Source organism: Phyllostomus discolor, chromosome 7, assembly GCF_004126475.2.
Source record: "Phyllostomus discolor isolate MPI-MPIP mPhyDis1 chromosome 7, mPhyDis1.pri.v3, whole genome shotgun sequence".
NCBI lineage: Eukaryota > Metazoa > Chordata > Mammalia > Chiroptera > Phyllostomidae > Phyllostomus > Phyllostomus discolor.
In genome coordinates this window covers 3,024,214-3,091,282 of record NC_040909.2, presented here as the reverse complement: position 1 = coordinate 3,091,282, position 67,069 = coordinate 3,024,214, and the positions used below count along the sequence as shown (strand labels likewise).

Below are 67,069 nucleotides of genomic sequence, written 5' to 3'. Positions count from 1 at the left end.
CATAGGTATTACGACATTGGCCATATTTCCTATGCTGTTTTTTACATCCCCGTGTTTTGTAACTGCCGGTTTGTATTTCTTAATTCTTTCACTTTTCCCCCAGAAGGGCAGGGTTTTTAACTTGCCTGTTTCTAGCGAGGGGTAGGACACTACTTTGTAGCTCCAGATTGCACACAACCCTAACCTGAAGTCTGCTCTTTTATTAGAACACTCTAATTTTTGTAAGAACCGCTCCTACAGTGTAAAACACATGTTCCCGGATCCGGTCCCAGACCCCGCCGGACTCCAACGGAGGTTCCCGGCAATGTACGTTAACAGGTGCTCTTGGGAGATTCTGAGCATCTGGCAATTTCAGGAAATACTGAGTTAAGTTGCATTGCCTTGGTCTCCAAATAAGATCTTTAAAAAGGAGCGGGGAGCGGGCAGAGCGGGAGGGGCCAAGGCTTCTGCCACCGCTGATTTTTACCAGATCTGCTGAACCAGGTCCCCTCCCACCCCTCCCACTCCCACCCATTTGCCACAGCTGGCAGCTGTACCCTAACTTTGAGCTGTGGGCTAGACCCCCGATCAGATCACTTTACCCCTCACATGTTGGCTGTGAAGGGCTGTGGCTTTCGTGCAGTGATTGAACAGGGGGCTTGTCTCCTTTTGTTGGCTGCATCTGGTGACGCCTGCTGAGGTTTGCTCTTTAAGTTGAGACTGTGTGTCCATTAAGCCAGCTTCCTGAGAAGCTTGGGAAGCAAGGCCTGATGGGAGTCCCGAATCCCAGACTGGCCGAGAGACCAAGGGAGCGATCAAGAGGATGATCAAGTTGTCATGTGACACGCTCGTCACAGTCTCAGGGTCACGGGACTTCTTGCAACACAGAGACTGGAGAGGAGCCCAAAGAAACATTTAATCACAGCACAAGGTCTAATGAAAACAAATCTCTTCTCGTAATGGAAGAAAATCACCCAAGTTATGAAAGATGCTTTTTATGGTGAGACTGTCAACAGCTGCCAGTTGCATACGTCTTGTGTTTTTTCAAAGGATCTCACGTATGTTTTCATTTGCTCTTCACAGAAACCTTGTCAGGTCTGTCCTACACGCTAAAAGGGAAGAAATCGGACGGGGAGCTCGAGTTCCCTGAGTTAATTGGCTCTCCGCAGAAAAAGTCTGCCCAGGTCTCCCACGTGTGTCCGGGGGAACGTGACTACCACCTGCTGGCCCGCAAAGCAGGCAGCCTGGTCCGGCTGCTCCTCCCAGCCGCACCCCGGGCAACACCTTTGACATCGGTGCCCTGCTGGGCGCTGGGCCACGGGCCAGGGTCAGAGCAGCATCTCCTGCTCCAATGACACTGACCCAAGTGCAAGTGGAGTATCTACTGCCAGCCCTTTGGGTCAGACCAGAACTCCCTTCGAGGTCAATGTGTCTGGTGAGACTGGAACACCACCTGCATCTAATCAGACAACCCAGCCAGAAAAATCGATCCTTTTAAGAAACTGTTTGTTTTGTGATAGGTTTTTCTGCACATAATCTCACAAGAGTGCCCAAGGACAGATAAAAAGACCCAAAACGAAGTACAACAAACTGAAATACACTGGGGGAAAATGGATTTACTGGGGGGGATGGGGGCTGACGAGAAGACGACAGCCAAGAACCCAGACTCCGAAGGGTGGTTGCCAGGGGTGTTCAAACCACAGCGCTGCCTGCCGAGTGACCTCGAGAAGTTACTTCTCCGGACCTGTCTGCTCACCTGCTAACCAAGGGCGCCAAGATCAGCGCTCGCTGTCACGCGCGGTCACGAGGCTGAGATTATTTAACGTGAGGCAGACACTGACAATGGGGCCACGTGCCTGGCGAGCCCGGTGACGACTGCCCTTCAGCTCCGGGACTCCAGAGTCTATTCAGAGCACCTGGTACAGGTATACCTGAGGCCTGTCGGATGAATTACACTAAGCCCCTCCTACTTTCAAAGCACTATTTTGGGAGGGAGAAATGGGTCTAAGGGAACAGTATAAAATAGGGCTAAGACGCCGAGGTCCGAGAACAGCTGAGAAAGCCCTGCGTCTTGTAGTTCTGTTCCGGCTCAATTCCTCTCAGCCTGCGCCAGCCCCGACACACCACTGCCCCACATCTCCGTGGGGTGCGGTCACGCCCCGCAAGGCGATCCAAGTTCAGCCTGCCCCTCTGTTGAAGGAGGTGACCGGACTAGCGTCGGTTTCCGTGCCTTGGAAGACACCCTCCATGGTGCAGAAACGGGGACGTCCCTGTTCTCGGAGCCGGTCTCGCCAGTCTGAGCGCACGGGTCAGCGCACCAGGGTCCCGAGCCGCAGCCAGAGGGAGGCTGTGCCGGGTCCCAGGTCCCGGAGCTGGAGTCAAATATCGGGGTCAACAGAGCCTATGAAAGGGAGGGGTGTTCCTACCCTAAGAAGTTAGAAATGCTTTGTTATCCAAAGCAATGACGTTAAAAACGCAAGTAATGTGATGATGGTTTTTAAAACCGATTTTTGTGTCTTTCTGAAGCAATAGATACGTACTTCAGAAGGGGGCGGCAATCGACTTAAGTGAAAAAATAAATACATAAAAGGGGGGTGACCTGTAATCCCACTATTAACTTGGTGAAGAGCAAATGCTAGAAATAAGGTAATGTTTTCTCACCACTCGGCCGAGAGAGCTGAATCACACATTTGGTTGAAAACTGAACAGCACACAACTGTTCCCACCGATTGGACGGGCAGAAAGCCGTGTCTGTCGGCGCACTGCCGGAGAGACCCCGGGGTCGGAGGCTGGTGGGAATAAAAGCTGGCACGCTTGGGAAGGGCGCGTGGCAGCTCCCACTGCCGGCACAAACACACTCACCCGCTGACCCGGACACACTTCTGTGCGCGGCCGCACCTCACGCCGCCATCCGCTGCCCTGCTGCTGAAAAGCAAGGGGTTATCAACACCTGAGTGTCTGTCAGTAGGGCTGGCAAATAAACCTTGAGTCCCCGCCATGAAAAACCACACACATGGGGAAGCGGGGGCCTGCTGTCGTGAAAGAACAAGGAACCGCTCTGCCACTGTGGAAAGGTCGCCAGCGCGCGGCGACCAGAGAATAGGCATGTGCTGATCAGTGGTGCACCGCCTTCCACGTCAGAGAGGGATTAAACAAGAACCGAGCCTTCGGACTTCGACTTGCTTGTCATCCGTAAGTAGAAACTGATACAAGGGTTCCCCTGTAAGGCCAGGGTGGTGCTCGCTCAGTCATGGGTGGGGTCAAGCGTTCCTGTCTTTTTACATGTATTTTAAATTTTTGAATTCTGGGATTTAACTATTAAAGATCAGTGTGCCCCCAAATAAAAGAGAGTGGTGAGCTTCCTGTCCCACAGAATCAGAAGCAGCCATTACCCGTCGAGAACTGGCGTTTACCACCCACGTGTCTTGTGCCCTTCGGTCACTGATGCTTTGCTTCAGGATCGTCCAGATTGACCCCCTTTCCGGGGCGGGGTGAGCTGGCGCTTTCACAGATTGGCTGGTGCCATGGCAAATGATAGCAAGTCCTCTCTCCTTAGAGAACTATACCAACAGAACAGGAAACGCCCTGTTCACAGGCTGGGCAACTAGAAAGGACACAGACTCACCAAGTTCAGGGTCTCTAACCCCTCTAGGGTTACAGAAGAGCTGGCGGAGGAGAGAATGCAATTAGCAGCCCTCCCTGTTCTACTTGCCAAGTTCAAAAGGGAACGAATGGTTGTGTCGTCTCCCCCCAACCCCCACCTCTGCCCTCATTACTGTCAGAGGAAGTAGCTTCTGAAAACTGGTCCAGGGTTCTCCAAGCCCCAAGTCAGTTCTAGCAGAAACTAGCAAGGCAGCAGCTGTGGAGTGTTACACATGAGTTCTACCGGGGTGTCCGATCCACGGCCCGTGGCCCGTGGCCCGCACGCAGCCCCGGATGGCTGTGAATACGGCTGGACACGAAATCGTTAACTTAAAACCTTTTGTTTTGCTCATCAGTTTTCCTTTGTGTTTGTGTATTGAATGTGTGGCCCAAGAAAACTCTTTCTTCTTCCAGTGCGGCCCAGAGACACCAAAATGTTGGACACCCCTGCACTGTGTACCCCCAAATTGGTGTATATTTGTCCACACTGTATACCAATATACAGTTCTGCTTTAACGTTTTTAAATGGCTTTAAATAGAAGACCCGGGGCTTGTAGCTATTGTATCCCTTTGCAGAATGCCTGTGGTCCCCAGCCCTTAAACATTTCTGTGTTCTGCGTTGTTTTCAAGGGGGAGAAACACGCAGCACTAACATATGGACAAGGATAAGCTGGCGTTTTCATCTGTCTCCTGTTTGACCAGTGTTCAAACTTCTAGGCTGCTAGAACCACAGCTGGTCAGCGGGAGGAAGTCCCCACAGGAGACGACGGGGGTGGGGGACCCCAGCCCCTCGGGGTCACACAGTTGGCCACCAGCGCAGAAGCAGGCTGGTGGGTCCCCGAGCTCATCCGCCGAGCTGAGCTCCAGTGACGGTCCCAAATGGCGACTCGTTTCCACGCCACCCCTTCCTCTCGTGACTGCCCCGGTGAAAAATAAGGCTGAAGCACCTTCCCCGGCTCCCGTTCCTGTGGGGAAACCTGAATTCCCTGAATCAGCGCTGCCTCAACGTTTTCAGGTGGACGGGCCTTACCAAAGGCGGGGCGGCGGGGACACGGAGCAGTAAGGTGAGGGGCGGCCGCCGCCCGGGCTGCAGAACTCCCCCTGGCCCTGTACCTGGCCTGCCAGTGACCTGAGCCGCTGGTCTCTGCCCCCCTAAGAGCACCCAAGAGGCAGCCGTCCCCAAGCGCCCATTTTGCTGGGTAGCCGAGCTTTACAGAAGCCGTGCGGAGGGTGTCACGGGTCGACAGGAAACACCTGTGTGCGCGTCTGCAGAGCGGCTGGTTCAAGGGGGGGGGTCGGTGGGGCAGGTGCTGCCTTGCTGGGCTCCTTGTCAGTGTCTCCGCTGACGACATGGGGCGCGGGGGGCACCCCCTCCGAGGTTTGCAACGCAAGGAAAACACTCCGGACTCTCAACATGGGCGGGTGTCCCCGCAGTAGCTGACTTCCAGGAGGTGGTCGGGCCACGTGGACGCGGCAGTTATGGCGCTGGCGACAGCGAACCGCGACGTCCACGCCAGCCACGGTCGGCCGGGCCCGGAGGGGCTGGGATCGCCGACGCCACAGGATGTCGGGGTGACCGAACCCTCTGCGGGTGGGGGGCACACGCAGGCCGTGCGTCCCCCGGCCAGATTGGCGAGCGCCACCTGCAGCGCCCCCCCCCGGCCCCCCCGCGGATGACGCAGCCGCTTCACCCGACAGAGCCGGAGGGGCTAATTGTAGAAGTCTCGATTTCCGGAAGCAGGTACAAACTTAGAACCAAGGGTAAAGCAAGCTAATTTTATAACTCTTCCCCCACCCACCCCCCTGCCCACCACACACGCGCACTGCCTCTCCCCATCACGAACCCCCGGGATCGGGGGCGGTGAGAAGAGGGGTCAACTGGAGGGCTCGACTACGTGGCTCCACCAGGTCGGCGGAGGGATTCCGCCCTCAGCCTACGGACTCCGGCCCCGGCTGCGCAGGCGCGTGCCCGACCGGACGGACGGCAGGTGCGGCTGCGCGGCCCGGCAGTGCGGACACACCGAGAAAAGGCCACGGTGGGCTCAGCTCGCTCCTCCAGCAGCCCCGACGAGCTGCAGGCTCCCGTGTGCATAGCGCGGAAGACAGCACGCTGGCTGGCGACGGAGGCCAACGGCTGCACTTGGAAAGACCACTCCGTTCGACACAAGTGTTGTCTTTCTGGGGCAGAGCGGGGCGCGTCTTGCAGTTTGTTTACTAGTGGAGCTCTGGGATGCTTTTTAATGGTTTGCATCTTTTCTTTAAAGATTTTATTTTTATTTATTTTAGAGAGGGAAGGGAGGGAGAAAGAGAAAGAAACATCAATGTGTGGTTGCTGGGGGCTGTGGCCTGCAACCCACGCATGTGCCCTGACTGGGAATCGAACCTGCGTCACTTGGGTTCGCAGCCCGAGCTCAATCCACTGAGCCACGCCAGCCAGGGCTCTGGGATGACTTTTTAAACAACTGGATGTAAAATGCTGAACTAGCTCTTGCCACCTTAGGGGCCCCAAATTTGGTGTATCGTGACGGTTCTCAGTTACTAGCACCTGTGGTGCCCACCCTTAAAAGGAAGTTTCAATCACATGGATATTTTAAAAGTTTACTTCTTCTTGAACTAGCCCCCCAGGGGCCCCATCCCTCTCGAGCTGAGCTGGCTTCTCCTGGCCCACGGCCCACGGCCCACAGCCCCTGCTCTGGAGAACTCCCTTCTCTGCCCCCGCCCTGCCGGCAAGAGCACACCCTCCACCACGACACGCACGCTTCAGGTTAAAACTGTCGATACAACCCTCAAAATGCAAGTTTATTGAATAAAGCTGAGAAGAGCAGTAAACAGACAGAAATGCATCCACCTAAATAAAAAAATCCACATATGTACAGAGTTCGGTCATGGTGAGGTTTTCACATGCAGAGGTTAGCGCGCAGGGAAGCGGCCACGGCGGCATCTGGACGTCCCGCAGCGCTGCAGGCAATGGATGGACACACGGGCGCGTTGAGGTTGGGCTACAGGTCGAGTCGTGGGCCCTTGTGGTCCCTGCAGTCACGCAGTCCAGTCCCGGTTCCTCCTCTCAGGCACCAGCTCGGCGCCGCTCCGGGGGCTGAGCCGCGGCAGCCAGCTTATTCGTCCCTGGACTCACAGAGCCGTCCGCCCTCTCGGGGAGCATGTGACGTGCTTCAAAGAAGGGGGACACAATGGGGGGGGCCGAGACACTCATCACAAGGGGGCCGGAGGAAAACCAGCGGTGTCTGTGCAACGCATGCCAGCGTTGTGGCTGTGGCAGACTGCAAAGGGCAGCGGGTGCCCGCGGGGACTCGCCGCTGGCTGCACCTCGAGTGCTTGCCGCCTGTGTGAAGCAGCACAGCCCGCAGGAGCCCGGCGGAACTGAAGGGGCGAGGCTGCAGGCGTGCAGGGCCGCCCAGAGGTGGGCGAGCCCCACTCACGCCCACTGCCGAGGCCTTGTGAACCCCCAGCACACCTGTGCCAGCGGGAACACGCCCCTTCAGGGACTGGAGACCATTCAGCTCCGGAGCGGGCTCGGGGACGTGCCCGTGCCCGTCTCCCGGAGGTCGCAGTGAACCGCCGCAGGCCCTTGGTCTCGCGCAGTGAACAGCTGGCAGGCCCTCCGCTGGCCGTGTCGGACAAAGCAGCCCGGTCCCCAGGTGTCACAAGGGTCACTGTGTCCAGCGGCACCAAGCGCAAGGGCGCCGGACTTGCCACCAGTGAGACAGAAACGGGCTTTCTGCGCACGAGTGTCTGCGCAGTGTGAGTCGGCCCCGTGACCGACGCAGGAGGCCGGGCGAGCGGTGGAGACGGAAAGAGCCGAGTCGGACATTCTGAACACGCTTTATTGCATTGGCCGGAACGCTCTCAACTCATAAAGCTTCTGCGGGGCTCTTCCGTTCCCAAACCCTCAAAAAGTGTGTTGAACCAGCAAAAAAAAAAAAAAGAAGAAGAAATAGAGAAGTGACGATCTGGGCAGATATAAACAGCATGCCTTCCTCAGGCCCCCGCTGCTCCCTGGCGGGGGGCGGGCTGGAAGTCTCAGGAAGCAGAACGTTGTAAACCCCACCACGTGGGACCACACCCGCGCAAGGAGCCGGCAGCTCTGACCTGGTGCCCCCGCTCACACCGCGCGGCCGTTTCTGAAGCTGCTAAGGTGCCCGGTCAGACATCCCGCGTGCACCGGTGGGCGATGCAAACGCTGCACCTATACCCCCCGCGACTCAGCCACGGGCTTCCCAAACGCCGCGTGTGGCGCTAGAAACCCCATGCTGCATCAGGTCGGGACCAGTGTTAAGCTACTAGACTCTATAATGAAATATCGTAGATAGACGCTTACCAAAAACCAATATAAAAATCTGGCCCAGAAAGACCAGAACAGAAATATGCAATTTTCTTGATTTGAGATGGTCAAAAGTATGTTTTTAAAAAGCTCCACACACGGAGAGAGACGAGCGTGTGTGGGCAGCTCTGTGTGCGGGCTTGACCATGACGACGCGGGCGGACTCTGGGTTCTGTGTGGAGGGTTAGAGACACACGTCTTCAGCAGTGCACATGAGAAACAAACTCGGGGGAAGGCGATTTCCTGGGTTTAGGAAGGACCGTGTTCTGGGAAGTACTTCGGAGGAACGGACAATAATTCTAGGATTATAGCCAGGAAGGACTGGAAGACTTCAGGAGATGCTTTTCAGCTTCTTCTAGATTTTGAGTGTTGAATAAGCCACTGAAGTGTGATATCTAAAGATGGAGGGAAAAAAAAGGCATTAAGACACCGAAGTTAAGAAGCTGAGCACCGGAGAGAGTGTTTGAAGTGCAGGTAACTCCCGGTGCACATGGGCCCGCCCTGTTCTGCCTCCCTGCGCCTGGGCCCTGAGGGGGCCGCCGAGGAAGGGCGACCGGACAGTCCGGTGTAACCTGGGTGGGTGGGGGCGCTCACGCCACCTTCAGCTCATTCGGGAACCCTCGGACTGCCCGTGCAGTCAGGCACTGCATGCCAAGTCTGGGGACGCAGACACGGGGACGCCCCCTCTGCCCTCGGTGGGCTTCCAGTGCCGGGGTCGGGACACGCACGAGTATCCGTGTGGGGCTGGGGGCCGCCCCCCAGAGCACCGGGCAGAAGGAACCGTGTGGAGCTCTGGGGGGGCTGGCAGGGACCTGATGTGGCTGGAGTCTCGGGGTGGGGCGGGGCGGGTGCCACTCGCTGCCACGGCCACAGCAGGGGGTCCTACCGCCCCTTGGGCCGTCGGGGCTGGGTGGCTCTTTGCGGGGCAGGAGGCGGCCCCTCCCCGTGTGCAGCGGGGTGTCCTGCACCCCCACGGCCTTCCCCACCGCGTGCCACCACCCCCGTCCTCCCTCGGGTGGGCGCATCTCCGGACGACGCCCAGGTCCCCCGGTGAGGACTGAGGGCTGAGGGGAGCCCGGTGACCCGTGAGCCACTGCAGGATGTTGAGAAACCTGGGTTTCACCCTCAGGCCGACACAAAGCCACGGGAGAGCTCTGGGCGGGGAGATTGCATCGGTTTACTCGGTGCGACCGACAGCGGCAGCGGGACGCCGCTTGGAGGGCTGCCGGTCTGGAGCCCATCGCCGGGAGCAGGGGGAGGCCCGAGGCCAGCCCCGTGCTGTGGGGGCGGGGAGGGGTAATGAGCAGCGTGATTGAGATGCTGGATGACAGGCGCTGGTGACCCAGTACGTGCAGTGGGTGGCCAAGGACTTTCTGGTCGGAATGAGTGTGTGTCAGAGCTGCCGAGTGACTGGGTGACGGGGGAGGAGCCTTCAGAAGAGACGGAGGGTTCCGTCCCAGGCACATGGAGCCGGAGGGGCTCCAGAGGGTGCAGTGGCGAAGGTGCAGCTCCGGAAGGCGGCTCAGCCGCACGGGTCTGCGGAGGGGATGGAGACCCGCAGGACGCCGCCACTCCGGCGGCCCGAGGCCGGCCAGGAAGAGCCCTCAGACGGAGAGGGGACGCCAGCCGAGTCCGGATGCCGAGTTCCCGCCCTCGCGTGCTTTCCAGCGCACGAGCTGCGTGGCCTGTGCAGCCCGTGTGCGGGCCTCCGGCAGAAGCAGCGCCTCGCGCTGCGTCCCAAGCCTGAGGGGGGGCGCAGAGCCCCGCCCCCGGTTCCCCGCCCCCGGGCCGCACGACACAGCCCAGCCGGGTGGCGAGAGGGGACCCACGCGACTGCCCACGAACGTGGGGACAGCGAGCTGCCCGGCTGCTGGGCAGGTGGCCTGCACTCCAGGAGGGGGCAGCCGCAGTGAGGGCAGAGCCACACTCACGTGCACGGAGTGGGGAGAAGGCGCCTCTGAACGCGAACCAACCAGGGTTAAGTGTTTCTGAAATCCACTAAAAAAAAAAAAACCACACACAAACACTCGTGGACACGGGACAGAGGGACCCCTGAGACTAGACAGACAGCAGACGGGAAGTAAGACCGTCGTCTTCGTGACAAAGGGGCCGCGGCTGTGAGCCATCCTGCAGGGGCCGGCCTGCCGGAGCGACCTGTGCTGGGTGGGGTCGGGGGGCACGTCGCCGACGACAGCTCTTCCTGTGCCGCCCTCGGGGGCGGGGTGTGCCAGACGGGCACGTGCACCTTCCGGAGCAAGTCAGTGAACTGACACACGTGAAGCTGAAACATGCTGTGAAAGCGAAAACGGAGGAGGATGCTCTGACCGGAATTCCCGAGGTCGAATCCACTTGGCTGCCAGCTGTAGCTCCCTTCGAACAAGCAGGCATTCCGCTCTACAAACTCCCTGTGCTGGACCCGGACCTGGACCCGGCGGCCAGCGGCTCGCTCCCCCGTGAGCCCGGGGACGTCCTGCTGGCCGGGGGCTGCACGGCACATGGGCGGGGGGGGGTTTCTCCCCTCCCGGGCCGCACACAGGAGCCCAAAGACTCTCTTCAGGGAAGCCCCCGGCGAGTTTATCACGGTCGGGAAGACAGGTTTCTTTCCTCATCTCAGAAACGCCCCCCAGTCCAGGAGCTGGTAAACACAGGGGCCCCGGACTCACGGAAGGGCAGCGTGCAGACAGTGGGGGCTGGGCTGGGCCAGGCCCCCCACGCTGTGACAGCCCCGCCTGTCCCCAGACTGTGCCGGCGCTCTCCTGCGGGACGCCCTCACTGGGACCTGCCCGTGTGTGAGTCCACGCGCGCTCGGAGGCACAACTTGAAGCTGAACACGAGCTTCCCCCAGCGTAGGCAGACAGAATTAAAATAAACTCCAAGTCACCTCAGATGCTCGAACAGTCTGCTCGGAGTGTGGCGAGCCCCCGCTCTCCTCCTCCCGCAGAGGAGCTGCGTGCCCCCCCAGCACGGCCCGGGGCTCAGGCAGCCCCGGGCGCCCCTTCAAGGAGCCCGGGACCAGCCAGGAAAACTGCCTCTGGGGGACCGCAGAGGGAGCCGGGGCGCAGGCCGGAACCGGCTCGGGGGACGCAGGCAGGCAGGCAGGCAGGACGAGAGCCAGCACTGAGGAGGGCTGAAGGGGGCAGGCCCGAGCGTCTCTGAGGCACCCCACTCGGGCACTGCTCACCGCACTCGCTTCACCGCGCTGCGGCTCAGTACACACCCCTCCCCCGACTCCAGCTGAGAGAGGAGAGCCGAGCCGTGCACACTGCTTCTCCAAGGGCTCTGGGCTGAGCAGTGTCCCCTGAAACCTCACAGCCGCCCGGAACCCCAGGGTTCACTGGGACGCAGGGTCTCTGCAGAGGTGCTCCGTTCCAACCGAGGTCGCACTGGTCACGGGGCCCCACCGCTGTGACGTGTCCTTGCAGGGAGAGAGAGGGGGCGGGCACAGAGGCACGCCCAGAGGATGGGGCCGCGCGGGCCGGGGGCAGGAACTCGTGGTGCAGCCGCAAGCCGGACAGCCCCCGGGACGGCCGGCAGCCGCCGCGGCTGGAGAAGGGGCGGCCCTCCCTGGGGTCAGAGAGCAGGCCCGGGACACACCCTCGTGTTGGATGCCGGGCTCCTGACCTTGAGAGGCTGCTCTGTGCCCCCCGGTCTGTGGCAACCCCGGGACACCGGCTCGGACGGCTAGTGACGAAGGGTGTTTTGGGCCTTCTATCTCCGATGGCCTGAGAGCACGTCTAGTGACAAACCGGTTCCATAAATTAGGAATGGTCGCGGCGTCTGTGGGCCAATCTGTGTGCGGTCTCATTCAAGAACGTCACTCCGTCACACGGCACAGCCGGGTGCTGGCTGCGTGAAAATCAGCACAAGGGATCGATAACCCACGTGCTCCACCACGTGTCCCCGCTGCACCGGCCCCTGTAACCAGCGCGGACCAGACCCGGGACGCGCCCCGGCCGTCGAAGGGTGCAGCGCCTGCTCTGTTCCTCCGGCGGAAGCAACCGTGCTGTGCAGAGGAAGTCACTTAAACACGAGTGGGGGTACTAAACAGAAGTGTCTTCAGCCACCCCTTCCAGTGATAACCCTTTCTTCCAAACACCCGCCCCCGTCGTTCCTTACCTATATTATCCTTTTCTTTGCACGAAATCGAGTAGCAGCAGATCTCTCTGTCCTGAATGGCAGACAGGTTCCTGCGGGAGGCAGGAGGGAGCGGTGAGTGTGTGCCGGGAACAGCCATCGTCCCCCGTGCCCCTGCGCCCGATTCTGCTTGCGTCCCCCATATGCTGCGCCGCGGAAGTCGCCTTACTGGGGCAGAAGCGGCGGGGCTCACTTCTCCGCGGCCGGCCGACTCCAGCTACCGCCTACGGGCCGGCCGGCCAGACCGGCGCGGAAAGGTGTCGCGTTACGATGCTCACCAAAGCAGTGGGCCAAACAGCACAACTCAGAACCGACTTTTAAGTCAAAACGCCGTCGCCCACTCTAACACATACATTTTTTCGATGAGCTGTTTCTCATCCAAGGCGTTGGGGAGATCCCTCTTGTTTCCAAGGACTAGCACCTGCAGGAAGAAGAGATGCTGAGAGTGAACTTACCACACCGCAGGCCGCACAGAAACTCTGAGACACACGCCACGGACTGCACGTTTGGGCAAACTGCACGTTATTCAAATCATCATAACTACAGGTCATAATGCACTTTAGGTGTTTTTTTTCAATGATTATAACGTTTTATTTACAAAAACAATTAAACAACTAATTAAACAATGAAAGTTCCTAGTACTTTTCTAACATGTGGTAGGTACTGCGTAAAACATTTTCCTCTGTGAAGAGGGACCAACAAAATTGACGTAAGGATCTAGATTCGCTCCTTTCTCCACGGGCGGCACCAACTCTGCAGGCTCTCGTAGGAAACTCTTCCTTTCCACTCGCTGGGATACACGTGGGTTTGTGCTGCCTCGTGTCACCTGACCACCTTCTGGGTGGATCTTTGCGAGGTGCTTTCCTTGCATCCCCAGAGGAAGGGCTGGACGGATCTGTCTCTGGTTCCGGAGAGCCTTCATTATTGTCCCCCGTTATCCAGTCTCTCGCCACCCATAGCAGAAACTGTTCTTCATTTCCTCTCGGCCCTTGTCGATAGTTTCCATTTCCTTTGTCACGTTGATATCGTTTGCAGCGAGCTCACGGTAGCGTCCCTGTAGTTTCTGGTAGCTCACGGTGCGCTCACTGAGCTTCCTGACCATCACTGCGTTGAGCTCAGCGTCTGACAGCTGAGTTGCCTCTACTTCATTTAGCATTCTTTCTGGGGCCTCCTCCTTTCCTTTCATTTGGGAATTGTTTCTTTGTCTTCCCATGGTTTGTGAGACTCTTCTGATAGCAGAAACTGTTTATACTTCATTTTTGCTTGTGGATTGAGGCACGAGAAACACTAGAAAACTCGTGAGCGGTCCTTAACAGACAGCTCACGAAACACGAGAAATCTCTTGAGCGGCACACGATGTGTTAATGTAAGAACACGCCGCAGAAGCCCAGCGCGCCCATCTGTGTAGGCGCTGAAGTGAGAGGGCCGCCCCGGCTGGTGGGGCGTCGTCCCGCAAACCGGAAGGTCGCAGGTTCGATTCCGCGTCAGGGCACAGGCCTGGGCTGCGGGCCAGGTCCCCTGTTGGGCGTGTGTGAGAGACAACCGACTGATGTTTATCTCCCTTGCTCCCTCCCTTCCCCTCTCTCTAAAAATAAATGAAATCTTTAAACACAGCGAGAACGCTGCCACACGCCGTGACGTCATAGCCTTTTCGGGAGACGGCAGCCCGCCCCACTCAGTTGTGCAGGCTGGTGTTCGCCGTGACGCCCGCCCCGCGGACGCTCAGTGGTCTGCGCGTGGCCGCTGCCGACCTCTACTGAACCGCCCTGAGCCCAGGGCGTGCGCTCTGTTCTTTGTGCGTTTTTAATTGATTGCTTTGAGAGAGGAAGGGGGAGGGAGGGAGGGAGGGAAACACGGATGAGACAGAGAAGCTATCGGTTGCCTCCCGCACGCGGCCCAGCCGGAGACGGAGCTGGCAGCCCGACGGTGCCCGGGACGGCACGCTAGCCGACCGAGGGGCCAAGCCGCAGCCTGCCTGTCCCCCGAGGCTCCACCACGCTCACCTGCAATCCGGTGCCGCCGATGTGGCTGCCTGGCGTCTAAGCCCTCTTCCCACATGTGGGGACCTCCCACCTCCTGACCCCCTTCCTGGCCCCGGCTCTCCTGTCTGCTGGCACCCGACACACACCGTGGGCCCGCACGGCCCTGACCACGGGGAAGCGGGTAGAGCAGAGCCCCCCCGACAGGAAAGGGGCGCAGCCTCTCTGTGAGCGGTGCCGAGAGCCCTGACAGTGCTGGCACGAGGCGGACCCCCACTCGTGGCACACGCCACAGGTCTGTAACGTGGAGGGAAAAGCCTGGCAGACGTGCGTTCACATCCTGGCTGTGCAACACACTGGTGGCCACGTGGCCTCAGTAACAACCGTGGCAGAAGAGGGACACCACCAGCAACTCAGGCTGTTGTAAGGATGAACTGAGGTGACACACTCCAGGTCCCTGACGCCCGTGAACTTGTCGTGAGGCCGGAGCCTGGTCCTTTGCCAGCATCCCTTCGGCCAACCAGCGGCACCACCTCCCACCCAGCCACACAGGCCAGGAAGCAGGGCTTGTCCCCGTCTTCCCTTCTCCCCCGCGCTCAGCCGGGGGCCGGGCTCCTAGGTGTCGCTGCCATCTGTCCCCACTGCACCGTCCCGTCACCACCGCTGGCATCTGTGGTGCGTCAGCTGTCGGGACTTCAACGGCTGCCAACGCTGCCCTCCACACGGGCCCTGGTGCTCCTTCCGTCCACTGCTAGAGTGCGGTCCGGATTCAAACACCGCGTCTGATCCCTTCGAACACTGCAGCGGCTTCCCGCCCAGTCTAGCGCACTCGCCCCCCGCCCCGCCAGTGTCCCCACGCCCCCTCCCCGCTGCTGCTCGGGGCCCCGTGCCTCCTCTGTCTGGCTCCCCCTTCCTCCGCACGGTGCTCACACCTCAGCTCAGGGTCAGCTCCTGGGAGAGTCCCTGCTCCCCTCCCCCCGGCCCACCCCGACGAGCATCCCCACTGGTCCCAGCGCCACCAGTCCAGGGGCTTCAGGCCCCCCTCTCCCGCTGGACCGCGGGCTCCTCTCCACGGTGCCGTGCTCACTGCTGTGCCCGGCGCGGGGCGCGGCCCCTGCTGCACGCGGCTCAGTACAGAGCTGGCCGGGGGAGGGGGAACGCGGTGCCCAGGGCACGGCGGGTGCTCAGTCCGCCAAGCCTTCCAGACTTCAGGACAGACGGCATCTTACTGGAATCGGTCACAATGAGTGCAACCGTGTACTGCCACACAATTCCAGCCGCAGGGTGAGTTACAGACACCGCACGTAAGGCAAGGTGACAAGCACTCTGCACTCACCGGGATTCCTTGTAACTGTGGTTTATCTAGAAGGTTATGCAGTTCGTTCCGAGAGGGTTCTATCTTGTCACGATCTGCAGCGTCTATCATGTACCTTAAAAAAAAACACGAAGTAATCTCAATACACCACAACCTTTGATGACCACAATATGAAAAACGTTTAAGAGTTACACTACTGGACTGTTAATCAAAATAAAACTGTAGATAAAGACAAGCTCATCACCCCGAAACAGTTTACAAGACTGATCTCAGGAGCTGGTACGAGGCAGTAACACACGTGCGTCCCCTGGCTCAGCGGTGACACACGAACAGCAGATGAAACCTCCTTCTGCGGCCACGTGTCCTGGCGCCTCGTGCCATGAACTACACTAACGAAACATCTAGGAGAGGCTGTGACTGCCAGAGGTAAAAACTCGAGCCCCTGGAAGCACCCGAGACAACCCCCTCCCCAGAGCCCGCGCCGACCCCGCGGAGGTGCTTACACGATGGCGTTGACGCCCCGGCAGTACCGCTCCCACATGCTCCGGAACCGCGGCTGCCCTCCGATGTCCCAGATCTGTGAACGAGACAGGCACGCTGGGCACGGGGCCGGCAGGGCCCACACGCCCCTCCCCACCACGAGCCCAACCGCGCCCAAGGAACTGGGGTTCAACAAACCCCTAATCTGGAAGATCCTGGGGCCGCTTCTGAACTTGAAGTTCATGCTTAATGTATATACCCTGAGTTTGGTGAGTCTACTCGAGCAAAGATTTAGTTTTTGTGCAATACTTTTTGTGTGTGCCTGTCCACCAACACATTTCCAAGGCTAAAATGCAGCCCTCTCTCCACACCTACAGGGGACGAGTTCCAGGGCCCCCCACCCCACGGGTGCCCGGAACCACAGACAGCACCCGACTCCGCACCCACTGTGTTCTCGTGCGCACGCCCCGGGATAAGGTGTGACCTGCAGGTGAGGCGCAGCAGGAGACGGACGCCCCTGACTGACGGTGACACGGAACCACCGTGACGGCCACGAGTGGCTGAGGGGCGGGCAGCGTGTCCAGGGTGGACGTGACGGGCACAGGGAGGACCCACGCCCCACGCGGGGCAGAGGGGAGGGCACGGGCTGCGTCAGATGGCGCACGAGCTGAAGCTGAGGAATTGTTTATTTCTGCTGTTGTCCGTTTAGTGTTTCTGGACTGTGGCTGGCCGTGCGCAACTGAGACAGCAGACGGGGGGCTGCTGTCTACTCCGTTAACGTGACACCCCAGCACCTCCAGGCCCACGCGCCCCCCAGATCCGAGGGCCCACACAGGAAACGCTTCATCCGGAGCCGTCAGGGCTTCACCGTCTGACCGGGGTGCACACCGACGCCTGACGGTCTCCAACTGTCCCGTGAGCACCACCACCGCCGGCCTTTCCGCCTGGGCGCTTCCCTCCCATGAGGCGGTCTGACCCACGGGAAAGCTCCTGCCGCGGCGGTTTCACCTCTGCGCCTGCGGCCCCAGATGAGGCGCCACCTCGAGGCCCAGGCGTGGTGGTGCCCATCTCCAGAGGCTGCCCCCCGCCCCTCCCCCCGCGTTGGCCCTGGGGACGCTGACTCAGGGGCGGCCCCGAACCACCCAGCCCACCGACACCGACACCGCAACGGGGCCCCGACAGACGGCCGACGGTGGGGACTCCGGCCCACTGCAAAGGCAGAAGCCCGTCCCATTGGCCCCCCCACTCCCCCGCGTTACAGCGTTCACTTTGAGGCTCAGCGGTAAAGAAGGGGGAGAAGGGGAGCAGCGCGGCTGCAGCCCGGCCGCGGGTGACGTACCTTTATCGTGACGTTCCCCTTGGTCACCTTCCGCATGTTGAAGCCCACCGTGGGGATCATGTCCTCGCTGAACTGGCCCGACTGCAGGGGAGAAGACGGCAGAGTCAGAGCGGTCCAGGCGCCGGTGACCCCCGGGCCCCCCGCACACGCAGCTCGGGTTCCAGCGGCCGACGTGGCTCTCGGCTCTCAGAGAGGGCAGCGCTCTGTTCGCTCCGGGACACGCGCTCCCACTGGAGGAAGGCAGTTCTGAAACCAGGGGCATCTTTTCCCTTATTTCCTTAAGTGCAGAAAAAGGAAATGTGCAACTATGAAAGAAAACTTACTAATTCCCCCACCTACATGCACCTTTCACAAAGTAAATCAGAAGTAAAACTTCAAAGTTTCTTCTTTGTCAGTGTTTATATTATTTTGACAGTTGCTGTGGAAGTTCAATAGCTTCTCTGAGTTCTGCTCTAACGAGGCTCACACAGCGTTTTCTCATACAGAAGGCCTCCCTCTCTGTAATCACCCCTGCTCTCCCCTTAGTTCGCCGCCCTCCTGTCCTAAGACGGGACACTTTCTGGTAGCGTTTATGCGACTTTTTCAGGGTTAAGATGTGATAAGACGGTACAAGAAAGCTGCTTTTATTTTCAAGTGGATCAGCAACCAGCGGCTCAGCCCTCAGTGAAACACCCACACTCCCCGTCCAGCAGGAGGCGGCGCCGCCACCCCGCCCGGGGCCCTGCAGGGAAGCCCTCCGCTCCTTCCGGTGGATCTGTCTGTCCCCAGACTAGGGCGGCCCGACTCACCGCGCAGGTTCGAGCGTTTCTGGGGCTGCCCTGGCTCACCTCGCGCACTCCACACGAACCTCAGAAATGACGGCATCCGACCACCACCAGGTCCCTCCATCCGGGAACACGGTCTCCCCACTCAAACACCCCGATCTTTCAGATTCCCCAGTGAGTATCATAACCCTCACGAGAGCTCCCACAGTGCTTATTGTATTCCTTATTTATTTCCAAAATTCCCTTCACTGATTTTTAGAGAGAGAGGAAGGCAGGGAGAGAGACAGAGAGAGAGACACCACTGGGTGTCTCTCAGGCACGCCCCGACCCGGGACCGAACGGGCCGCCCTCCAGCGGGGGGGACGATGCTCCACCCGGCCGAGCCACCCGGCCAGGGCCGTCTCAGTCCTCCTTCTGCCCACGGCTGTGAAGGACGCCCAGGGAGGCACAGTTAGCGCCAATTCCACGTGCTCGTGTTTACACATTTTAGGTACCAAACACTAGTTTTTCAGGGAGCAGCCCCGATTATGAGGCGCCTCAAGCAGGAACCGAGTGGACAAGCGCAACTACCTCCCAGGCCCTGACAGCGGCGGTGGCCTGCCAGCTGTGACCCCGGCCGGCTGGGTGACCCGCGACCCCGGCTCCCGAGTCCTGCGCCCCGAGCCCCAGTCTCACGGCGGACGCCCCTACGCAGCGCCACCGCCCTGCCCCGCCCCCGTGCCGCGGGGTCTGGGCGCACTGCAGACGGGTGTTCGCACGGCTGTGACCAGCCCTTCCGCTGGTGTCAGACACCCCAGCTCCCGGAACGTTCACACACGGTTACGTGTGCAGATCCAGTCATGTCGGAACTACGCATGTAAAACTGGTCACAATGTAACACCAAACTGACCGTGATTTCAAAAACTGGCAGAAGCAACACCGAAGGCACGGCCGTGAGCGGAACAACTCGTAAGCTGGACTTCAGCGCGCACGTGCTTGGGGGGGGGGGGGGAGGGGGAGAGGGAGGGGAGGACCGGCCGCAGAGCTGGAGAGCCCGCGGGCGGCAGGCCCACCTGCTCGGGCGCTGCCGCCCCAGCGCTCGAGACTCCGACGACTCGCGGCACGAGCGCGGCCCCGGCCCGGTGAAGAGCGAAGCCGAGGACCGCGCCAGAGGCCCCGCCGCGGCAGACGCCCGGAGGGCCGGCGGGCCCAGGAAGGGACGCTCCCACCCCCATGGTGCCGGGGGCCAGCAGGTTACCACGTGCACCAGTGCGGCCTACTGGGGCGCCGGCTGGGCAGCGGGGACTCCCCTGCGTCGCTGGAGGGCGCGGCGAGGAACAGCGGCTCGGAAGGCGGTCCGGCGGCCTCCGGCACAACCCAACACGCCCTGCGACCGTGCTCCCAACGGGCCGAAACGACGCCCACAGGAAACCCACACACGGAAGGTCGGAGCGGCTCTGTCCGCCCTTCAGTGGGGGGGGGGGGGGGAGCTGGGGGCAGACACCCCGGGGCCATCGGGCAGCGGGGTGCTCCTCGGCACTGAAGGGCATGAGCTGCCAGGAGCACGCACTCGGGGGGGGGGGGGGGGCCCTCACACGCCTGTGCGGGTGGAGACCCGGAGTGGACAGACCACACACGTGCGGTTCCGACCACACGACTTTCTGACAAAGGCCACCCCTCCTGGGAGGGTGGGGAGGGGAAGGCGCAGGGCACAGGGGATTTCCAGGCGGCAGCGTCTCTGCTCGACGTCGCAGCGGCGGGCACCTGTCACCGCACGTCTGTGTGCCCAGGCCCACAGAACACACGACCCCAGATGACCCTGATGGAATCTGCGGACTCCGGGTGGTGCTGACGCATCTTCGTCAGTTGTAACCCATGAACATTCTGCTCCGGGGTGGGATTTTTTACAGAAAGATCTCATTTATTTGTTCTTAGAGAGGGGGAAGGGAGGGGGAAGAGAGGGAGAGAAACATCAGTGTGTGGCTGCCTCTCATGCGCCCCCTACTGGGGACCTACCTGGCCTGCACCCCAGGCATGTGCCCTGGCTGGGAATCGAACCGGCAACCTTTCGGTTTGCAGGCCAGCACTCAGTCCCCTGAGCCACACCTGCCAGGGCTGTCTGCACACCTGCTCTTTCAAACGGGCAAGGGCAAGGAGCAAGTGCTAACGGCATGGGGAGAGAAGGTGCACGCTGCCCGCCCAGTCCACTCGGGGCAGCAGTGCAGGTCCACCCCGCCCACTCGAGGAACGGAAAGAACCTACTCCATAAGTGTGCCACCGTGTTTTCTCCAGAAGGTTTTTTGGTGAAGAAGCTGCTTCGGACAGACAGTGAACCAAGAGCACAGCGAAGCCTCATACAGGTTTCTCCTCTCGGACGACAGCAGCTCCTTCACACGCTGAGCGCTGCGGCCCTTCCTTCCCCGGAACCACCCACCCTAGGACTCAGCTGTTCAGCTGCCAAGCTCCGCACAGCTAACGAGCGAAAAGACATGGCCAGCGAAGGCACCCGGCGGTCATGTTTTTTCCTGAGAACTTTGAATTCAAATGTGAAATGACTACGATCAACGCTCATTTTTCTAACAGTAGCATTACGATGCAAGTAAGTGGGGATTCTAGTAATAACATTACTTTTATATTCCAGATACATGAGCAAGATAGGGGAGTAAGAATCTGTTTTTTGAGGGGGTGCTGGTGAAGCACTTGAAATAGAAGGTGGCAGAAGCCAGCTCTTGGGGGAACCCTGGTGAGCAGAGGCCGCTTCGGCGGTCCCCAGTACGCCCCCGCCAACCGCTCCGCGGTGGAAGGGGACACCGGAGCGCCCCGAGGCAGGAGCCAGACAGCGAGAGCCTCAGAGGGGTGAACAAACTAAGGTCGCCTCAGGTGACGGACGCCGTGGGCCCCCAGAAGGGACACCGTAAGTGAGGACACAGAGTCCCCCCCGTGTGACATGTCAGCTGAGAATGTGCACACGAATCCAGTCATGAGAAAACACCAGACAAACCCACAATGAGGAACAGTCTCTTAAAAAGGGGGAGGGGTATTTCCCCAAACCGTCAGTGTCATGGAAGACAAAGGCTACATAAACGTCCCGGACCACAGGGGGCTACAGAGACACGGTCCCTCAGCGGGGGCTGACCCTGGACGGGGCCCTGTGCTGGGGGAGACGCCGCACACGAAGTCACTAGGCTGTGCGTCTGTGCGGCACCGTCCTTTCTGGTGTGGCCGAGTGGGTCCCTGGGCCGGTCAAGGACACACATGCCCCCACTTAGGCATCAGGAACTCAGGGACGTGCCGGGGGGCGAAGGGCCGGGGTCCCCCGGGAGGCAGCATGGGGTGCACAGACGAGCAAGCCAAGGAGGCGGGGTGCTGCCTGGGCGTGGCCTCGGCCAAGGTCACACGGGTGTTCTCGGCCGCGCTGCTAACCCCGGACGCCTTCTGTAAACCTGGAATTCCTTCCACATAGAACACTTTAAAATGACGACCCTGACGAGGGTACTCAAACGCCGCCTCAGCCTCCATTCCACCGGGGGCGTCCAGAGTGAGGCACGCCAGCCACGCCGCGCCCACGCACACCCAGCCCCAGGGACTCCCGCGGGACCAAGGACGAGCCGCTGCAACCTGCTCCTGCCCCTCGGCATCCCGAGACGACACAGACTCGCAAATGTCTCCCGACAGAGAAACCCGCTCCCCAGGCGGGTGCTCTCCAGGCGGGTGCGGGGAGGGGCCGCCGGGAGCTCGGACCGACGCCGCACAGTCCACGTCAGTGCTCCCACGCCCGCCGGGGAGCCGGGACACGAAACGGCAGAGCCCTCCCCGCACGGCAAAGCGCCCTCTGGCTTCTGGAAACACGACGCCGCTTTGCCCTCCTTTCTAAGCCGCACCAGCAGCCGCCATGAACGCACGCCCCCCCGCCCCCCGCCCGGGGAGACCCCCGGGAGCACTCGCGGGTCAAGGGACCGGAGGACGCGCTCACGCCCACTCGCTGCGAAGGCGCAGACACGGCATCGCTCTAAGGCGCCTCTTCCCCTTCTCCCCTCTGGCTCAGCCCCGCCCCACCCGCTCCCCCTCCCTGCTCCTCCGCCCCCGACCACTCCCTCCCTCAAGCTTGAAGCCCCCAGGACAAGGAGGTCTGGACCGGCATCAGGTAATCTTAGGAGCGAGGCCTGAAACAGAGACCCCAGACACAAGCCTGAGGCAGAGACACAGCCTGAGGCAGGGACCCCTAAGACCCCAGGGACACAGTTTCGGTCAAATCGGAGACCACCTCAGGCCTCAGCTCTCAGCTCCAGGCCCAGAAATGCAGCCAAGCCGGACGGCACGGCACCCGGCTGCATCAGGACCAGGTGCGCTGGCCAGCTGCCCTGCCCCAGCACTGGCCAGTCAGTGGAAACCCCGACCCCGACCCCCTTAGTCACCAGGGTGAATGCTTCTCCCTACGAACCCACCCCTTGGAGGCCACAGGGGAGCCGCCTGGGCCTCTGGGTGTGGGGCGCCCCCTCAGGCCACAAACCCCGACCGGCTGCCCGGGCCGCCAGCTCCCGTCCCCGACCACTGTCTCACGGGCTCTGCCGCGCGCTGGCACAGGGCCCCTTCGGTCTGGCCACAGCGCCAGCAGCTGGGACTTCCAGGGCCCCACTGTTCCACTTAGATAATGCCCAACATTGTTCTCAGTTTTACGTGCAAATCTGGACTTCCCACTACAGGCAGGATTCCTCCCCACAGAATGTCAGTGTAGGAGCAAACAGTAAAAGATTGACTGGGGCAGCCACGCCTTACTGATAAAAAATTATCACTTGTCGAAATCCCGGGGGGTTTGTCTGGGTTTGTTTCGGGGGGAAGGGGCTCCCCTCAGTGCTCACCACACAGGAACACGGAGCAGCGACACTTCGGGTCTTGGTCCCCCCTCCAGTCCCCTTCAAGGGGAGCCGTGGCCCCGAAGCCACCGCCGCCACTGCCCAGAGGGGCTGCACCCTCCTCTGCCTCCCTGGGTCCCCAGAGCCCCCGCAGGCAGGGGCTTCCGCTCCCGCCCGCACTGCTTCCCCCTCCTCCGCAGGAAGACCTGCCCCAGGCGCCCCAGGCCCAGGAGTAAAACTCCATCGACTCGGACGGCTGCCCTGTCCTCCCAACCCCGCACCCCGCACGGCCACTCTGCCAGGATGAGGGCGCCGAGGGCCACCTGGGCTCTGAGGGTCCAGGAAGGGGAGCCTCCAGGTGTCAGCGTGAGCCCCTCTGGGGTTCAAACAATACAACGAGGGTTAAATTCAAACAACTGCTCGGGTTTTCCGTTTTGTCCTTTTCTGTGTTGAATTCCCAGTAATTTGGCCAGGTTTGGTCAGGTTCATGGGGGCTGAGGGTGGATGGCTTACGGCTGGAGCTGGCTCGAGTGAAGAATACACAGGACAGGCGGGTTTTCCTGGCACCGTCGGACCCACAACCCAACGGCAGCCCCGAGTGTCTGCCCTGACGTGGGGGCCCATGCATGCTGAACACAACACACAAGTTCTCTAGGCAAGAGCTTTCCATAAAGCACAGTGGCATGGGGAGCGCCCTAACTACTGATTAAATGCCCATCACTCGGACGCAGCTCATTTGTAGCAACCAACCAGCCCCTACCGCCTGCCGGCACCGACGGCGCGCGAGGGTCACGCGCTCTCAGACCCACACTTCGTCGGGAGCCCGCACACTCACCCACGCTGACCTCTCTTCCCGGAGAAGCGTTGTCACTCCAGGCGTCCCACGGACTGCCCTCCGTGCTCACCACACCCTGCACCAGCTCCACGCCATCAGTGGTCTCAGGAACTCCATCTCCAAACGACTGCTGAAGGGGAGCTCAGCGGGCTTGTCGGGGGACCCTGTGCCGGGGCGCATCCTCGCAGGGACCACCTCGCACACGGTGCGGTGCTCCCGCTCGACGTCCAGGAATTCCAACGGGGCAGTAACAACGTGAGGGTGAACAGCACCCCCCCGCCCCCCGCCGAAATCAGGGCTGGAGAGCCCCAGCCAAAATGGTCTGTGCTAGCCCGTGACGCCACTCACGTGCCTGGATGCACTTCCCGAGAACACTGCAGCCCTCCAACAAGCACCTGCACCTTTACAGAGCAGGACAGCCAGCCCTCACGCGTGGGCCGCGGCAGGCTCTGAAGACAAGCCTGAGGGCGGGGGAGTTAGCATACAAGGCGCACTGTTCAGGCCTCGGTGCTACTGGTTGGTCTTTAAACGTTTCAACTACTTAAATTTTTTTTTACCCTTTCTTTCTCACGTGGATACTTTTTCATTAAAAAAGTGATTTTGTTCATTTAAAAGTTCTGGGTATTTATTTTCATGGCACGCCCTCCTGTGTGCACATACAGCTTGTTAAAAAATTATAAAAGTTTCCTTCTAAATCCTCAAATAGCCTTCTACTACTGAACTTAAGAAGGGGGATTCCTAAAGCCATCCAAATGCTACAAATCAGTAAGTTACGTATGTAACAAAAGTCCTTCAGTCTCAAGAAAACATCCCCTATGGAAAGACTTCAGCACACATAACACATTTTTAAAGAGCCAGCAGGAGAATGAATTTCCTGCTCTTTCAAACAGAGTGAGGAAGCCTAGTCTCTGTGACACGGGCCAGGGCCAGCAGACAGTCTGGACCTCGACGGACGAGGCCCGCTCTGAAAGGAGAGGTCCCGGGCGGACTCGGGCCCGCCTGAGCGCGGTCTGGTGGCCGAGACTCTGGAGACGGCCCCTCGAGGCTGGAGCTCTGGTCCGGCCGCTCGCCTGGCCGTGTGTCCTCCTGCACGTTCCCTGGCTTCACTGCAAGGCCTCGCTGCCCTCAAACGCACAGTGGGCACCACAGCAGCCTTCACCGCGTGGCGCTCGCCGTGTGAACGCCCAAGGAGTCGGAGCACGCCCGGCGTTCTGGACCCAGGCTGGCGGGGCCGCCTGCGGGAACCCGGCCGCCCCACTCAGAACCCCCGGGGCCGCCCCCCGCCAGCGGCTGCTGCCGCCCGGTCGCTCCAGGTCCTTCAGGAGAGCGATGCGGGTTCCCTTCCTGGGCTGCGGGAAGTCCAACGGAGATCAACGACTGACACAAGTTTCGGAGCCTGCCTCGCGCTCCTCCCGGGGACACAAACTTCACCGCTCTCGGAAACGGCAACACCCATCACCGGCTATTTAGGTCTGCAGTTGAAACGCCAGAGACACTGCCGGGAAGTCGGCCTGAAACCGCCTCCTCGTTTCGAACCGACCACGACTCCCGCTGCCGCTCGGGACCCTTGGGTGCCAGCCGGGAAAACCCTGCAAACGTGACCGAGGGTCACGGCGTGTCATGCCAGACGACAGCACACGCACGGCCTCTCCCCAGTTCCTTTTCCACCTGGAGGGTCGGTGAAGTCCTGAAACCCCAGCCCCACTGGCGTGCCATCACACGGACGGACAGAGGACAGACAGCCCTCCCTGCCTCGGTTCCTGCAGACCGACTAGTCCAGGAACCCCCCGGAGCCGGAGCCGCTGGGGAGGCAAGGAATCGCCTGTCAGCAGCTTGTGGGTGTCAGCCCGGGGGCAGCAGGCTGCGGCCCCCGCCACCTGGCTGCACGGACACCTCCCCTCCCCCACTGACGTGAGCAGCAGCGTCCTGTGGGGGGCTTTGTGTCCCCCCCCGTGAAACGTTTACTAACACTGTCCACTTTTCACAGTGTCAAACAGTTACTATGTCCCTAAAACACACCTAGGACCAGAGTTTAGTCCACCTTTCAGCCCCGTCTGCCCAGGGGCGGCAGACCCCTCTGTGCCCCCACGCTCGCTCCTGGGTCTCGCTGGCGGCAGGGTGCGGGCACGGGCGGCGGGTCGGAAAGCGCCGTGATCTGCACACGTTCCCTTCCAGGGGCCGTTCCCCACGCCCGGCCCTCCCTGGGGGTCCCCAGAGGAACACTGAACACCCAGCAGCCCCGGCAGTGTGACAGCATTGCTTCACACCGCAACCCGGCTCCTGAGCGAGGGGCCGTCGTGAAACACTGAGTCACCGCCTGCTGCTCAGGTTCCAGACTGCGGTGCCTGCTAGACGCTAACATCATTATTTCATCATTATTTATTCAGGAGCTGTTTACAAGCCCACGCACTCCCAGCCCGGCGGGGCCTGGCCGGGAAGCAGAGTCCGGAAGGGGTGCGGGGGTGGGGGAGATGCTCTCCGGTTGGACGCGAGGACTGGGTCAGGAGGCACCACTGCCACGGGCCAGGGCACGTGTGGCCGACTCACACCGCTAACAATGGTGGGGACGATTCCCTTTACTGGCCTCATTTACAGAAAGGAAGCTTGAAGTCAAGGTCACAGGGTCACACACACACAGCTAGATAGTGGCCAAACCGGGATTTGAACCCAGGTCTGAACTTCAAAGCCCCGACGTCACTTTCCACTCCGGGAGAGCGCTTAGGGCGGGGGAGGCTCCCTGCCGAGAGGGAGGCCAGGTCTTCGCTCGTAGGGCAGCGCGAGGTGGGCGCGGGTTGCTCAGCAGCAGCAGCGGACCGGCTCCGAGGGCAGCCGGGAGGTCCCACATCCACAGTGGCCCGGCCGCCTGCTGGCCTGTGCGGCAGTCAGACCCCAACCCCGCGCACCGCAGTCCCCGCCCCTGCCCCCGGGGGGCCGGGCCAGCACTAGCGCCGACAAGCACCCTCACCTCCAGGGGGCGCAGCGGCACGGCTCCCAGCAGGTGCCCCGAACCTCCCCGAGCACACACCCACCGCACCCACCGCGGGTGAGGGCAGGGGCCCATCTGTTACTGCAGTGTCTTCCTCACGACGACAGAGACCCTTCAGCAGGCATCAGAAACCGGCCCTGGTGGCCCGCACACCCGTCCTGGCACTCCAGAACCTTCCGTGTCTCTGTGGAATCCCTGCGCAGTGCTCACCTGAGGGGTGAGGAGGGGTCCGTTTCATCTGCCACCCAACTGGAGCCCACACTCCCGCCCTCCCCCCGTCCCCAGTGAGAAGCCCGTGGCATCTCGGGGGGCAGAGCGCCCTGGCAGGTCTGGAGCTCTGATTCGGGCCTGTCTGACCCAGCACGCCTAGATGCGACCCCACGCCGCTCGGCTCCACTCACAGTCACGGAGCACCAGCCGTGGAGGCAGGTCCGGGGCTGCGTTTAGGGGCACGGGTGACAAGGGGGTCTGCGGTCCAGGAGCAGAGGCAGACAGGGAACCGGCACACGTGAACCCGGCTTCTAAACAACCGCTATGAACGGAGCAGGGGGCGGCTGACTCTGCCCAGAAGGGCTGCGACACGCTGTCCCAGCCTGGGCCCTAACAGCAGCCGCACGGCGCCGTCTGGGGGAAAGGGGCCCCGGGAATACAGGGTTTGGTTGGCAGGAGATGCCTCGGTATCCCAGGTGCTGCGTCCCCCGTCCGCCCTGGCCACAGTCGACACACGTGCTCCCAAGGCTGGCGGTCTCCGCCCGTCTCCTCGAACCCTCACAGCTAACTGTCACTGGCAAAGCCGGCCCCCCAAACCAACGAAAATCTCGGTGTCCCCAAGAAGGACGCTCCAGGGAAGCACGACCCCCACACCGTCTCCCAGAAACCGCGCAGGGACAGGAGCCAGGCGGGGTAGGACGAGCGCTCTGCGACCTCCCTCCCGTGTGTGGGGAGAAAACCAGCGAGCCGCCCAGCTGGTGCCGCCGAGAGAGACTGCGCCCCGCAGCAGCCGGGAGCCGCTGGGAACGGAGCTGAGAGGCCCCCACCCCCATCCCACCCCCGAGTGGGAAGCCGTGGGAAGCCGTGGGAAGCGCAGCCCCTCCTCCCCGGGGAGCAAACTGCGTGAACTTCTGAAATGGCCACGTTCTGGTAACAGCTCCGGGAGCTGGTCTGCATCACTGACCTCTCTGCTAAAACATAAATTTCACCTAGCAGCAGACAGAAGCAACTCACGACGCACAGAGTAATGAACAAAACCTGCTCGCCAGCGGTGACCACAGCTTTCAAAGCAACCTGCCTGGTCCCTTTGGGCGGCCCCTTTTTTTGTCTCCATAAACTCCGCCCTCTTCCCCCCCTCGGAACACAGCGGGAGTTCCTACCCAAATCTGTGTCTCCCAGCTCTGCCATTCCTTAAAGACACCCAAGTACAGCTGTAAAAAAAGTCCCCCTGCTTTTTTAGATCTTATTTATTTTTGGGGGGGGGAGGGAAGGAGAATGAGAGGGAGAGAAACATGGACCAGCTGCCTGACCAAGCCCACACCCCAGGCAGGTGCCCTGACCAGGAACCAAACCAGTGACCTTCGCCTTGCGGGACAGCCCCCGTCCGACTGAGCCGCACCGGTCAGGGCGAGGCTTCTGGTTCTGACTTTGAAGGAAAAAATTAATTCAAATTACTCCCTTGGACTTCAGTTTTGGTTTGTCACATCTCAGAAAAACTAAATGCTTTAAAATGTCATTTAACTTTGACCTATTCAACAAATAGGTTAATGTTTTCCCTTAGTTTTTCTTATATGAGCTCAAAAGACATGAATCAAGTTTCATAATTACAAATGATACTCAAGTTATAAAATTTTAAAAATTCATTTGCTATAGCCTCAGAAATAGTCTGCTCGGTGGACTTTCTTAAGACTCTGATTTAGAAGAGAGTATTTTTAACACCTCCCATGCCAAAAAAAGCAGCACCCGGTGTGGTGAGAACCACACGGAAATATGCCGTAGCGCTGGGACAGAAACTCCTGGTGCAGTCCACCAGTACGTTTAAAACAAATGAGGCTGTGGGAGCCAACGGAAACGGTTACATTTACACGGCGTGCCTGCGAAGTCCGCTGGAAAGGAGGCTGAAAAGGAGTTGTGTTCTCTAGTCTCGGCCCCTGCAGCTGCGGAAACATAAACACGTCCTTCTCACACAGCAAACACAGAGACAGACAATTGTCTGTTCCTGTGATGGTTCCAAAACATCTCTGCTGCACTTTACCTTGCCCACGGAACCAAACGTTCTGCCCTACAAATATCAGAGGACAAAGTGCTTAACTGAAGCCCGCCTTTCAAAGGAAACTGGCCGGAAGACCTCCCAGTGGGCACGCCCACCTCCTGGAAAGCAGTCTGGCCACGTGGCAGGAAACTCGTCCATGTCCTGAGACCCCTGTGATGCCACCTCGGGAGCCCACCCTCAGGAGACGCAGGTCAAACTGAAGTCTGACAGCAAAACCCTGGGCTCCACGAGCTGTCCGGTGATGAGGAGCTGATCGAGGACCTCACGACACACCCACAGGTGTGCCCAACAGAATAAATCATGACGGCATTCCACACAGCTTTACTCTCCTAAAACTCACAGGGAACCACAACAGACCCAAACAGCCGCAGAAATCCTCAGAAAGAAGAACAAAGCAGGAGGCATCACACTCCCCGATTTCAGGCTACACTATAAAGCGAGAGCCATCAAAACAGTGTGGCGCTTGCGTAAAAACTGACACGTAGGCCGCTGGACCCGGATCAGGAGCCCAGAGACACACCCAGCACGTACGGTCACCTCGTATCCGACACGGGAGTCAAGAACACAGTCTCGCCAATACGTGAGGCTGGGGTAACTGTATGTCCACCTGTACCAGAATGAAACTGGACCTGTATTTTACACCGCCCACCAAAATTAACTTAAAATGCATTGAAGATTTAAATGTAAGCTTGAAACCATAAGGCACCTATAAGAAAACAGAGTTTTTTGGATATGATACCTAAAGCACCAGCAACAAAGTAAATTACCAAGAGGGACAACGTCACGCTAAAAACCTTCTGCACAGCCCAGGAAACCACGGACAAAGTGAAAGGAAAAAGACAACACATGGAACGGCAAAAAATATTTGCAAACCATCCATCTGATAAGGGATTAATATCCAAAATACTAAAAGAACTCATGCAACTCAGTAGCAAAAAAACACAAACAAACAAACAAACAATAGCAAATAAGACGATTAAAAAACAGGCAAAAGACCTGGACGGATGTCGCCCTAAGAGGACACGCGGAAGGCCAGCGGATATACGGAGCGTGGCTCAACACCACCAGTCATCAAGGAAATGCAAATTAAAACCACACCGTGGCATCTGTCAGCTCACTCCGGTCAGGACGGCCACCATGGGAAACAGACGCAGGATGCCGGCCTGGGTGGGGGGGGGGGGGGGGGCGTGAACTGAGGGTGGGAGCACAGGCTGGGGTGGGCCACCACGGAGAACAGGATGGAGGGTCCTCAGAAATGCGAAGGGCCACACGGTATCACCAGAAATCCCACTTCTGGAACTGCACCCAAAGGAGACGAGAGCTAAGCCAGACGGGCACCCACAGCCCACGTCACAGCAGCACGAGAGACCACGGAAGCGCACACGGAACCAGCCGCAGCGCCCCACGGGCCGGCACACGCATGCCGGGGCGCTGAGGCAGCCCGAGGCAGCGAGGACACCCGCCGTGTGTGACAACACGTGTGGGCCCTGACGGCACTGTGCTCGGTGAGGTAAGTCAGAGAGAGACAAGTGCTGAACGGCCTCCCTTACACGTGGAATCCAATCCCTTACACGTGGAATCCAATCCCTTACACGTGGAATCCAATCCCTTACACGTGGAATCCAATCCCTTACACGTGGAATCCAAACCCAGACTCACAGAGAAAGAGGCAAGCCCTGTCGCGGTCGACAGAGGTGGCGGGTGCAGGCAGGCCTGGAGGGAGGTGGTCCCGGGCACGGAAGTTCGGTCTCAGGATAAATCCTGGGGACGCCGTGTGCCCCCTGGCCGTAGTGAACACTGCTGTGTGGCATACGGGGGGCGGGGGGGGGGGGCTGCTGTGAGTAAATCCCAAGCATTCTTGTCAGGAAGAGAAAATGTTTCCTTCCTTTTCTTTAATCGCATCTGCACGAGAAGACGCGTGTGAGACGATCACCGATGTGGTCATCCCTTCACTGTGTCGCGCCCCGAGCCGCCCGCTCACACGGCGCTGTACTCGAATTACTTCTCGGCAAAGCGGGAACCAGTGCCGCAAGTAACGGGGGGAAGTGGTTTTAGATGTAGAAACATGCACACCCCACAAGTAAAAGAAAGCAAATTAGGACTCACACGTAATAAATACCATGTCAAAACTTTTATTATTTATTTGTTTGTTTGTTTGTTTTAGAGAGGGGAAGGGAAGGAGAGAGGGAGAGAAACATCAGTGTGTGGTTGCCTCTCACTTGCCCCCTACGGGGGACCTGGCCCACAACCCAGGCCTGTGCCCTGACTGGGAATCAAACCAGCGACCCTTTGTTTCGCAGTCTGACACTCAATCCACTGAGCCACACCAGCCAGGGCCTATTTCAAAACTTTTTAAAAAGGTGTTTGATATATACATTAAGAAAAAACAAAAGAAACTACTCTGAAATGCTGACAGTGGCTTGGATGGTAGATTTAAGCGGTTTCTTTTACTTTAAACTACTCTTTTAAAATTTCTACTAATGACCCTGAATGATTGTGATAATCGGAAAGAACCTGCCAGACGTAACACTTAAGGGACTGTTGTTGCAGGTGCGCAATGCACTTCGCCTCCACGTCAGGGACACTCCACTCTCCCCCGGAGAGACTGGAAAACGTGCTTTCGGCTGCGAAACGACCCGGGGCGGCACCTGAAAATGCAGCTGCGCCCCGACACCTCTGGACGTGCACACGGGGCTCGGGCGGTTCCAAGTCTGCGCGGGGACACAAGGGCAGGGGCGGGCTCCGGGCGGGGTGTCTCTCACGTGGCCCGCGGCCCGGCTGCCCCCGACCCGCTCCTCACTGGAAGCCCGAGTTTCCAGTCCAGTTTCAGGTCTGTTCGAATTAAGGTGTAGCTACGGCAAACTGTTTAAAAACCGTTTTCGCCATTCCTACCCCAAAGTAACGCAGTGCCGCGTCCAGACGTGTGCAAAGGAGCACGTCCGTCTGGGAGAAGACCTGCTCTGTGGTTCTGAGCCCACCCAGCCTGCAGAGGTGGCTGGGGAGGGGGCCGGAGCTCCGGCGCCCGGGCCCAGGGCCGTCTCTGCGACCCACCGCCCTGCGGCGGCTGCAGGGTTGTCACGCAGCCTTCCTGGTCTCCCAGCTCCGCCCCCCCAGTGAGGGTCAAGTCACACTCTTAACCGTGGTTCCTACAAATTCTTAAAAAATAGTTCTGGACTCAGATTCCTACAATCTTCCCAAATACCTCCTATCCCTAACTTTCTGCGGTAAGAAGCTTTCCTTGGATTAACCTTTATGGTCTCAACACTTCAAAAACTGAAATGTATAAAACTACTCGTTTCAAAGATACATCATGTCTGCCTACAAAACTGACACTGTGGCAGGCCCTGTTTCCCATCTCTCAGGAACTCCCCTCCCGCCCATTCAGTCTCAGTTGACGCTGAAGATTGCCCAACGTCATCTCACACACACACACACACACACGCACACGGCACGCGGCTCATTGCGCAACAACCGCCAGGCAGCTCGGCAGCAGGCCCGCCCCGCTCCCCGCCGCGGTGGCGCAGACCGCGGGAGGCCGGGGCTTCTCCGTAAACGTCCGGAACAGAGAGGACACTGCGCACATCAAGTGCCTCTACGTGAGATACTAGGTAAAATGGGGTTTCATTTCAGTTTTAAAACAGTAAGACTATGAATTTTTGGAGTGAAACTCTCTGTAAGCAAACCGCCTAATTTCAGAATAAACCAAATCTTATATATAAGTATTTCAGCCTCACAAACCATTTGAGGAAGTTAAATAACACCTATTATATTTTTTAAACTTTTCAGGCAGACGAAACAGCCACACCTTAATCTAATGTTTACAGAAGAGCAGATTTTTACCCAAAGAAAACCGGCTTCGTCTACAGCTTTCCGCACTTGGGAAGTTACCTGTTGAATCTAAATAAAAGTGACACATTTGTATTTCTGAGTCTACAGAACACACATTTCATACAAAAAACAAAAACAGTACCCCTGGCTTGTTAAACAGACAATGCTACTACATTTACTCGTTTGGACACACTGTTTCCATCCAAAAGTCTGTAAAACCACCTTCAATCACCAACTTCTCACTCCCGACATATTCTACGAGGCTCACAGATGGGGTTAGAATCTGAAGTTTGAAAAGGTCTCTTTTCTTCAGCAGCTTAGTCCACACGTAGGCAATCACAGCCCAGGTTTTTTCCTGAATGAAACCTATGCACATCATCGTAAAAAAAACAAGTGTCCAATGTTAACATAATAGTGGAGCCACTGGTTCACTTTGACTTCACTAGCTTTCCCGTTTTGTTGTTAAAAAATAATCTAACTCTAAAAAACGATGGGGGGATGTGATGCAATGCGATTCCTCGCCCCAATCCTTGCCGGCACTACGGCGGCCGCCAGCCGCTGCACACCGAGACGCAGAGAAGGGGGGCCCCCGGGGAACTCCCCCTCCGCGTCTCTGTACTGTGGGTGCCAGCGGTCGCCATGCACCCAGCCCCTTCTCCGGGTGGGCAGGACACTAGTCACGCCACGTGTGGTTCCGTCCACTCCTCCGAGCAGTGCTAAGAAACCCATTACCATCTCCACTGACCGGACGAGAGGGCAAAGACCGAAAGGGGACACCAGGCGGCAAAGTGGTGGAGCCCGATGGCAGACCCAGGGCCAGGGCTGCCGCGCTTCCAAGTTCACGCTCTTTACACGAAGCTGCACCGTTTTGAGTTTCTCAAAGCCCTACTGAGGTTTTGCTCAGGTCTCCCAAGCCTTTGTTACTTCTTCGCAACAAAGACAACTGATTGCAGCATCACGCCTACCTACACTACACACTAATTCAGTCTTGTCAAGCGGATGGGATGTACGAGGAGACTCAAATTCTTATCGCCAAGGGAATACCCGAAAATGTCCAGTTACCTGAGCTCACAGGCACGTTATCTCTCCCACATAATTCACAGGCGCTAACACGGACCCTTAGCCGAAAGTTTTCCCTTATTAATCCTGGCGGTATTAGAGACACATTCCACCCTACAATACCTATTGAAACACAGTCATCTCAAGCAAAAAAAAAAAAAAAAAAAAAAAAAGTCCTAGTACAAAAGAACCGAATAGGTACATTAACTTCTACTCATAGGCAACATTCTTCAAGGGAACTCCATAGATTCCTGCTCATCTCTCTTCCTCCAGGCCTTCCTCATTCCTGCCGCTCCGTCGGCGCCGCCGGGACTAAGAGTCACTCGGCCGGTATCTTCTCCCACACAGGCGCTGTGCTGGAATCGCTCCTGCAGCCGAACCAGTCGGACAGCCGGCCTGCTGGCAAGGACGGCTCCCGGCCGTCCTCCCAAAGGGGCGAGAGGCGCTGCCTGCTCTGCCAACCACAGCCCCAAACTCAGGACAAGCCCTACCAGCTGAGACTGAGTCACCGCAACTCCGGGGCTCCCAACAGGCTGCCGAGGAGGGCCCTCCGCTCTGATTTCTCCCCGCAACCGTCCAAACAACCGTAATGTAATAACCGCCCTGGCACGGCACTCCGTCACCGCTGAACAAAACAGCGCGTTGCAAATGGGCTCCCGGAGCGACTTCCCCCCCGCCCAGACACCCATGCCCGGGGCCTGGAATAAGCCCTGTCCCTCCCCTCCTCTCGACGCCCCACGCCCTGCCTGTCAAGGGGGTCCACTTTCTTACAGATCCATCTGGTCCCCCAGCTCGAGACCCGAGCCCTGGACAGCGGAGACCGCCGCTGCCGGCTCCATACGCGCGGGGCACTGCAGCGGACGAGAGGGAGCTGCCCTCAGCTTCCACCGCGCAGCGGCCACCAACTCGTCTGGGTCCCCGGGGGAACGAGAGAAACCCGCACCCGGATGACAGGAGGCCAGCGGCGCCCACCATTCAGGAAGCAGCCCGCGCCGGCGCCCCGGGGGCCGGAGCGGCGACTGGACGGAGCCTCGCAATTGTGCTTTCTCCCAGAGCCCACGGGCTCGCCAAGTCCCACCCTTCGGGAAAGTGACAGGCCGCAGTTAACCCCTCGGCAGCCCCCGCAGAGCGAGCCGCAGGGCAGCCCCAATCCCACAGGCGCTTCACAGGCGCGACGAGCCCAGGTTCGCCCTCCCCGAGCCCCGGCCGCGTCCCAAGACGCCCGCCGCCGCCCGCCGCCCGCACGCGGGACGCCGCCAGGCCGGTCCCGGGCGGGGGAGGGGGGCCCAGCGCGCCCGCCCCGCCCCGCCCCGCCGCGCCGCGCGGGGGGCCCCCGGCCCGGCCCCGGGCGGCCGCGGGCGGCGCTCACCGCGATGACATTGACGAAGGTGGTCTTGCCCGAGTACTGCAGCCCCACGAGCGTCAGCTCCATCTCCTCCTTCCAGAAGAGCGAGCGGAACCAGTCCAGCAGGCGGGAGATGAGCGCCAGCATGTTGGCGGCTGGGACGCGGGGGCGGACGCGCGGGCGGGCGGACGGCGGCGGCGGCTTCCACGCGAGCGGGCCTCGGCCCGGACCCCCCAACGGCTCCTCGGGCCCCGGCGCGACAGCGAACGCGGGCGGCGGCGGCAGCCGGGCCAGGAAGCCGTGCGGGTCATATGACTCTCCCTCCCCCGCACGCAGCGCCTGCGCTGACGTCGGCGCCGCGGCAAGAGCGGCGAGGCCCGGCGACGAGGCGAGGCCGCCGCCCGCAGCGCCACCTGCTGGGGCCTCCGCGCCGCACCGCGGGCCGGGCCCTCCTCCGGGCTCCCTTCTACTACGCACGCCCTCTTCCGCTCGTTAGTGCTGCGTAGTCCTTCTTTCCACCGTTGTTGACGGACCGTGTACTTCGTGCAGAAAAACTTCAAGACTCGAGGGTTCCGCATAAAAATCTTTGTCCTGCATTTGCGGCAATAGCGAAAAATGGAGGCCACAAACGGGGAACTAACTATATCAACTGTAGTATGTCTCAGAAAGGGAATACTATACAGCTGTCAAAAGGACGGAGTTGTCTGTAAACTGACATGGAATGATGTCCAGGAAATATTTTCAAGGGAGAGCAGTAAGGTGCAGCCTATGTATATGACAGTATTTTGGTGTACGTCGGGAAATAAGAATATGTATGCACATGTGTGCAAATATGTATTGTATTTGCATAAGGAAATACTAGGAAACTATTAAAAATGGTTTCTTATGGGGTAGGGAAAACGGGGTAACCAGAGGCAGGAATAGGCATGAGACTTCTCTAGATACCTTTTTATATCATTTTTACTTCTAGCATCCCAATGGTTGTCTGTTCAAAAGTTTAACTTAATTAAGCCCTGGCTGGCGTAGCTCAGTGGGGATTGAGCTCGGGCTGCAAACCAAAGTGTCACAGGTTCGATTCCCAGTCAGGGCACATGCCTGGGTTGCAGGCCATGACCCCCAGCAACCGCACACTGATATTTCTCTCTCTCTTTCTCACTCCCTTCCCTCTCTAAAAATAAATAAATAAAACCTTTAAAAAATTATTTTTAAAAGTTTAACTTAATTAGAAAATTGACAGAAAATATCTGCAAGGCTTTCACATTTAAAAAAATCCCTGCCCTCATGGAGCTTACATTCTTGTGAGGAGACTTGTAACGTGAATACAGAGACGAAAGCTGACGGCCACACAGCGCTGGCTTTGCAGAGACGCCGAGCCACGGGACAGGGGCGGCTGCTGTTCTACACGGGGTCAGGCCGGACCTCTCCCTGGGGTGGGAGAAGTGAGAAGGAGAGCCAGGCGCACCCCTGGAGCGAGCACGTTCCAGACAGAAGGGACAGCAGAGACCTCCTGGGAGAAGGAGCCTGGAATGCTCTAGAAATAGGAATAGGAAGGTTTCTCCGGTGAATGAGGTCGGGGGTGGGGAGGGGCGTGGCTAGAGGGAGAGGGAGGCGCCAGTGAAGGACGCCCCGTGGCCCCAGCCTGGTGTTCCTCTTGCTGGGGTGGGAAGCCGGGAGCGTGGACCAGTTTATGTTTTTAAAAGTCCACTCGGGCAGCTCTCCACGGAGAGCTGGCTGCAGGCAGCCCTTCAGGGTCGGATCGTGTCCCTGTTAAAACAGTCGTTGCGGGCCTCGCCCCAGGACCTCCGAACTTGACCTTTTAGGAAATAGGGCCATTGCGGATGTAACCAGGCAGGGCGGTCACACTGCAGGAGGGTGGGCCCTCCGTCCAAAATGCCTGGCGTCCTCGGAAGAAGAGAAGAGGTGCCCACTCAGGACAGGAAAGGGCCAGGTGACCACAGAGGCAGAGCCGGTTGGGAGGATTTGCCAGCAAACCACCGGGAGCCGGGGGTCAGGCACAGAACAGACTCTCTCGCAGCCTCGGAGGGAATCAGCCCGGCCAACACCTTGACCTTGGAGGCCTAGCCTCCAGGACTCGGAGACCATAAATCTGGACGGTTGTCGGCCACCCGGTGGGTGCGCCTTGGTTACAGTAGCCCTGGCCAAGGAAGACGGAGAGAAGGAGCAGAAGCGGTGAAGGGGGAGTTTAAGGAAGTTAGTTTAAGGAAGTGACGACCGAGGCTGGGACCATGACCTTGTAGGCGCGTAGGGGTCAGCTGTCACAGAGCTCCCATTCTCGGCGGAAAGACTGACAGCCGGGAAACACACAAAGTAGCTAATTGCAAAATGACAAAGAGAATACTCCTCGGCCTTCACAATGGTGTCAGTTTCCTTCACCTCTGATGTCATTGCTTAAAGGGAAGTCACTTGGAGCTCCAGCTTCTAGCTCCCCATTTGAAACACTTTATAAATTATTTTTTATCGTCAAAAAAATTGTAAAAATTCAAACAATTCAGAGGTGGGATTAGAAAAGAGTCACCTGTCTCCTGGCACCCACCATCCTCATCTCTGAACTATTAACCCAATTTAATAGTTGACTCTTTTTTGACCAAATAGACACTTACATTCATGTGCAAGGTGGGGCATTTTCATGTGCATACAAGAATGAGAACACGTTGTAGGAATTACTCTACAGCTTGCCTTTTCACTTACCGTTAAAGATATTTTACTAAAAATAAAGGCAAGAAACACTCAAGCCCCCTGTATCCTAATTATTTTACCACTAATTTTCTAATTGTTTTTTACTGTTCTCCATGAAGCCATGTCTGTGTACCATACCTTTTTGCTAGAAACCCCAGAGGATGGATGGAGAGCCGCTGACCCTCCCCTCCCAGCTCCGTATTTGTCAGGGTCACCATTGTCAGCTTGAAATCGGCCACAGTGGGGGCAAGAACACCATGGGAACTGGCAAACACCCCACATCAGTGCCCTCTTCCCCAGCAAGCTGGTGGTCAGGTGTGTCCCAGCACACCGCTGATAGTCCTGGAGTCCGGGCATTATGAACTCAAGGAACCAGTTAGGGAGTTTCTTTTTCTTTTTTTTTTTTTTAAGAGAAACACATGGCTTTATTCTGAAACAGAGCTAGTCAGCCCCATCTTAAGAAAAAGATAAATTTGAAGGAAAGTTTAAGAAGGAAGGAAAAAATCAAAGGTAGAATACAAATATTCAGTGCTGCAGGGGCTGGGGCCAAGAGCTCTCGGCTGGGAGGAAAAGTCGTAACTGGCACAGAAAGCTCCTGTCCCGGCTGCAGCGTGGAGGCGTCGAGACCTCCCACGGGCAGGCCGCCTGCCCTCTCCCAGCTCCAGTCTCCTCATCTCGGCGGTAAAGCGTTTGGATCAGATGAGACTCAGGAAACTCTTCTATCCGAAACCTTCTGACTTCAGAGCAGCCGGACCGAAATGTTCAGGAACGGTCCCAGCACGAGAAAGGAAATAATTCTTTATTTTAAAATAGCCTTTATTTTTCCAGGGGAGTTTAAGGTTCACAGAACATTGAACAGACAGCACAGAGCTCCCATAACCCTCTCCCTGCCACACAGATCCTCTTACATTTGCTCCATTTGTTCCAATGCACGAACCGATATTGCTACATTATTATAACGTGAGTCCATGATTTCCATCAGGATTCGCTGTTCGGGTTGGGCATTCTCTGGGTTTTGACAAATGCACAATGCCGTTATCCACCCTTGCGGTGTCATTCAGGATAGGGCACACAGCACACTCTAAAAGCCCCCTGTGTTCCTCTGACCATTCATCTCTGAGACAATTTTTTCAACTCCAGTAGTCAATGATTTTAAATATTTAAAAGAAATAAAGAAACAAATAGCACAAACATAACTAAGCAAAGAGTCGTCAGTGGAAATCAGGAACATCCACACGACTATTTGACAGAGGAGAAAAGGGTCCAAAAGGATCAGCAGCCTGATCCAGCCAGTCCTGAAGCTGTTATTCTGAAATTTTTTGACTGTATAAGACAACCGATCTCTCTCTTCTTCTTCTTCTTCTTTTTTTAAGATTTTATTTATTTATTTTTAGATTGGGAAGGGAGGGGGAGAGAGAGAGAGAGAGAGAGAGAAACATCAATGTGCAGTTGCTGGGGGTCATAGCCTGCAACCCAGGCATGTACCCTGACTGGGAATTGAACCTGCGACACTTTGGTTTGCAGCCCACGCTCAATCCACTGAGCTATGCCAGCCAGGGTGCATCTTAAGCCAGCTGGATCTGAGTTTCTGTCGTGTGCTTGGGTGAGAATCTGGTCTAAAATGGATTCGAGAAATCAAAACAACAGAAAAGTCTGTCTGTGAAAGGAACAAGGAAAGGCAGTGAAACAAAAGAAAATGATACAAAGTAGAGGCGATGACAGACAAAGAGAGGAACACAGAGGCACAGGTGAGAAACCTCACTCTGTACAGGGGTGGCTGCGTCACCCAGGGCCCGCCGCCCCGGGGGCGGGGGGAGCCGAGGGCTGGCCAGCTAGCGCGTGGGGCGATGGAAAAGCAGGCCTTTTGGAATCGGCAGGGTGTGCAGCCCAGCCTCTCGGTCTGACTTCCGGCAGAGCACTTCCCCTCTCCGAGCCTAAAATAGGGGACGATAACACCTCCCTGCTAGGTTGTCACGAGAGTCAAATGCAACACTAGGACAAGGTTTCTTAGCCCAGGGCGCTGTCCACAGAAGGTGCTCACCAAACGGCACTGTTCTTCTCACTTCTGACACCCCAGATTCTGGCGGTCCCATGAAAATCCTCACCCCACTGGGAGACCTCCTGGGCCAGCAGACATCCCAACCCCAGCTGTCTCTGGCGGGTGATCCGCATCCAGCCTCCTGGAAACGCAAGCCATACTGTGTCCCCACCAATCTTGGGGACGAGGCTGCCTCCAAGTGGCGATGCGTTTTTGCTCTGCGGTTGGAACGGCTGGCCAGCCCCACGTTTTAGATCCCTGAGGCAGGAGCCCACGGGGACCCCTGCCTCGCTAACAGGTCCCTTCCAAGCCCCTCCCCCTCCGTTTAAGACAAGTAGGTGCCACACATATTCCCCTGTGGGGGGCGGGGGAGCCGCCCCACTCGTGGGCAGCCCTCTGCAAACACCGTCTTTTTCTTGAACTCCCCTGCTGGGCCCCTCTGCTACCCTCCTTGGGGGCGAAGGCTTCAGCCCCGAAAAGCCTCTGTATTTGCAAGTCCTGCTGGGGGTCACGTTGACGTGTGACATCTATTATTCGGCACTTCAGCCAAAAGTAGAACGGACTGGTTTCATGGAAACCATTCGTTGCATCCTATTGTTACTAGGTAGGCTGAGGTCCTCCGGAGGCAAGAGATTGTCTTCCCCGACTTGGCACCCAGCGTCCGGCTGGGGTCTGACACTGGCAGGAGCGTCTGTAAATGTTTCCCACACCGTGGAGGGTGGCCAAGCTCCTGTCCTCTCAGCCTTCGGATCCACGGCCTTTGGCAGCGGGTCAGCTGGGTTTTATTAACCCCCTAAAACAGCGTTGGATGATGGAATAAAGGGGCGGGCGCACAGGAGCGAGACGGAGTGAACCTTCGCTGGGCGGCTGAAAGGAAGGCGGGTGGGCGCCAGTGGTAGAGGGCGCGCTCAGCACGCGGGGGGCGGGGCCTGAGCTGCGGCGGGTGTCAGGGGGCCGCGGGGTGGGGTGGGGGGCTCACTGCGAGGGCTGGTCCCAGCGCCAGGGGCAGGAACCGCGCTCTGAAGCACAGTGGGACCATGCGGGAGGTTTCCAAGCAACCAGGGTCAAAGGTAGCCTGGAAGCTTCCAGGATGGACATGTCGTTCCAAAACACCCGTGGTGATGATCGGGGCTAGGGGTGGCTGGCCCTGCAGGGCGCCGGGCAGGTGCGTTGTGATTCGGGCCGTGCTAAGGAAACCTGAACATCGGCCTCCGGGGCCCAAAGTATCCTACGGAACATTGAAGAGCCCTTTCAGATTTTTTGAAAAAGAGTCCATTATTATTTTATTGGTTGCTTGTAGGAGAAGATAAACCCATTTGGGGAAATAAATATTTGCCACTTGGGGGAGCTCGTGCCTCTTCGCCTTCTTAGAACGTCGAGGCAACGGAGACTTTCTGCCGGTGCCCAGGCGCGGGCTGCCGGGAGGCTGGCGCGCCGGACTCATTGGCAAAGCGCTTCCACGTCCAGCAGATGGCGATAGTGCCAGCGACAGAGCTGAGTACACGGGGCCTGCGTGTCTCCAAGCTTTCTCGGTTCCAAACATCAGAGAAGAGCCACGGCTTCCAGGACCTCTCTTGCTGGTGAGCCCAGGAGCCCAAGCCAGGCCGCGGCCTCTGCACTCCGGCCTGCCCTCCTGCTGGAAGGCTGCGGTGGGCCACGCTGAAGGGACCCCGGGAAAGAGCCGGCTGCAGAGGGGCTACTCACAGACACTTCGTCTTCATTGTTCCTCACTTGCCCACAGCCACATTAAAAGGGCTGTGGCTGGTGTGGCTCAGTGGACGGAGTGCCGTCCTGCGAAACCAAAGGTCACTGGTTCGATTCCCAGTCAGGGCACAGGCCTGAGTTGCAGACCAGCTCCCTGGTTGGGGGCCATACGAGAGGTAACCACACATTGATGTTTCTCTCCCTCCCTTCCCCTCTCTCTAAAAGTAAGTAAAATAAAAAAATAAAAGAACTATGAAGTTTTCATCAAATTCCCATGTATTCTAGACCAATTCAGTTATGAAAATATAGAACTTAAAGAATAGAAAGAACTTAGGGTCATTGAGGCGGGGCAGAAACCACATTTAAAAAAAAATCCTCACTCGAGGAGGAGAGAGAGAGAGAGAGAGAAACATCCATTGGTTGCCTCCTGTACGTACCCTAACTGGGGATCGAACCCACAATTTAGGCATGTGCCGTGACCAGGGATTCAACCGGCAACCTTTTGTTGTACAGGATAACACTCCAACCCACTGAGCCATACTGGCTGGGGCGGGAATAACTTTTTACTGGACAGTTTACGGTCCGTGATCCACGGTGCAGAGTTGTGGCGGAGCAGCGGCTGCGCAGGAGGCGGTGCGTTTGCCAGCAGCCCTTCCCCCGCGCAAGGCCGCACACCTGGTGCAGACCCGGAGGAAGCGAGCAGAAGGGCCGTGCGTCACTTTGCGTCCGGGCGGTTCCAAAGAGGGTGTGCCCTTTCCTGTCTCCGCCCTCCCTGCTGGACGCAGACGCCTCCAAGGCAGAGCCGTGAGCTGGCACCAGTGGCCGGGAGCTCCTGTGTCAGATTGTCATCTGAGTGACAAATGCACTTTCCCTGCATGAAGCCCCTGAAAAGGAGCGGGGGGGGGGGGGGTGGTTAGTCACCATAGGAGGTAGCATTTCCCGATAGAACAGAGGCGCATCTCCATCTCCCTGCCTCCATCTAATGTTCTGTTCTCCTTACAACGCCCCCTAGAGGCAGTGCGTGCCACCGTCAGGATCATGGGCCTTGTGTCGGGCGGACTAGAACTCGAAGTCCATTTCCAAAACTAAGCCGCAGGCCTGCTCGTGGGCAAGCCAGTGGACTTCTCCGGGCTTGGTTTCCTCGTATGTAAAATGAGGCTTCTGGTCCTGGTTGATGTGGGTCCATGGACTGAGTGCTGGCCTTCAAACCAAAAGGTCACCGGTTCAATTCCCAGTCAGGGCACCTGCCTGGATGGTGGTCAGGTCCCCAGTTGGGGGCGTGAGAGAGGCAACCATTCTGATGTATCTCTTGCACACTGATGTTTCTCTCCTTTCCTTTCTCCTCCCCTTCCCCTGTCTCTAAACAGAAATAAATAAAATCTTTAAAAACATAAAAGGAAGCTTCTGTTCTCCGCTCCCCTAACTAGATACACTAGAAAGCAGGGTGGGGTGGGTGGGATGGGAAACAGGTCCCAGCAGACTCGGCACCGGGAACCCAGAGAGGACAAGCACCGGGGTCCCTGGGACGGACGCATCAGAGCAGGGCCCGGGGGTCTTCCGTGGGGGGAGGTGGGGCCCTTGCCCCCGGACGCACAGGTGAGGCCAGTGGGATGGGGCTCTCAGCTGGGAGGAGCTGCTCTCTGCTGGGTCGCAGGAGGCGGGGCCTCTCCTGGTCTCTGAGGAGCCCCCGGGGAGGTTCTCCGGTGACAGGAGAAGGAGCACCAGCCCCCTGAGAGCACAGGGCGACTCGCCTGCTCCTCCCCTTCTGCTTGGGCCCCGGGGCCTCTCCCAGCACCCCCGGAGGAAGTCCAGGACCCCCTGCCCACCTGCGGCCCCTCCGTCACCCCTGCCTGCCAGGGCGTCCTCGTGTGGCACCAGGAGTCGGAAGGAGGCCTGTCCCTTCCCTCCCTTTGGCCAGATGCTGGCGGCTGGAAGAGCAAAAGCAGATGTTTGGCCCAAAACCGCTTCCAAGAAGGATGAGGACAGCCTAGTTCCCGCCGCCCGGTGGGCGGCGATGGGGAGTGATGTCGCAGACCATGTCCCCTGCCCACTTCCACGATCCCTGCCGCCCGGCGCTCAGAGCGGCCTTCTTGGGTCTGGACGCAGACCTGGCCCAGCCACTGCCCAGACCCCTGGGGGAAGGGGCAGGAGGAGAGGGGAGAGCAGGGCCGAAGCGCAGGCTCCGGCCCGGTGCCTCGGGGGCCGCCCCACGGGACGCTCTGGCCCGGGCTGCAGACTTCTCCAGCTGGTTCTCTTGTTCTCGGGCTTTGGTTTTTGCTGCTGTCATTTCTCAGGATTGAAGTCTGGACAGATTCGCTTGGATGGAGGGCGGGGGAAGGCTTTCCACACTGTGAGGGGGAACCAAGAAAATTTCAAATACAGTGTATCTTCCAGATTCCTGTCTTTCCACCCATACAAAGTATTCACATTCAAAGAAAGAGAAAAGGGAAGAGGGGGGGAAGAAAAGAAAGAGAAGAAGCCTTCGGAGCCATAATAATCAATCTCGCACTTGTCTTGTTCGCCTGTTCTCCACACCCCCGAGATGGATGACCTTGGACGTGAGGCTCTGAGTTAGTCACGCGACCCTCCCTCTGCCGGGGCAGCCGCTCCAGGTCCGCAGGGCGCTGTGGGACACGCCCCGTGCACTGGGACAAAGTCTGTCTGCCTGTTTCCCACGCCGCGTCCTCCCGGCCGCCTTGGGTCTGACCTCTCTTCCACGTGTGTGAGCCCACGGCCAGGGCCTGACCACGGCGGGGCGGGGGTCTTCGCTGAGGACCAGTTCTCCGTGAGCAGCGCCCCCCTGTGGGGCCAGAACAGGGCATCTTCCGTGCTTCCCTGGGGAGGCCGGGGGGATGCTAAGGGACCCTCCACACCCAGTCTGTCTCGGGGACCCCAGCGCTGGCCTAGCTCTTTCACCGTCGCCTGACGCTCCCTTCGCGTCCCTAACGCGGAGCACAGGTCGGAGGGGTCAGAAAAGGTCAGGAGTCTGCAATCAAGGTGTCAGCAGCGCTGGTTTCCTCTGAGGCCTCCGTCCATGGTCGGCAGGCAGCCACCTCCTCCTTCTGTCCCCACACGGTCCCCCTCTGTCCCTCTTTGTGTGTCCATGCCTCCTTACCGGCCTCCTCAAAGGCCCCATCTCCTAGTACAGTCACGTGTGGAGACCCCGGGGGTTAGGACTCCAACACACAAGTTTGGGGGAGTACAGTGTAACCCACCACAGCGGGGGACACCAGAGCCTGTGCTGTGGGGGTTTCCGCTCACGCTAGCCAGGGGGCGCGCAACACCAGCCAGCACCTGTGGGTCCGTGCGACCTACCAGGCACCACACTCGTTTCTCCTCACCGCCATCTGCTGGGGCGGCGACAGTGTGCCCATTGTCCTGACGGGAACACAGAGGCTTAGAGGTCTAAGGACTCGTTCAAGGTCACACAGTGGGCAAAGGGAGAAGCTAGAACTTGAACCCAGATCTCCTGACTCCGAGCCGACACAGTTAGCCATTTCTAGAAAGTGCCTCTCATGTATCTTCACGCTGTCTAATCCCACGGTTGAGAGTTCCAACCTCCTGCGTCAGCCGAGCCACCATTAGTTTAGCTGCGCGGTGTTTTGGGGTGTCTTCCCTGAGTCACCTGCAGGCTTCTCCGCAGATGAGGGAGCCACCTGGGAGGCAGCAGATGCCGGGTGCTGCCTGGGCCCAGGCCGGAGAAGCGTGGAGAGCGTTTGTTTGCTCTTGGCGGCGTCACGGCTCCTACGAGGGTCCCCTCCCTGCAGCTGGGGCCAAAATCGGAACTCACTCCACTGTCTGTCTCGCTGGCCTGGCGTCGGCCCCAGGCCCCAGGCCCCAGGCCCCAGGCGAGGTTAGCCAGTGGGAGCGGCTGAGAGGGCTGCCGCCAATTACCCTGAGAAATCCGCTGAGCCCGAGCCGAGTTACTCTGCGTGCTCGGTGGGTGGCTTCGCGGGACGGAGGCCAAGCTCTATCATCTGCTTGGCCTCGCCTTGGATTATTCACTGGCTGGGACGACTTCCTTCCCGTAGGCTCAGGCTGCCCCCGTCCCAGAAACGGGGACAAGACCAGCCACCACAGGGACTCATCCGCTCCACACAGGATGCTTTTAAGACGCAGATCTGCGATACTACTGAATACCCGCTGCTTTCCCTTTGGAATTCACAGCAGGAGATACATAGAAACAAGTTAGCGATGGGTGGGGGCGTGCGGGTGGGAGACCCTGCAGTTTCCCTGGCTTGTCTCCCGCTATAACCCAGGCACCGTGCCTGACGTTTTCTGACATTGTCTCACCGAGCCTGCCCAAAACCCACAGGTGGGTGCAGTCACCCCCACTGTACAGATGGAGAAACTGAGTCTTTACAGCTACATTGTCCGATATTGTAGTCAGTAGCCACGGGTGGCTATTTACACCAAAGTCATTAAAATGGAAAAAGTGGCCCTGGCCAGGTAGCTCCGTTAGTTACAGTGTCGTCCCGATATGCCGAGGTTGTGGGTTCGATCTCCGGTCAGGGCACATACAAGCATGAACCAATGGACCTGGATGGTGTGACTCAGTGGTCTAAGCGCGGGCCTGCGAACCAAGGGGTCGCCAGTTCGATTCCCAGCCAGGGCACAGGCCTGGGTTGCAGGCCAGGTCCCCAGTGGGGGGTGCACGAGAGGCAACCACACATGGATGTTTCTCTCCCTCTCTCTCTCCCTCCCTTCCACTCTGTTTAAACGTAAATAAAATCTTTAAAATAAAAAGAATCAATCAGTGAACGCATCAGTAAGTGGAACAACGAAGTGATATTTCTCTCTCTCCCTCTCTTTCTCCTCCCCCTCTCTCTAAAATAAATAAATATATATTTTTTAAAATGCAAGAAGTCAGTTTCTCAGTCACAGCAGCCCCATTTCAGGCACCCAGCAGCCACATGTGACTTGTGGCTGCCACGTTGAACAGCCAGACAGAGAACATCGTCATTGTCAGAGAAAATGATGACAACTCACTGGACATGCCCCTCCAGTCTGTCTCCAGGCAGAGACCTGCCATTTGCTCCAGCCAAGGCGAGGCTCAAATCTGCTCTGTCTGCTCCAGAACTGGCTTCTCCCTGCTGTCCCACCACACCCACGGTAACCTGTGATCTTCCCTGGACGCCACCTTGACCCTGATTTCCTTGGTATTCCCAGGGCTCCAGGGCGGGGCATGAACTCAAAGCTGCTCTCTGCCCTGCAGGGCGTGTTGGGAAAAAAAAAAAAAAAAAAAAAAAAAAAAAAAGCTATGAAATCGCCAGCAGGGGGCGTGCCCGCGCCGCATCTCACAGAAACTGGAGAAGAGCTGGCAAAAGCCAAAGTCTGGTTTTGCGGCCAGACAGAGCCTAGAAGTGACGTTCGAAACGTGGACACACACACTGTCTCTTCTGTGGGTCCTTTTTACTACCACTCAGAACCTTTGCAGTAAAGGTGTCTAAGAACTGGAAAATACAGCCACCTGCCCGGTGTTCACTCCCTTGTCTTTAAATATATGCGAGGACTCTGAAGTCTACACCCCCAGCCCTGCCAGGTAGTTCAGTGGGTTACAGCGTCTCCCCCTACACCAAGGCTGCGGGTTCGATCCCCGGTCAGGGCACACACAAAAATCAACCAATGAATGCACAGGTAAGTGGAACAACAATTCGATGTTTCTCTCTCTTTCTCTCTCTAGAATCCATCAATTAAAAAAATAATAAAATAAAATTTCTACCTCCAGACAGACCTGCCCCTGAAACGCTGAATGTATTTAGCCAACGGCCTACTTGGTATCTCACGTGGGCCTCAAAGAGGCGGTTCGAAACGAATTTGACCAAAAAGGAATTCTCGTTTCCCTGACCCCTCGGCCTCCCGGATTTGTTCTTGGCCTGTGTTCCTTATTTCTATAAATAGTACCACCGTCCGCACAATTACTCAGGAACAAGTCCTAGGCATGGGTCCTTTGGTGGCCCCTTTCCCTCTCTCTCCCACACACACACACACACACACACTCATTCGCTCCACCAGCAAGGCCTGGCGGCTGCCTCCACCTCAGACAATGTTCTTGAGTCTATTCACTTCTTCCCGTCTCCACGGCCCCACCCTCCTCTGAGCTGGTGTCCTCTCTGGCCTTGACCACTACAATGGTCCCTAATGGGTCCCCTGCGTCGGTCCTCTTGTCCTTCTCTGCCTCATCGTGTTGGAGAGGTCACTTAAACCAAATCAGAGCCCATTACTTCCTTCAAGATAAAATCTGAATCCTTCCCTCGGAGCTCCTGTTGGCTTACAGGACCCTGCAAGGTCTCACCCCCGCCTGCCTCTCCGATCTCCTGTTCCAGGGCCCCCCTGGTTGGTCACTGGTCCCTCATGCCTCAGGGGCTTCCTCAAGCCCACCAAGCCCTCTCCTACCTCAGGGCCTTTGCACCATCTCTGGTCACCACTCGGGGTCACCTCCTCAAAAAGACCTTCCCTGACGACTCTGTGTCAAGTGACCTTCTGCTGCTGGCCTCCAAACCATCACACGTTCCCCGGTTCAGGACATTTACCCCGAGGGCAAACGATGGCGACCTCGTCCCCTGTGTGTTCGGCTGCTCCTCACGGTCGGCCCCTGCACTAGAATGCAAGCGCCTGCTCCCCACGGCATTTCCGACCAGGAGGGGGCGTGTTTCCCTAAGAGCGCGTGTGTCGGAAACCACCCTTTCCACGAACGTTGTCCTGCCTCCATCTCTCCAGACCCCCTGTGGCCGCCTTGCTTTGGGGCTTCCTTCCGAGCCAAGCTGCTCGGGACTTTCCATCACGGTGCAGTCCCGCCAGGCTGCGTGGGCCTTGCGTGGGTGCCCGTCCGGGCTGGAAGGGAACTTGCTACATTGTCAACGGTGCTTCCTGTCGGGAGAGGGCTTCCCAGCCCCCCACTACTGCTAACAGTCACCTGCCGGCCGTGGGCTTCCCACAGGGACAGATAGGGAAGGGGCGGGCTGGTTTGCGGCAGCAATGCCGGTCACAGCTGCGTCCCCTCTGCCTGGACTGTGGCCTCTGCCGTGCCGTCTTTTAAGCAGCATGATTACCGCCCGGAGGAGGAGGTTCTGATTTCCGCTGCAGTCCCCGCTCCCATGCTCTGTGAACTTGGTTCAGCCCTCTCACCCCAAGCCCACGTTGCATTCCTGATGGAGTTCGGCTCAGTGCTCAGTGCCTGCCACGCGCCCGGTGCTCCGTGCCGGCGTGGAGACAGAGAGACACACACACACGACCCCACCCAACCCTCGCAGCCCTCGACCACAAACACCCTCACCCAGCTGGCCCACCTGCCTGAGTCTCAACAGTTTGCTCTGAAAAGCTACCGGTTCTTTTCAAAAATCAAAATCTTCCTGGGCCTGGCTGGGTGGCTCCGTTGGTTAGAGCGTTATCCTGATGTGCCAAGGCTGCGGGTTCGATCCCCAGTCAGGGTACATACAAGAATCAACCAATGAATGCATCAATAAGTAGAATAGGAAATTGATGTTTCTCTCTCCCTCCCTCCCTCTTTCTCTCTGAAATCAGAACATTGAAATTTTATTTTTAAAATCAAAATCTTCCTCCATGAACAAAACTCCAAAAACGTCTCAGAAGAAGACAAAGAAAACCCCATGTAGCCCATGAAGATAGTTCCGAGAGAAGAATACCATGTCTCGGGAGCAAAAACAGTCAACAAAATAAGTCCTTGGCTGCCAAGGGAGCTTGGACAGAACTATCATTTACTTGGTGTAGAAATTCTGGCACCAAAAAGAAAAAAAAAACTCACTCATTTCCTTAAAACTGTAGTTCTTTGTTCCACCACAACCCCTTTTTCTTTTTCTTTTTTTTTTTAAAGTTCTCACCCTTCTTAATTTTTAAAAAGATTTTATTTATTTATTTATTTAGAGAGGAAAGGGAGGGGGAGAGAGAGAGAGAGAAACATCAATGTGTGGTTGCTGGGGGTCATGGCCTGCAACCCAGGCATGTGCCCTGACTGGGAATCGAACCTGCGATGCTTTGGTTCGCAGCCCGCGCTCAATCCACGGAGCTACGCCAGCCAGGGCAACTCCTTTTTTTAAAACAAATATTTTTGTAACATTGCCTTTACTGTGCCAAACTGAAATCTATAGACAGTGTAATCTGCCAGCAAACACTTTCCTAGATGGTTTATTGTTCTACGCGGGAGAAATAAAAGACACAGTTCACGGTATAACGGGTATTTCGATACGAAAGCACTGGTCTCGGCTGGTTCGGGAAGGCGGTGCGGAGCCCAGCGTCGGCGCCTGCTCTTCACAACCGCGTTGGGGTCCCAGGGGCGTGAGACGACCTTCACCTCAATGTTATCGCGCCTTTTCCTTTGTAGTCACCATTTCCAAAGAAGGACTTCGGGCGGTGAGCACACAATGCGCTATACGGAGGGTGTGTTACAGAGTTGCACACCCGAAACCTACAGAATGTTATTAGCCGACGTCACCCCCACACAGTTAGTAAAATCTGAAAAATCTCCGTGCGCAAAGTAGCCGTCAGTGGAGACGGGTGCGGCTGTGTGCGGCTGGCCACTCGGACCCCCGGTGTGGTGCTGCCACTAACGATGTCATTGTCCAAAGGGTCAAGTGCGAGGGCCTCCCTTCCCTTCCTGCAACGGAAGCGTTCCCGGGGAGCGCGGTGGCTGCTCAGCTGTGCTGGTGCTTGTGTTTATACATAAACAAATTAGGATCTCTGCTCAAGTAACAAACAGTAAACGGAGCTTGTGTCGCTGTCTGGTGGGACATTCCAAATCTTGAGGGACACAAGCCAACTCTTTGTCCCACCGGCCTGTCTCACGCTGGCCCCCCCCAACACCAGTAGGACACACGACTTCCCCATTCCCACCCCCTCACCCCTGGGTCCTTGGGAAACCCACAAGCACGTCACAAGGAAACATCCCCCAAGGACGGTGCCGCCCCCTCGCACACCAGCTTCCCTGAGTCACGCGTCTGAAGAAGAACCTCAGGTCTTTCAGTCACTCTCTGGGTGGCTGCGGTAACCACCCTTCACCCTGTCACCCTGCCGGGAGTCCAGGGGTTAGCGCCGGGCCAGGGGAGTAACGATGGTGTGGACAAGGGAACCCCTGCCCCTGGGAGGGACGGGCTGACCCTCGGGCAGCAGCTGAAACTCCAGCTCTGAAGAGCACACAGTAGGGTGACTGGGAAACCAGGCGACAGATGACAGGGACAGAGAGGCCCTGGGAGGACAGGGCGGTGAGCTGCAGCCACAGGAAAGTGCGGGGAGGGAGCTCGGGGTTCCCTGGTTGCAGGAGGATCACAGTGTAAGGGCAGCCCCAGAAATTTGGCGGGGGGAGAGAACAAGAGATGGGTGGAGGGAACCGAATGAGGGTGCTGGTTAAGGATTTGGGTTGTGAGATCAGACAGGTTCAAGTCCCAGCCTTGCTACCTGCTGAGATGTGTGACCTTGGGCCTCCTCATGTATCAAATGGGCACCAAGGGCAGTCCCCTCCGCTGGCGTCTCTCTGGGGATGAGACGGGGTCCTGCGGCGGGTGCTCAGCTCGGGGCCCGGGGTCCTGCGAGCCGCCCAGGAGTGAGCCCTATCGGGTCCCTGTCCCCTTTGCACCCGGAGGACCTGCCACTGAGCAAAGGAAGGTGGCTACTCTCACTGTCTCTAGCGACGACCGGGAGAAGGGACCAGGCCCTGGAGCCGGGGTAGGACGTGGGGACTTGACTTCTTCACTGGGACACCAGACCCCGAGCAGCGCCAGGCAGGTGAAGGGCAACGCGGACACCCCTCGGAGCCTCTGGGCTCCCAGGACAAGGCCGTGCCCCCCACTGAAGAGAAAGGCGGAGTGTGTTGGGTGTACTCCGCCGGCCCCAGAGGGGCGCCCCCATCCCCCGGGGCCTGCAGACGGGTTTAGGGCCTGGACACCCTGGCGCTGAACACCAGGAGCCACAGGAAGTGAGAGGCCTCCTCCCGCACCAGCTGCCTGCCACGGCCCTGCCCCCTCTGCGTGCTGACCTCCAGCCACACCGGCCATTTCCTCGTTTCTCAAAAAACGCTACACTTCCCCACCCGCAGCCCCAGCACCCACAGCCCTGGCACCTGTAGCCCCAGTACCCACACTCCCAGCACCCACAGCCCCAGCACCCACACTCCCAGCACCCACAGCCCCAGCACCCATAGCCCCAGCATCCACGCCCCCAGCACCCATAGCCCCAGCACCCATAGCCCCAGCACCCACACCCCCAGCATCCATAGCCCCAGCACCCACACCCCCAGCATCCACGCCCCCAGCACCCACTCTGCCCGGCTAATTCCTGCTCACCCTCCAGGTCTTGGACCAAACCCCGCTTCCTCTCAGAGGCTGTCCCTGATCCCAGACCGGTGGGGTGGGGGGCGCCCTGTCACTCACACCACCCCGGAGGGCTCCACCTGGGCTGCCTGGCACCCTGGCTGCGACAGGATCTCCCACCCGAGCAGACGCTCCGGAGGCAGACACTAGGTGGCGCCCTGCGCCTCGTGGCCTCTGCGGCGCAGCACAGGCCTGGGGGAGGGTCAGCCCTCCCTCCAGCCTCGGGGATGGGAAGGAAAGGGAACCCCAAAACACGGAGCATGGGGACTGGGCTTGTCCTAAAACACCCCCGGGTCCACACGCCAACTCAGCCGCAAGAACACCAGGCCACCGACAGCCCCGATTGAAAAGGCGTCTCGCTGCAATTTCTCACCCTGTTTCAAGGCATAGCTGCCCGCGCCGATTTTTGGAGTCCACGCCCCCAACCCCCAACACAGTGGCCGTGGTACCGAATGCCCGACCAGCAGGCCGCGGTGAGCCAGGTCAGGTGGGCCGTCCCTTCCACCTGGCCGCTGAGAGCACGGGTCCAGCACTAAATCCCAGGCAGAAATGGACGCTGAAAACCAGGTACCTCCCTCCTCCTGTGTCCGTCCGCCCCCCCACCCTGCCCTGCCCCCGCCCCCACCCCCACCAGGGAAAACCGAGGCCCCGCAAACGGGAACAACGTCTCAGACCCACGTCATCAGCAAGAGGCGATGGTGATAGTACACGAAATGCAGCCTAATCTCTTTAAGCACCGTGTTTTGTTGCAAGAATAATTGCTACTCATAGGGCCCTTAGATGGTGACATTATTATTTCCCAGGGTAACCATAGCAACACCAAAGAGAGTCATCACAGCCAAGTGTTGAATGAACATTAGCCGAGAATACTGTCGTCATCATTTTATTATCCCTGATTTAGAAGTATTGTCTGGAAGGAGGAGACGTCCTTCCGAAACGGTCTTCTCTGACCTTTGGCCTCTGCCTGGGGTCTGGCCCCAAAGCGTGTGTGACTCAGACACCTGTCACCTGAGGTGACCTGCAGCCCAAGCGCCTAGCTCCCCCTCTGTCTAGCATGCTGATCACATGGCCCCAGACAAGCACCCCAGTGGGGTGTTGGAGACGCACCGCGGAGGTGACAAACCCAGCTGCTGTGACGGTTCCTAGAACTAGGTCGCCCCCTCGGAGGGTCCTGTTATGATTCACACAAGGTGAGAGCTGAGTGACAAGTTCAAGTCTTTCTTTTTTAAAGAGGCGGACCTGAGGGACCTCGGGAGCATGGAGGGTGCACTCTCCACAGCGGGGGACGGCTCCAGAAAACCCTGAGCTCTTTCGGAGAGGAGATTACACTGATGAGCTTCTCAAAACCAGCTTGTAATAGCAAACATAATCCTCTTGTGGGTGCATGTATGATATAATTTTTTAAAAATATTCTCTATTATAAAGAAGCTGTTATCCAGTCCGGGGGAGGGGGGGGGCAACCCAGGACTAGGCTCAGCAGCTCACAAATGATGGGAGCTCTGGAGTGCGCCACGCAGACCTGGGTTCAAATCCCGGCTCCACCTCTCACTAGCTGTGTGCCGCGCAGCAAGTTTTTTGTGACTTCTCTGAGCTGACGTGGGACACTCACAGCCATGTCCACCGGGCGGGCCTTTCATAGGGATTAAAGTAGGTGAACCACGTTCCTTGGGGGAGTGGAGGAGGCAGGCTACGGCCACTGTGAGGAGTGTTCCCTGTGCCACCGGACCTGAGGTGACACTCCAGCCAGCTGTGATGACGGTGAACAGGCCCCTCCACCTCCTCAGGCTCCCGTGTCCCCATGTGTGGGGAAGCCGCCTGCCTCTGTTGAGGGCGGGTGTGGGGACGTGTGGCGGTGGAAGCAACATGTTTAATTAACTCGGTGCCTGGCCTTCCGCAGGGCGTCCGAACAGGGTGGCGCCCCCTGCTGGGCGTGGGCTTCCTTGTGACCCGGCTGGGGGTTTGCAATCTTAGCCCAGCCTGGAGCTGGGCAGCCGGCCACTCAGGGACAGGCCGTGGGTCTCACCTGGAGAGTGTGCCTGGGGCACTTCTCTGCTCTATCCCAAGCAGGGCCCTCCCCTCTCTACACCCCACCAACTGGGTTCTCAGATGTGGGCTCTGGGGACATGGTCAGCGGGTCTGTCCGCACAGGCTGCGGGAAAGCTGACTTTTACATCGATGCCTGTTTTTCTTCTGGAGATGAGGCGAATGGAAGAGTCGGTGGGGGGAGGGTCGGGCGGCGTCGCCTCGGCCCTGGCCCTGGCCCTGGCCGCATGGGGAGTTGCTTCCGAGACCTCTTGGCGGCCACACTCCCCTTCCAGGTACATTTCGTCCGGGATGAAGTGGCGGATGAACACACCTGCTCTCCGTCCCCGGCCACACCCTGGGCACTGTCCCCGTTTAGGAAGGGATCTCGGGCTGACGTCAGCGAGGAAATTCAGCGATGAGCTAATGGATTTAGTCACGGAAATCTGGTTTGTGCCGGAGCTGATGACCGGTTCACCAACAGCCGGGAGTCACCTCTTCCTCCTCCACTCTCCCCAAAGCACTTCTGAAGGGGTTGATTCCGCCTTTCTGCTCTGTGACCGCATGAATCACCGGGCAGCCAGGCCACGAGCAAGGAGCAGGGCTGCGGAGTCAGACGGGCCTGTGGGTGTCTGACGCCTCACCTCCCAGCTGTGAAACGGGTCGCACAGCCTCCCCAGAAGTTCAATGTGAAGGGCCACCGAGGTCAGACGCTTCTGGCAGAGCGGTCCCCCCCCGCAGCCCCACTCGCCCCCAGGAGCCGGGGTGGCAGGCGGTCCCCTACCCCTCTGGGACTCCACCCTTCCTCTCTCAGAAACAGGACCCCCGCCTGGCTCCTTGTCCTTTAAGAGACCACGTCCATTGGTGTGGGGGCGGGAGGCCTGGTTCCCAGGGCCATGCTGGGGGGTGACTTCCATGGACCCAGCTCCGTCCAAACAGAGGGATCAGACCAGAGAACACGGTACGATTCTGGCCAAGGAGACGGGGGGGCACCTGTGGGGGGTGCTCCAGGGAGGTTCTCGTTGTTCCATAAAAGGGGCATGGGGCAGTGACGGCTCCCTTTCGGTCTGTGGCTGCTGTCGTCTGTGGGCAGTGACCGAGGAAAGGCAGTGACCAAGGGAAGGCAGCCCCTTTGGACCATGACAAGAGCCACCCCCCGAGGTTGGGGCAGCACCCCAAGTGCCGGCATCAGGACAGCGGGTGAACCAGCCAGCTCCTGCGATGTTTGGGTCCCTCATCGTGTGACATGAAAATGCTCCTTGTGGTTTCAGTCTGGTGTTCTGCTACACGCAGCAGAAGCAGCACCATGGCAGTGGGGAGCGGGGCTGGGGGCAGGGTTTCCCCTTCGCTCCCTCTCTGGGCACGTGACAGGGTCGTATTTCCTACCTCCTTGGATGTAAGGTGCGAATATCTGGCTTGCTTTGGCCAGTGAAATGTGGGTGTAACGGCTGTGTGTCACTTACAGGCCAAAGGTGTCATTTTCCACACTTGCTTTCCCTGCCCGCGCTGTCGAGGAAGGCTGGACGGAGCCTCCCTCCAAGTGGGGGCGGGGGTCCCCAGTGACTGTGACAAACAGAGGCTGCGGCAACATTATGCACGAAGCGGAAGTAAGAAATAGAGCTGGGCGTGTGACACCACGGGGTGGGGGCTGTTTGTTACTGCAGCACAGTGTCACCTTTTCTGACTGATATACATCCACCTGATACATTCAAATGGTGGAATAAACCACGGGGTGGGGCTGTTTGTTACTGCAGCTCAGCCTCATCTTTTCTGACTGATGCACCTCCAAACTGACACATTCAGATGATGGAACAGAAACTCCAGCCGAGAAGGACACGGGAGGCAGGTGAGATAGGCCGTAGAAGGTTCGTCTTGGGGGGGGTGGGTGCAAAGTCTGGTTCCTTTCCAGATAATTCGCCCCAAGTCCAGAGTACCGTACAGAGTTCTTACCCCTCCTCATTGCCCAGAGACTCAGGCCGCGTCCACCAGCACCGCTGGACAGAGGAGCGATTTGCCCGCTGGACATGCATCTGAGGAACAGTAGGACACGAGTCTGAAGGAACACACTGGCCCCCGTGGTCGCTGCAGCACCGCCCGCAGTGGCCAAGGAATGGAAACCACCCAGGTGCCCACGGACAGACGAGCGAGCGAAGGAGACCTGGTGCGTCCACGGACACGCAGGAAAACGCTCCTCGGCCACGAAGAAGAGTGAACTCTTCCCGTCCGCAGCAGCATGGATGGACCTCGGGGTGTGACGCTCAGTGAGATGAGTCCGAGGTAATGCTCTGAGGCCAGAGAGACAAAGGCCGTACGACATCCCTCACGCGTGGCACCTGGAAAACACAACCAAACAGGATTCATGGGTTCAGAGCATGGGCCGGTGGCCGCCGGAGGGGAAGGGGGTGGGGGGGGGCAGTGAGATGGGGGAAGTGGGTCAAGAGGCACGAGTGTCCAGTTATAAAATAAAATGAGATAAAGTCAGTCAGTCCCGGGGCTGAGATGCACAAGCGTGGTGTTGACAGTTAATAACGCTCTACCACACACTTGCAAGTTGCCAGGAAGAGTGGATCTTGAAAGTTCTCCGCACGAGAAAAAGCAAATTTTGTAACATATGGAGATGGATGGTGACTAGACTTACTGTGGTATCACTTCGCTGAGTGTGCAAACACCGAATCGAATGGCACACTGGAACCACGTGATGCTGTGTGTCCGCGCACCTCACTTAAAATAAGAAAACCCACACGCCCTGGCTGGCGTAGCTCAGTGGATGGAGTTCGGGCTGTGAATCAAAGTGTCGCAGGTTCGATTCCCAGTCAGGGCACATGCCTGGGTTGAAGGCCATGGCCCCCAGCAACCGCACATTGATGTTTCTCTCTCTCTCTCTATCTCCCTTCCTTCCCTCTCTAAAAATAAATAAATAATTTTAAAAAAGAGAAAAAAAGAAAACCCACACAACTTTATGAGCTTACCGTTTTGGAGGTCAGACGTTAAAAACTAGTCTCACTGGGACAAAATCGAGGGGCCTGCAGCGCTGTGTCCCTTCCGGGACCTCCAGGGGATGGTCTGAGAGCGGCTGTGTGTGGCCACCGGCATTCCCAGGCGCACCGCCCCTCCCACCTCTGCACCCCGCAGCCGGGTCACTCCGAGCCCCGCCTCGCGCGCTCACGTGCAAGGACCCTGTGACCACAGCGGGGTGATCCGGGACTGGCGGAGGAGTACGCATGCTTGAGGGTGTATCCCACCCCAGGGCCAGCGGACCGGCAACCGCAATCCCACTGCGGCCTGAATCCCTCTCTGCCACGCAACCGGACACACGCCCAGGGCCCAGGGAGGGCACGTGCACAGCCGTGGAGGCTCACTGTTCCGCACGCCACCCCCCCTTCTCACAACTGCGAAAGGCAATGGACAGTCTCCCTTCAGGGTCAGGCCCGCGGCGGGCACAGTGAGGGACGAATGAACAGCGCAGCCTCTCGCAGGAAGGGACGCTGGAGACCAACCGCACCACCTCTCTCACTGCACCGGGGCGAGCAGAGGCCGGACTCTGGGAGCGGCAGGACCCAGGGAGGCCCGGCCACTTGCTGATGATCGCGGAGCTGGCGAGGGGCAGAGGCAGGATTCGAACGTGGCTGGGCCTCGTGTCTGCCCGGCAGGTGAGCCGAGACCAAGGCTCATGCACAGCAGGCCTAGGCTCTTTGTGAGCCTCAGAAGACCCCGGCCCTCGCTCTGCCACACAGGTGGAGCCCTTGTCTTGCTCTGAGCCCCCGGGGCCCGGGGCCCGGGGCCCAGGGCCCAGGGCCCAGCCGCAGGCTCCAGGGACGCCGGCAGCACCGAATCCTTCCGCCGGCTGCTCGCGGCTCTCGGAGAAGCCGTTCTCAGTTCTCGCAACAGCTCGGCTCACGCGGCAGCAAACTCTGAACGTCAACCGCATTGCGGAGCATATGTCGGAGCCGGAGAGGGGAGCTGAGCGGCAGCCTCCCCCGCGTCTCCCAGGCTGGGCCGCGTTTTCCAGTGACCCCCGCCCCCTCAGCTGGGAGTCCGCCTGTCACCAGACCAGATGGCCCAGCTAGCCTTTTCCTGCTCAGGCTTCAAAGAACATGCAACACCCTCTGAGACTGGACCAAACTCCACCCACCATCCCGGCTCCCTGAGGACCCAGGTGCTCTTGAAGTTGCAGAACTAGACACCCACACAGTCTGACCTTTCCAACCCGGAGGAGGAGGCCGGAGTGCCTGCTTAGACGTCATTGTTCGTGGAACCTTTCTTTTGGGGAGTACCTACCTCCTTCCTGGGCTCTAGGCAGGGACCTGGCAGAAAGAGATTCATTCCTTTGCACCGAGAGGTGCTCTGAGGGGGGAGTATGCGTGCTTGAGGGTGTTTATCAGAGGCAATCCGGGAGGCCTTCACGTAAGAGGTGGTGCGTCAACTCTACAATGGGAAGGAAAAGTAGGTCCTGGCTCAGAATGGGAGGAGGCACCAGCTATTATAAACACGGGGCTGCGGGGGCAGCTTTTGCAGAAAAGACTGAAACCTGTAAGACACAGGCTGTGCCCCTCGGGGACTGGAGGTGCACAGCAGTGGCAGAGAGAGGCAGATGCACCAGAGCCCACGGGCCTCCCTGAGGGGTCTGGGTGCTCTCCTGGGGCTTTTTCAGGCAGCAGAATGGCACAGTGGGGTCTGCATTTTTTAAAAAAAGATGTTATTTATTTATTGAGAGAGAGAGGAGAAGGGAAGGAGAAAGAAAGATAGAGAAATATCAGTGTGTGGTTGCCTCTCGCACGCCCCCTACTGGGGACCTGGCCCACAACCCAGGCATGTGCCCTGACTGGGAATTGAACCTGTGACCCTTTGGTTCACAGGCCAGGACGCACTCCGCTGAGCCACACCAGCCAGGGCCAGGTCTGCCTTTTTTAAAGTTAAATGTCCTTGGGATAACTAATAACATCATATACATTTCAGGTGTATAACATTGTCATACATCTCTGCACTCCACAATGTGCTCACTGCCCACCATCAAGCCTCTTCCCATCACCATGTATCTGACTCCTTCACCCTCCTTTTCCTCCCCCACCCTCTTCCCCGGATAACCACCCTTCTGCTGTCTGTGTGTCTGAGGGTTGTTGCCTTTTTTAAAAAAAAATCCTTAACCTCGGGCATTCTTTTGTTGCTTTTAGAGAGACAGAACGAGAGAAACAGTGATCGGTTGCGTCTCACACATGCCTGGACTGGGGACCGAACCTGCAAGACACGCGTGTACCCCGAGCAGAGGTCAAACCTGTGACCCTTTGGTTACGGACTGATGCTCCAACCAACCGCGCCGCACCGGTGGGGGAAGAGGTTGTTGCTTTTTCAGAAGGACTCTTCCAGCCGACAGCCGATCCGTAGCGGAGGCACGGCTGGGCCTTGGAATCAGGTCTCTGTCTCCCTCTTCTGCACCAGACTCAGGAGGTACACCCCTGTCTCACCTCCTGTGTCTGGGGAGCCTGCCCCACGCGTGTCCAAACCCCTTCTCCCACGTGCCTGCCCTCCGCATGGCCAGGGAGAGGACAGCGCCCTCCCGCTCCACGGTGGCACCAGCCCCAGCCCTCTTATTGGGCTGTGGGTCTCGGGAGCGTTGGGGAACATCTTCGGGCCTCGGTTGCTTTTCTGTAAAATGAGTCAATAGCAAAAAAACCCAGCTCATCTCAGATCGGTGTTGTGACAAGTTTGAAAGAACAAGGCCCGTGGTGTCTTCAACCTCAAACCAGCAGTCGATCCATCGGAAGGCCCGTAACTGGGACTCCCGCCTCCGAGGGGCGGTCAAAGGCTCCTGCCGAGGGTTTCTGCACCCCTTCCTGAGGCCCTCCGGGCGGGAAGTACCGCTGTCCTCTGTCTTTCCACCGGGCCTCCTTCCTTCGTTCCTTCGGGGCAGGCTGGCCCCTGCCTGCTGCTGGGAAGCGCGTGCAACCGGGGTCCCCAGGTCCGGCCACCCCCAGGAACCCGTCCCGACCGAGGGCTGGCCCAGGGACTTGGAGGGGCCGACTTTAGTCCCGGCCCAGGTCCAAAGACACAGGCCGTGAGCCGGAAGCCTTCTGCTTGCTATCGCGGTGGGGGCTGCAGCTTCCTCCCTCACCGGGGCCGTCGGCGGGGAGCACAGAGCCCGGTCCGGGCGCAGAGAGCAGGCTGGGGCGGTGCCGAGGCCCGGGGTGTCAGCTGTTCCGTTTCGACTCTGCGAAACCACCACGGACCACCTCGACGGCCCTGTGAGTCTCTCGGGGCACCACCTCCCCACCTCGATTGAGCCGCGTGGAGTGGAGGTTTGGCACTTGCAACCAGAAAGGTTGTGACAAATCGCCCATTTGTCGGGGTCCCAGGCAGCTCTGAATCATCAGCTCTGAGCCCCACAGTTGAAAGGGGCCTCACAAGGTCACCCCGGACACTGGCTTTAGAGAAACAGCAACAACACTTTGGTTTTGAGCAACAGAGTAATCTTTTCGAATTTTCGGGAACCAACTCGACACAGCGGAGCAGACAGACAGGAAGTGCTAGTGTGGCCGCCCGAGTGTGGGAGACCCTCCCCCGCCCCCCTCTGCCAGCGACAGGCCGGCCCAGTTCCTGTGCCAGGAATCACCTGCACCGCATCTCCGACACCCGCTCGGCGAACCTCAGCTGCCCACGCCCGCAGGGGGGCAGCTGACAAGGCCTCAAGCCCGTCTACTTCCTTCTCGGAGAGCCACGCGGCTCCTCGCGAGCCTCCTGGCCACGCTCGCTCACGGGCTGGGTCCTGGGGACTGGCACAGGGCTCCTTAAGTGGGCCTTTGGCGTGGCGGCCCTGCCCGGGGACAGCGTCCCGTCCCACCTAGCCCCTGGCCCTCGCACCCTCCGTTCCTTCTGGCTGCTCCTTGTGGGCCCTCTCGTCCCGCTGGGGAGCGGCCTGAGACAGGCAGCCTTCGGCACACGGTGTGATTGAAGGAGGGACATCAGGACAGAGGCTCAGGGTGAGGGCCAGCGCCCACTCGAAGCACACACGCACGGAGGAGCTCACGGTGATGTCATCGCCGTCCTCGCGTCCTCGCTGCACCAGGCAGGCCTCTTCTCCCTTCCCGTTCAGGCTTCACTGCTGGCCATGCAGGATTTGGGGATTGTTTTGACCCCCGTTTCAGAGATGGGGCTCAGGGGAGTTCCCGTAGCTGGCTCAGGTTCAAGAGCTCAGACACAGTCGGGCTGGGGCTTGAAGCCAGAGCTCGGCCGACCCCCACGCTGGGCTTTGGGGGGCTTCAGTCAGACGCGGCTGTCTTTGCTGCCGGCCCTCCGGCCCCGGAACAGGAGGACACGGGGGACAGTATCTACACAGGTGACTCCCTGCAGACTCCGTGTCACCGTGTCGGGACGCACGGCAGGCCGCTCCTTAGCATGGGGAAGCCTCGGGGGAACTTCTTGTAACGTCACGCAGCCATGTCGTACTCGGTCTGTCTGGGGGGGCGGGCAGTCCGGGACGGCGTGGCTCTCTGGGGCGGGAACCATGGGCCCGCCTGTCCACGTGACCCGGTTGCCTGCAGTGAACCCAGCTCCCCTCTTCTCCCGCCTGTGGACACTCCTTCAGCTCCTCCCAACCCGAACCCCACTCTGGGCGCCGCTGTGCTCGAGGGAGGGAGCCCGGGCAGCAGAGAGGCGGAGGGAGCGGCTCGGCCCGCCTTGCGGCGTCGACAGACAGGGAACCAGGCCTGCGGCCTGCCGTGGGCTCCAGGGTCGAGGTGGCATTCTATGGCTGCGTCTGACTTTTTCTTAAAATGCGCCGGGTGCGGACGGAGGCAGGAACCACAGCAATAACATCGCGATGACGTCTCTTGAGAGGCTGCCAGGCACAGACGCGCACGCCCCTCCCCCCCACTCCCAGCACGCCTCCTGAGCGGCGACGTCATTGTCCCAGACGTGGCCGTGGAGGGCTGGGGAAGGTGGGACACACGGAAGCTCCCCACCCGCGGGCACCCACCCGTACAGGGCACGGCCGGCCGACGAGCTCCGGCGGTCTGACCTCCAGCCCAGCCAGCCCGCTCCGTGACGTGGAAAAGGTGCATTCAGAGCCGCAGGGGGCACGACTCGGCAGACGGAAGGAACGGCGTGCCCGCCACAAGGACGACTCTCCCAACGGTTACGCCGAGTGACATGAGCCGGGGGAAGGTGCCGGCGCGGTGAGATCTCACGGACACGACACGTCCCACTGTGGTGGTTCCGGAACATGCGAGCTGGCGGGCGGGGCCGGGAAGCAGGCCGGGGGCGCCCAGCGGTGGCGGGGAGGGCGGGCGGCCCCGGAAAGCCCCCACCACCTCGAGGCTGCTGGACCTCACCCTCGCGAGGGTGGTCACGGTCCCAGGTGCGTGCGAAGGTCGAAGTTCGTCCGGTTGTACACTGCAAATGCGTGCAGCTAATTTCAAGCATACCTCAGGAAAGCCTAAAGAGCAGTATTAGGCAACGTTCTGGTTTGGTTTGTTTTAAAGTTAAAACATACGTGTGCATCTGTGTGCATCTGCGTGTACACAGATACATTTATATAGGACTAACGTGACTCACAAGCCCTGTGGGATCTGGGCCGGGACCCCCTTCTCCCGGGCCCCAGAGGGTCACTTTCGTCGCCCCCATCGCCGCCTGCACTTGCTCCCCTCCTGGCCTCTCCCCTGCTCTGCCCCCCCTGCGGCCCAGCCTCACCTGCCCTGGCTGCCCGCAGTTCACTCCTCCTGATGATGCGCTCACCCCTCGGACCCAGGCCTTCCCTCTGACCCCTGGGCCTGCAGGGATTTAACCCTTTTCCTCCCCCATTACATGAGAGGCCGGAATGAGAGACCTTCTGTCTGTTGTCCGTAGAGGTTCCTACTGTGTAGCACCAAACCTGGCACGTAGTAGGTTTTTACTCGGTCTGTTTGAACGAATGACCAACATGACAGTTAAAAATCCTCACACATAAGTAACTCGCTCACACTAACGTGTCATCGGGAAATAAAGCACACGTGATGAAGATTCTCTAACACGCAGCCAGCACTGCGTTAACGGTGATTAAAACAGCACGTCACGTACCAGCCGAGACCGTCACAGCTCAGAGTCACTCTGACCTGGTCCCTCCAGCTGCCAGCCAAGTTTTCCTCCCCATGGGGCGGGGACAGGGGCAGCCCGTCATTGCTATGACGTTTTAATCAGATACATAGTGACCTGTCCCTCAGGCCAATGGAATATCGTCTTCTCAGCCAGGGGCTGGTCCCGCAAAGGGTCAGCACCCTACAGAGGGGCCCTGCCGAGGTGCTGTCTGCTCCTGAGGTGCAGAAGTGACCCACGCCCCCCCTCCACTTCCCCAGGCAGGTCCAGGGTTTTCTGAAGTTGCTGGGAGTCTGTCCTCTGAGCCCCGAGGCCACGTCCTGTTCCCAGCATTTAATCTCAACCGCCTCTCACCTCGGGCAGCTGATGGCTTGTGTCTGCTCATCAGGGAGACTGGGTGGGGTGCGCCTCCATCCCTTGACACCCCTCCCCCGGAAACGCCCCCACCTAACAGGGGCATCCTCCTGCCTGCGCTCCTGCCCCCCACCCCCGCGCACACAGCTCCCTTTCTCTCCCTCACGTTTTCTGCTCCTGTTACCCAAGACTTCGCGGCCTCTGAGACGCCCCCTTCCCAGGAAAACAGAAAAAATACCGCGCCCTCCTCCTTCAATTTGGCCGAGCGCTTTCCCTCCTTAGCCCCGCCCCCCGCCGCTCAGGTAGGGCCCACCCTGGAGCTAGGCGATTGGCCAAGGGAAGGCCCCCCAAACCCGGCTCCTGCCTCGTTCATCTCAGAGCCTGGCAGCCGGGCTGTGTTTGGCCCAGCACAAAACAGTGTTAGTTTTATTTTCTTCCTGACATTTAAAAAAAATGGATGCATTTCCCCATAAAAGCCCTGGTTTCAGGCTTCTATCCAAAAAAAAAAAAAAAAAAAAGGAAGATTCGACAACAAGGGGTCCCTCGGCCCCAGGCGGCAGCAACAAGGTGGGTGGCGCAGAGGCTGTCCCCTAGAGGGCGGTATGGCCGCGCCCCCCCAGCACCCACCCGGCTCTGGCCGGCCCCGGGTGACTCATAGGGGCTCGGTCGCCTCGGAGCCTGTAATCCCTTCTCCGGCAGGGCTTTGACGTCAGACTCCTTTCTTCCCTCCTGCCAGGGGAAGGGCCCGGCCCAGAGACTCGTTTTCTGCTGATGTCAATTCCACGGCCGGCCGCCTGAAGCGGCAGCAGAAGCAGTTACAGGCGCTGGGGCAGTTTCAAGAATTTTCCACCCCGATGCAAAAACGTTACACGGCAGATTTAGAGTCCTCCCCCTCCCCAAGCCACGGCTTTTTCTCTCTCTCTCTCTCCCCCCTGACAAGTAAAAGTCCCATGATTTAACGGTCTACTCTGTGCTTTGGGATTTGAGGATGATGGCAGCCGACTCCAGAGTGGGAGCCAACGCCGCATCATTCTAACCTCACACACAGCTTTCAGCAGGGCAGCCCCTAGCGGCCCTGATGCAGCCGCTCCGTAGGTTACCGTTTGGAACGCCGCGCAGGCTTCGCAGGGCAGCCGACTCCACGTCCTCCTGCTCTTCCGACCTCTCCCAGCTTGCCAACTAGCTGGCCCTCGGTTTCTTCCGAGGGGCCTTAGCCCCGCCCGAGCAGAGAGCAGCCGGTCCTCACTGTGCAAACTTCCTCCCTGTGCGCTGACACCGACAGCCATGGGGTCTGTTCTCGCCTGAGGGGTCTTCGCTTGGAAGCACTGAGCAAACCCCCCTGGCGGAGCTGCGGTTCCCAAAGTGTGGCCCCGGGGCTGCAGCAGCACCTGGGAATTTGTGACACACAGATCCTCAGCCCCACCTCCCAATCCCAATCTGCATTTCAACAAGATCCCTAGTTGATGGACAGAGCGATCAAACGCGTCCATTTCTTTCGGGAAAAGGGCTGTGGGGTAAAACAGAGAGCGATGGGACAGCGAGGAGGACGGGGCTGCACTTTGCACAGAGCCCTGCCGTCCAGGGCTTGGTCTCGGGACCAAGTCCATCCCTAAGGGCCGTTGGGGGCCCTAAGGGGCTGGCTTCCGTGGGTTCCCTCTGTCCACATTCGCCATGCGATGCATTTTAGAACGAGTGTGAATTCACTTTGGAATCGTGAGCGAGGCCCACGAGCACCCGTGTTACGGAGGGAGGGCACCGCTGCCAGCCCCTCTGAGGGCCCGCGGGACCCCAGGACGGCGGACTCTCCTTCCCACCGGCTCCTGGGTCCCGTGGGCGGCGGCACCCGCACTCATGGGGTCTTCGGAAAACCCCACTGCACAAACGGAAACCGCCAAAAAAAGTCCAGCGTCCTCTCGGCATCGTTATGACCATGGTTTTGACGTGGCGTCCCCCTAGAAGCGTCAGGGTCCCGACCACAGTGAGAACGGGGGGCACCGGGTGAAAGGAGTCGCTCGCTGTCACCAGCGTGGCGGTCACGCACCTTGTGCTCTCGGTCCCGGGGCAGCTGTGGGGCGGGACCGGCCCGCTCCCCTCTGTGGGCCGGTTGCGTGGCCTGAGTTATGAGGACGAGATCCCTCCTTTTCCAGGCGCACCCCACTGTCCCATCCCGCCCCCCCACCATGCCAGGGGACTTCAGAGCAACTCCGTCGCCGCCCAGCAGAGGGCGCCGGAGACCAGCCCTGGCTGGCCGGCTGCCACCCGAGCCCTTCGCGTTGCCCCACCCAGACGCGCGGTTCCCTCGTGATCGCGGTGCGCGCCCGGGAGCAGGCCGGCACCAGGAACCCCGGGCCACCGGCGCGGCAGGGAGCCCAACGGCCGGCCACGTGGGCCCCGACGTGGTCAGGCTGCCCTGCCCCGACCCTGCCCGGCAGCCTTGGGCAGGAGCGGAGGGAGGTGGCTCGGCGGCCGCACGTGTTTCCCCGCGGGGCCTCTCGGGGAGGACCCGCCCGGGCGCTGCGCCCCCGCCCGAGGGCGCCCGCGGCGCGACGTCACCGCCTTCCCAGAAGAATCCCCCGCGGGCCGCGCGGGGGCGGGGGCTTTTGGTGACACCTCTGTAGGCACGGAGACGGCGGCCTCCTGGCAGCCGTGGGGCCGCCAGCCCGCCCGCCCCCAGAAGTGACCCGGAGCTCCGCCCGCTCCCCGCGGGGCCTCCGCCGGGGGCGCTCGCCGGGCCACCTGCCTGGCGGAACAGCTCTGCAGGGGCTCGGCGCTCCTGGCCCCGAGAAGGATTGACGCGCACAGACCGCACGTGCGGGCCGCGCTGACTCCCGAGCCCTCTGCCGTTTCCCCCCAACCTTTCTCTCCACGGAGCAGTTTCTGTGTTCTCTTCCGAGGGCGCGCGGGCCTCGCCCACTTTCAGTGCCCGGTGTTTGCGCAAGCCGCCCGGGCAAGCTTCCATGGAGCGCGGGGAATGTGCCAGATGCAGGCAGAGGGACTGGCGGGACTCGTCCAGCCTGCGGGTGCCGGACACTCATCGGCCCGGCTGCCCCTGTAACCTTCGCTGGAAGCTGGGGAGGCAGGTCACATCCTGTTTGTCAGAGCAGGGACCTCAGAATAGCCAGCGAGCGTGAAGTGGGCGAGGAAGCCAGCTCAGACCGGGGCCCCCACACCGGCGTCCTGTGGCAGCCCACGCCCGTGTCTGTGCCGGGACCAGGCGTGCACCCTGGAGGGACCGGTCACTGATGGAGACGGTCAGGGCCCAAGCCGCCCTGACGAAGGAGGCAGGAATACACGGCCGTGCAAGAGCCGCCGGCGTTGACTGAGCGCCCACCCCGCACCCCGTGCCCCGCGCTGTGCCGGCCCCTTCGGGGTCATCACTGAACTTGACATTTGCAACAGCTCTGTGAGGTCGGATCTGTTACTCAGGTCCCACTTTGCCGATCAGGAAACTGAGGCCGTTGCCCGTGTCTCACAGCTCGTGGACGAATACCACGTCACCAGTGAAAGTGTGTCCTGGGCGTTGAGGGCGTCCCCTGGGTGGTCCGGGTGCGCAAACACTGCTCGTCCAGACCACTCCCGTCTCAGATGGGCTGTGATTTGCACGCAGGCCAGGGTGGGGCTCCTTTGGTCTCCCCGGGGACACAGTGGCTGAGCAAACTGTGAAAACGAGGCGAGAACGTTTTTTACAGGACGCTCTAGAGTTAGAAAGCACTGCCCTCCCCAGGGCCTCCCTCATCTTCACGGCGCTGT

At 59.0% G+C, this 67,069-nt stretch overlaps 1 protein-coding gene across 1 annotated transcript; it reads right to left on the bottom strand.

Annotated features, from left to right (window-relative positions):
• Positions 1-6,393: 6,393 nt before the first annotated feature.
• Positions 6,394-35,434, bottom strand: ARL8B (ADP ribosylation factor like GTPase 8B). The gene is made up of 7 exons (XM_028518346.2): positions 35,144-35,434; positions 17,208-17,288; positions 15,892-15,965; positions 15,410-15,503; positions 12,448-12,515; positions 12,077-12,147; positions 6,394-8,355 (listed from the first exon to the last, which is right to left on the bottom strand). The coding sequence occupies exons 1-7, from the start codon at positions 35,264-35,266 to the stop codon at positions 8,306-8,308; spliced, it is 561 nt and encodes a 186-aa protein (XP_028374147.1). The 5' UTR covers positions 35,267-35,434; the 3' UTR covers positions 6,394-8,305.
• Between the last annotated feature and the right edge of the window lie 31,635 nt (positions 35,435-67,069).

Coding starts and splice junctions, on each gene's coding strand:
- ARL8B (XM_028518346.2), bottom strand. CDS start 35,266: ATGCTGGCGCTCATCTCCCGCCTGCTGGACTGGTTCCGCTCGCTCTTC. Junction 12,516..15,409: donor CACAGTTACAAGGAATCCCG/GTGAGTGCAGAG, acceptor TTCTTCCTGCAG/GTGCTAGTCCTTGGAAACAA. Junction 8,356..12,076: donor CAAAGAAAAGGATAATATAG/GTAAGGAACGAC, acceptor CTCCATCTTTAG/ATATCACACTTCAGTGGCTT.